General features: G+C 38.2%; 2 protein-coding genes across 2 annotated transcripts in view; one reads left to right on the top strand and one right to left on the bottom strand.

Moving 5' to 3' along the window:
* Window positions 1-28,262, top strand: part of m1ap (meiosis 1 associated protein) — a 32,108-nt gene extending 3,846 nt beyond the window's left edge. The window contains exons 3-8 of the mRNA XM_052129221.1: window positions 3,552-3,741; window positions 22,213-22,401; window positions 22,644-22,803; window positions 25,269-25,410; window positions 25,567-25,764; window positions 28,089-28,262. Of these exons, the coding sequence (XP_051985181.1) occupies window positions 3,552-3,741; window positions 22,213-22,401; window positions 22,644-22,803; window positions 25,269-25,410; window positions 25,567-25,764; window positions 28,089-28,262 (1,053 nt within the window). The remainder of the gene's footprint in view (window positions 1-3,551; window positions 3,742-22,212; window positions 22,402-22,643; window positions 22,804-25,268; window positions 25,411-25,566; window positions 25,765-28,088) is intronic.
* A 2,264-nt stretch (window positions 28,263-30,526) lies between these two features.
* On the bottom strand, window positions 30,527-66,723 carry LOC127647697 (docking protein 1-like). Its single transcript, XM_052132121.1, has 5 exons — window positions 66,363-66,723; window positions 51,500-51,793; window positions 49,759-49,849; window positions 39,824-39,996; window positions 30,527-34,358 (listed from the first exon to the last, which is right to left on the bottom strand). The coding sequence occupies exons 1-5, from the start codon at window positions 66,417-66,419 to the stop codon at window positions 33,150-33,152; spliced, it is 1,824 nt and encodes a 607-aa protein (XP_051988081.1). The 5' UTR covers window positions 66,420-66,723; the 3' UTR covers window positions 30,527-33,149.
* Between the last annotated feature and the right edge of the window lie 5,366 nt (window positions 66,724-72,089).

Raw genomic sequence — 72,089 nt, 5'->3', positions numbered from 1 at the left:
TTAAGCATCTGCCCCCTGGCTTAGTTTTCGAGTGATTCAACTTAATGCATTATTTAAACCTCCTTTGTTTAAAGTGTTTTCTGCAATAGGCCTTTTCAAAACATGGGCTTTCAAATTGAAATTTTCAACCAATGAATCCAAAGCTCATTTAAACTCCACCATCAGCCTTGAATGAAGATGTTGGCGTACTTACACAGACCACATGGCCCTCATCAGCCACTCTCTTCTCAGCAGGCTTTAAACACAGCACTAATGTCCCCCCCACAGGAAAAAGAGCAGAGGACAAGTGCATTTTAATCAGATTATATAGAATTTTTTTTGTACCCTTAATGGGATTATATGGTGGATATGGGCTTGTTCTCGGTCTCATTTTGCAGCGACATAGATCCAAAAGAGCCATTGTAATCATACAAAAGATGTCTGTGATATGATGAGAGAGATACTGAAGCTTTAATGTATTTATGTGTTTGTAAAATTAGCACTATGACTCTCTTTGTTTTATATGTCATCCATAGCAGCTTTAAATATTAATTTATTGTTACTGAATTAGTTCTACTGTCTATTATTCATTACACAGTTAAACTTCAGAGACAGATGTTTTTGTGCTCTGTTTCACTGTAGCCTTGAGTTGGAGTGTAATAAAAAAAAAAAGAATTGTACAGGGGTGTAAAGTAACGAATTACAAATACTCACCTTACTGTAATTGAGTAGTTTTCCAAGGAATTGTACTTTTTTAAGTAATTTATAAATGTTATACTTGAGTACACTTTAATTGCTGTAACTGTACTTGAAATGTGCTATTTTCCCACCGACTGTGTTTGCTACTTCCCTGTCCTGATTTTATTTTTATCTGTCAACATAATTGGCTAGGGAGAGTCTCGTGACTCCCGTCAAATCAAATCACATGTAAAAAAAACTTGAATGTAGATCAGGCACCAACTGCTATGGATGTGGAGGATGCATCAAGCACAGTTGAACACCTGAACATCACGGCCACAGCCAAAAGTAGTGAGTGGTTTTATCGTTTCCTTGTTAATGTTGTTTGATTAATAGCCTTTATTTGACATTTCCTACTAGACCGTGCTCAATTCAGTAACATGTGCACTTCAAGTCTGACATTTTGATGCAAATATTCTTTTTGTCCCACTGTTTACATTCACTTTTAGACAAAAATGACTGCGTTTACATTAATGCCTCAACAAGATGGGCATTGGCGGAATTATGAAGTGTATATGACCGTTTAGGCGCACAAACATTAGCCGCCTGTCAATCAAACAGCACGCAGCTACACACGTCAGGAAATGAAAAGTCAGTCACCCAACCAGTGGTTGTATTGCTACCGCGATTGATGTAATGAGCACCCCTGGTCTAGATGTAGAACATAGGCTAAGTATAGAAAATGACTCAAAAGTTTTAAATCGATATTGAGGACATCTTTTTTTTTTTTCAGATAAACATCAAGATTGTTTTATCGCCAAGCCCTATTGATAACATTGCCTTACTCTCTCACATCAAACCAATTATCTCAGTGATAGAAAGCTAATTTACAGGCTACATTATAGACACACAAAATCTAGTTAGCAGAAATATTAAATTTACCTCTTAAAATTAGAGACAGGATTAATGCTGATATCTGGCTTGAGCAAGTGAAACTCACATGACACAGCCATGCAATTGTCCTTTTCACTGCGAAATATTGAGTAACTTGAGTAGCTTTAAAATATTAATGTAATGGAATAAAACAGTGATATTTTTAAGTCATATTTTTTTTATAATATTGTTAGTTTTTTTTTTAATAATACTGACACCTGATGTTGAGCGTGTGTTAATTTGTATAATAAATTACCAGGAAAGTAGAGATGATACAATATTTTATAATTATGCTTAGCCTTTATCAAGTTTTTTCTTATGCCTGATAGAAAAGTATAAACCTTTGTAGAGCAATATTTCAGGCAGAACTTTCCACCTGTCACAAACTTCTGAAAATTGTGCATCATGCATTAGAATGAAAACACATCTATTTCTGGGCTTAAAAGATAAAGGACTTAATGTGGAACATTGTATCTCAAAAGGAGGACAATGTGGCGGCCCCCCATGTATTACTTAAAGAAATAGTGAAAAATTCACTAGAAAATTTAAATACTCTCATCATTTATTCACCCTCATGCCATCCCTTTCTTTCTTCAATAGAGCACAAATTAAGATTTTTAGAAGAATATTTCAGCTCTGTTGGTCCATACAATACAAGTGAATGGATGCCAAAATTGTGATGCTCCAAAAAGAACATAAATGCTGCACAAAATTAATCCATATGACTCCAGTGTTTAAATCCATGACTTCAGAAGTCATATGATAGATGTGGGTGAGAAACAGATCAATATTTAAGTCCATTTTTGCTAGAAATTATTCTCCCTGACCAGTAGATGGCGATATGCATGAAGAATGTGAATCACCAAAAACAAAAGAAGAAGAACGTGAATGCTAAAGTGGAGATTGACTGAGCAGGGAGGAGAATTTATGGTAAAAATTGACTTAAATGTTTATCTTTTTCTCACCTAACCTATCATATCTCTTCAGAAGACATGGATTTAACCACTAGAGTCACATGGATTAGGCTGCTTTTATGCTGAATTGTGTGAATTTTGGATCTTCAAAATTCTGGCTTCTATTTACTTGTATGGACCAAAAGAGCTGAGATATTTTTCTAAAAATCTTAATTTTTGTTCTGATGAAGAAAGAAAGTCATACATATCCAGGGTGGCATAAGGGTGACTAAATGATGAGAGAATTAAAATTTTTGTGTGATTATTCCTTTAAAGCCCAGTGTGGCCCCTGCACCAATCATCTGCTCTAACGGCTCTATTGTGCGGGACATGAAACGCCAATTGACCCTTCTTTTTTTTGAGGTTTTTTTTTAGATTCCTTGCATTGTTTTAAAAATGTTTTATGCACAACAATAACTCTCAGTCAGCATTAAGGAGAATGTAGACCCTACACATAAACTGATATTAAAAATAACTTTTTCATCTTTTCGTTTCTGTAATCATGTTGCCCTTTTATTTTTATTTTTTTAAATCAGATTCATGTAGTGTTTACAGTATCATAGATAAGTGATGTATTTTAAAAGTTGTCAATCACAAACACCCATAAAATACCTATTTTGTTTTTATTCTTTCTGGCAAACAGCCATAAAAGGGAATGCAAATTACGGTATGTGTGCTACATTCATTCTCTATTTACATAGTTTTTATTATGAAGGGGCATAGTTTTCGCAACTCAGTACTCAATACTCACTACTCATGAGTACTTTTAAATGAGCTACTCTTTTACTCTTACTTGAGTAGTTTTTAGGACAGGTACTTTTACTCTACTCATACATTTTTTTTTTAGAAGTAACAGTACTTTTACTTGATTAAGTACTAAACTACTAAATACTTTACTAAATTATATTGTATATTATTGCACACAGACTGAGTTTCCTGATTTTGGTGATCTTTTCACAACTGCATTCTTTAGTCATTACCAACATCGTAAAATTTTTATTTTCTAAGGTGACTGTAGTGACTTGTCAGCCAGGCCAGACAGTCCTGAGACAGCTGGAGCAGGGCCTGAAAAACTCTGATCTAATGAGCCTGCGCAAGCTTCTGGTGATTCACATTACCCTCCAGCATAGTCTCTCAGACAGATCTCCAGCCTGTAGCCCAGAGGCACCATCTTCAGAAGATCACAAAGACCATGAAGGTACAGTAGGTTGATGTATTTATTCAGAATTAGAAAGGGCAGGTTACTCTTAGTCACTGAGCTTGTGGTATTACAGCACATAGCACCTGCGTCTTATTCACTAACCACTCACAATCTAGTTTAAGCAGGCACAATCAGTGCTGTAACAGCCACATGCTGTGTCTTGAGTATTTAAATTAAGACATATTTTTTTCACACAAAAACACCTTCTTCCTATGTAAATTATAGGTTGTGCTTCATTCACTAAACTGTGCTATTTGCCTGAAGCAAAAACATATCACAGTAAATTTGATTAAATGTACATATGCATCTCTTTCTCCCAAGCATTACAGCTCACTCCCCTACGAGTCCAATTTTAATTCTGATTTGTCTCACTCATCTCCTAAAAAGAGACGCTTGTGTACAATTTGTATTGATAATATCAGCAGCACTAATTCATCAAATGATCAGATGGTGGAGAAGAGCTTTATAACCTGGCATATAATCAAGATTCGTGGTGTAGTCAAGCACACTTTTGCACATTCAAGAGAGGATTAAGGTGTCTTGATCATAGCCTGCATTCTCTGCTATTTTGCACTCAGGACTGGCCCCCAAGCTCGGAATTTGTTGTACAAATTGCATTCAGAAAAAAAGTCTTGCCACGTATGTGCCATTGCCTGATCAGCATTATTTCTTCAGTGAATGGGGTGCTAAACCAGCGCAGACAACGGGTGCAATTACACAGCTCATTTACTGGGTTCAATTAATTCTTATTTATTACTCATTGCTTGGTAAGCATCACAGATTACACTTTATACCTATTTACAGTACATCTGCAACATCTTCCAACCAAAGAATTAATGGAGAGTTCAGCAGGAAAACTGACATAATTTCCTTGTTTCAAAATTACATTATTTTTGTTTTAAAAAATGAAAATAAAAGACGAGTCACATACCCATACAAATCTCAATTCAAAAGGAGTTTTAGGTGATAGCTTTTTATGTGCATGTTTCTGCCAGAATTTTGAGCCCTCTCTTGTTTTCTGCATAATTATTTTAATTAAGGTGTTGTAGTCGGCGGTCTCAGGATTTCATACCACATACAGTGAAATGAAATTCCAAGGGTGAAAGAACAAACCAGGCTCCAATTAAGAAACAGCCAAACACTCAAATCTGTTTGTGATCTGATAGGTAGTAATTTAAAAGTCAAGAGAGGGCAGAGGAATATGAGTGAAATGCAGGGGAAAATTTATAATCAACATGAGATGATATCTTAGGCCAAATGTCATCAAATAATTTCTTAGTGGGATGATCCCACACTTTTTACATTCTTATTGTGACCATGAGTACACTCATAGTTACATGATCAGCATTCATGTTGAGGCCAAGTTTTCAATAACTATTTGAATATCCAGTGAATACTTGTAATATTATACTGTAACAGGGTTAGAGTGGGCAAGGAGGAGGTGGGAACTGGACGAACCATCAAAATAACATTTAATGAAAACTTAAAAGGACACAAACATAAACGCTCACGGCAGCTGCGTGTGGCTCTCTCTCTAGCTCGAAATGCAGCATCCGACTCGGCTTTATCCCTCTCCTCGACTGATTAGCCCGATCGTTGCACTCATGGCCCGGCCCTGCCCTCCTCCTTGTCACACTCTACCCTCCTTTGCCACTGGCCGGCGAACCCATCACAAATTGGTGTCCATTCACTTTGGATGAATTGGATGAAGCTAAAAACCTGGAATAATTTCCTTAAAAATCTTAAATCCTGTTCTGATGAAGTAAGAAGGTCATATACATGTACATCTTGGATGGCCTGAGGCTGAGTAAATGATCAGCAAATTGTAATTTTTGGGTGAACTATTCCTTTTATTGGAAATTTGGTTGGTGCTCAGAAAGCCTGTGTAATGTAAATGTTCCAGAGTTTTTTCTCTTTTTCAAGTTGAATATTTACAGTACCTTTGTGCCTTGAGTGTGTGAAATGAATGGGGTGTTCTTTTTTCCCTTCAAAGAATACTTAGAGCACTAAGACTACAGTGCACACCCTCTTGCTGTTTCTCTGGAAAATTGTGTAGGCTGGACATTGCATAATGTCTAAAGAAGAAAAAGCAAACATTCAAATGCTTCAGGATATAGGAGAAATCACAACAGTTCCAATCAATCACCAAAGCATTCTTTCTTTCAAAAGAAACAACAATTAGGCTTAGGGCATTTCAAGAGCATAGCACTGTATGCACTATCCCATCCTTGAAATTGCAGTTATATAAAAATAACTGCTTTACAGTCACAGACAGATCACTAATCTGACTGGACTGCTGTAGTCTAGCAGATAGGTCTAGTAAAGAGAAGTTTGAGGTCATGTTGTCAATTTTGTTTGAATGGATGAAGTCCATACCAGCTTTATTATTGATTGTTCTCAGGGGAGCAGCTGAAGGGATAATGGCCTCATATCAGTTGACCTATACACGTACATGCAGAAACATACATATTTCTCTGGCTCAATTTTTACCCTGACTGCCTCACACTGCTTCACAAACTCAGGTGTGAGCAGATAGACTGACACAGAGGTCCAGCATCCCTCCCTCTCTGACATCCTATTTTTAACTTTTAGCAGACGAACTCAAGTGTGACGAGGACCTCACAATCAGCATTTTGACACTGTGCCTGAGGAAGGAAATAAGACCATGTGTGCGTGTGCGTGTGTGTGTGTGTGTGTGTGAGAGAGGGAAAGAGAGAGAGGGAGAGAGAGAGAGAAACAGTCAGTGTGTTTGGCTGAGCTACCATATGATAATATATAACTATATTATCGGCCGATATTAGCCTTTCACCAATATATTTTTACCGATATGCACAGAAATGAAAACAATTTTCAGAACATATAATGTAGAAAAGAATGCTTTAGAATTGGTGTCATTATGTAGTTTGTCCAGCAGAGCACGCTCTCTGAGATGACGGTGGCTCTGCAGACAGGGCGGATTTAAGCGATGTGGAGTTCAGCGGTGTCTTTGCGTTAAGTTGCTAACTAGTTTGTGAACTACATACTGGAAAGTTAATAAACAATGACCCCATCATTTTCCTTTTTCAATATAACTAATATAATCTTAACCCTGTCCCTGACAACCATGTCGCTCATGTCTGTTTGCTGTTAGCCAGCTATATTTTGTCAGTGCAGTAAGTGATGTAGCAGATTGAAAGGTAAATATCAGAGCATCTTTTTGCAGCTCAGCAGACAACGGTACGGTAGTGGATTGTGCATGTTGAGTGTTGATTTCACGCTACGCTGTTACCTAGTTGGCGAGACTCAATGCTGGTCCATCTTTTACTCTCTGTGACAACGAGCGTATAGCTAACTAGCTAACCATGTAGCTTCTTTCATTACTTGTCAACTGAGTGGAAGCTAATGTGTAAACATGTATTCACCAAACTGTTTTGTTCAGGATTCACAGTTTGGTACCCCCTTCAACCGAACAATTCCAGACAATGCATTTACAAAATTGAATATTTAAAAGTCTTTGAAAGTTCCCCTGAACTTGTGTAGCAGAATATAGTGTAACACCGCTGCCGCTGTTTTTCTCTTGTCTCAGCAGGTGTAAATGCTTCTTGTTTTACAACTTACCAATAATTGACTGGCAGTATCAACATATTCAGCATTTGACTGATACTAAACAGTACTGATATTTATTTAGCTTTTTAATTATTTATTTTAATTATCAGCATTTGACTGATACTAAACATACAGTACTGATGTTTATTTAGCTATTTATTTTAGTTTTATTCTTTATTTTAATGGTCAGCATTTGACTGATACTAAAGAGTACTGATGTTTATTTAGCTATGTATTGTATTTGAATTTATTCTTTATTTTAATGGTCAGCAACTGACTGATACTAAAGAGTACTGATGTTTATTTAGTTATTCATTATATGTTTTTCTATTCTTTATTTTCCCAGTGTTCATTTATAGAATTTGTTGATAATGTATAATAATAATGTCAAATTCTTTGATAAAAATATTTGTTTAAGAAAGCAGCCTTCCGAGTACCTTTGCATAGTCATATCAGTGCAAAATTGGTGAACAGTCCACATAGAAAAGGTCTGTTTTCATTCCAGCACAAAAATTAACTATACTATTACTATTAACTATAACACTTTTTCTCATATCCCTCAACATTATTTTTGCCCCTTTTAGGTTGCAACACTGTTTTATTTTTATTTTTTTAGAAATTGCAGATTTAGTGATGTGAGTCATGGGAGCAGGATGGTCCAACCTCACCACCCGCCCCCATCACCCTCTATAACTTACCCCTCCTTTTGGTCCGAAGTGTTGCCATGGTAATTGCATGGCGTGATTAGGGTAACATGCTGATGTGAAAAGCAGGACCTATGTTAATGTCACTCATGCTGTTGTTTGGTAAGATAAAGTGTGAATGAGTGTGAGTGTGTGGAATTTTGGGATATATTGCCAGTCGTTAGAAAGCTTGCTGCAAATTAGGGCTATGTATTAGCCCCTTGAGGCCGAACTGGTTACGACAACAGTCAGAATCATGAGCGTTTTTTTCTTTGTTATTTTTGCTGAAAGGCTTAGCTCTCTGTGTGTGCAACACGAATCTGTTGCTTTTACTCTGAAAGTCTCAAGTTTTCTCATTCTCAGTTTCATTCTGTACATTTTCAATGAAGCTAAATTATTTACCACTGTGTGTCTCAGAATATTTTCTCAGCTCATTGCACTAATGGTGATGAATTTCTTTCTCTTTATCTATTTCCTCAAATAATTTTTCAGTAACATCTGGCCCCTTCTGTTTGTAGCCCATTAGTGAGTTTTAGTGTCATACATCACTTTGGTCTGAGTCTAAACATGAGCAGCAGGTTATATCAGGTGAAAACAGTCTCTCCCATATACATCATCTAACACATGCACACAGATATCTGACACAACTTTATATCTGTGCAGCGTAATAAAGACAGCCTTGTAATCTTTTGGAGGCCATGTAGACACTTAACCCAAGTTCCGAAAACAAGCCTAATTTAATCAAACCACTGGGATTGGACATTGTTTTCATTGCCCAGACCTATGGTCTCAGATATACTTGAGAATGTAGAAAATGCAGCATTATGTCATATTCTCATCTGGCCTCATTAGCTGTTAGTTTTAGGTAGTAGAAACAAGTCCTCCCTAATCTCTGATTAGCTTGTTGGGTCAGCAGTGTTTTGCTTCCACCCTGTAACAAACATGTAACCATTCTTAACTACTGCTTTACATAGTTTCTTAATCTAAGTCTTTCCTTATAAGCTTTAGCATCAGTGAGCTAGCACCGAACCAAACTGCAATCTGTTTGTTTGAGTGGCCTAAATGGGCCAGACAAAACAACACTGGCTAAACCAGGGTGTGTACAAACCTTTTCTACTGGGGGCCAGATGCAAAAAGAAATGGTAAGTGCATCGTAAAAAATAAATAAATAAAAGTTACTAGATGCAATGCGACTAGATTGCCACTATTGCATCATATTTATATTCCATGCTTAATATTATGCACATTTGAATCACATGTTTTTATCAAGAAAGAACACTTCTCAACAAGAACACTTAATAGCAATAGAATAGTGATGCCGGTTCAGAAATTAGGAGGCCTGGGGCAAAAATTCCCCAAATGTGACAAAATGCCCTAGGTTCTGTTTTTTTTTGTTGTTGTTTTTTTAATACCATTTGATACAGTCCTTAAAATTCTACTTCAAGAGTAGCATTACTTATATGACATAAAATAGGTTTTAAAAAAGAAGTAAATTTAACACAGTACATTTTATATATTTAGAAAAAATGCCCTCATAAACATAAAAATGCCCCTGAAAATTAGATTCAGTGGGCAATTATTGGCCCCTTTATCGAAAAGTTCATTTCTGACAATGCAGTAATTTAACATTATATGAAATATTATGCTATGTTCAATTCCTATTTGATATTGTGTTTTAACTTTAAAGTCCATTAAGTGTCAATGCAAAGCACGTAGATCTGCTTCTGAGCAGTTTTGGGTGTGACACTTGGGTGTGATCTTAATGATCAGAATATTTTTTGCTTTGACATTATTCAAGGTATTACTCCTTATATATTAGTAATTCAATCAGTTTCTGTTCTGTTGTTACTTCTATTACAAATACCTTTTTGTTTTAAATTTGATAAAAAATGATTGCGCTCCCTTTAACTTGGTTAACGCGCAAGTGCAAGCTGAGCGTGTGCAGTACACGGAGAGATACTCGATTTTCTCACGCTCTCTCCCATGTCCTAACTCTCACCTTGTGATGGGAAGTCCGTGAATCATTTTTCATGTTTCAGTGAAACATCCGAACGAACCAAATCACTACAATGAATTAAACTTCCCAGTGCTACAGAGGACGTTATAGAAAAGTGTGCTCGGCTCACGTGTCTCTGTGTGCGCTCATTAAACTTGGTGTGGCCACTCGCACTGCACAAGGACAGCTCTTCTCAGTTGCATGATGCGTGGTTGTATCGGGATATTTTATCGAGAATGAGTACATGAGCAAAGGATCTAACCTGATATCAGTCGTTTCACAAATGCAGAATATTTTTTGTGTGGTGCTTCTTCCGTTCATTAAAAACTCCTGAACTCTTCCAATGTATGAAGCTGGCGGCAACTAACGAGAACACACTTTTGGAGACCATGCGTTGTGAAATGTGACTGCACGAGCCAGCGACACTCAGTGTTCAGAATATTAATTTCATACAATTTCTCAATAATGGGCCAAAATTTCTAGAACCTCTCGCGGGCCACATTCAGAGCAGTCGGCGTGCCACAGATGGCCCGCGGTCCGTAGTTTGGACATCCCTGGCTAAACCAATGTCATGAGATAGGCGAGATTGGCAGTTTGTCTGACTATGAATAAGTTTACTATTGTAAATGTTATCTGATTATTTGAGTAATTCCCTTTGGTGACAAATGGCACAGAATTTACCCTTTACCTTTGATTAATAAATTAATTAGTCTGGAAATTACATTATATAGTCTACCCCAACTGTGGTCCTACAGTAGTAATATTGTTATAGATGATACAAATCAGATTAAAGGGAGTCAAAATCTATTAAAGCTCTGAAGTTTACAAACACTTTTGGTGGTGAGAAAGAACCAGGAAGCGGAGATCAAGGAGAGGTTAAAGAGGGAGATGGATAAGGGCAACTGGAGGAAGTATGATAAAGAAATAAGTAAGGCTGAAAAAACAATAAGGTACAAAGAAAAAGACAAGAAGTAGAATGGGTAGGAAAAAAGGAACATTCAGGACATAGAATATTGAGAGGCAAAGAATGAAAGTCTGTAAGTGTGAGTAGAAGGTTGCTGACTTACTTAAGCTTGCAATAAAAGAAACAGAATGTGCTAAGCTAATGTGCTCTCATCCCAAACTGGAGAAAATGTATCTCTTTGAAATGAGATGATGGATGTGTGTAGGAGCTTGTGGGTGTGTGTATATGGTCTGACCAGCTAGTTGTGCCTCAGGCTTGTTCCATCTGGCCCGGCCCTCTAGCTGCTACCGTAGGCGCACACCAGGCTCAACATCCCTGGTGAGTCGGTACAGTCAGCAGCTGCCAACGCCGAACCCCGGGCGGCGGTTAACTAACCCGGAAAACTCAGCTTGTCTGAGCCTGGGCGTGTGGAACCCTTGGTGGAGGAAATTCCACCAAAACGGGTCTTTGGACCTTCCACTGCAACCAGGACCATCTCCAGTCGTCTTGACTATGTCTTGCCACTGGGTACAGATGCGGCTGGTCGAGAGAGTGAGGTTGAATGCTGCGCAAATCACCCTCACTTAAATACAAGTTCTCTGCGCAAGTCATGGCACTTTTTTACCATCGTCATTATCCAAGTCCTGTGGCGATGGGTGAGCGACGAAGCAGCAGGCACGGATATGCTGGAAGCTGTAGCCGCAAACCTGCACGCAGGCGGCTCAGGATATTGGTCGTTCCCTCACTGGACCGAAGCAGCAGTGAAGTCCGGCAGCACACTGAGTGACTGAGCAGCCCTATTCAGGATCGCACTGCTCACCTCCGTAGTGAGGAAAGGGTTAGAAAAGGTACCCTAAACATTGTCTGCTTCAAAACATCCTGGCCAGCCTACCGCAGCTGGCGGGATCCCATACTTGCGGTCAAAAAACAAAAAGAAAAACAAATAAAATGAAAAAGACCAAAGTGATACCACTCACTGTTGGCGCCTGGAATGTGCGCACTTTGATGGACACATCTGGATCAAAAAGACCTGAGAGACGCACTGCCCTCGTGGGCAGAGAGCTAGCAAGATACATCGTGGATGTTGCTGCCCTTAGTGAGACCCGACTGGCCGATACTGGACAAGTGACTGAAGTGGGTGCAGGTTACACATTCTTCTGGAGCGGACGAGGCCAGGAGGAGAGACGTGATGCTGGTGTTTGTTTTGCAGTAAAATACCACCTGGTCAACCAACTGGCAAGCCAACCCAAGGGGATAAACGACCGTTTAATGACCTTACAGCTCCACCTATTGGGTAAAAAGGCGGCCACCATCATCAGTGCCTATGCCCCTACCATGACCAACTCTGACGAGATAAAAACCAAGTTTTATAATGACCTGGAAGTCATTATTGCTGCCACAGCCAGCTCGGACAAACTCCTGATACTGGGTGATTTCAACGCCAGAGTTGGAAGTGACCATCAATCATGGAATGGAGTCATAGGTGCACATGGCATTGGAAAATGTAACAGCAACGGTCTTCTACTGCTGAAAACATGCTCTGAATTTGACCTGCTCATCACCAACACGATATTCCAACTACCAAAGCGCAAGAAAACTTCATGGATGCATCCTCGTTCACACCACTGGCACTTGATTGACTATGTCATCGTGAGGAGGAGTGACCGGCACGATGTCAGGGTGACCAAGGCAATGTGTGGTGCTGAATGTTGGACTGACCATCGTCTCATCATCTCCAAACTTAACATCCGGATTAAGCCTCCCAGACGCCCACAAGGAAAAAGACATGTCAAGCGTCTTAACATCACTCGCCTACAACTGGAACACACCAGACTGGCCTTTGTTGAGGCTCTAGACCATCACCTGGAGTCTCTAAGCTTCGAGCATACAGACGCTGAGGCAGACTGGACTGCTCTCAAGACCGTGCTGCATTCTACAGCCCTTGAATCACTTGGTGTTCCATTACATACACATCAAGATTGGTTTGATGAGAACGATGCAGAAATCAGAGCACTCCTTGACAAAAAACACCACCTGCATAAAGCATATCTGAATGACAGCAGCTCAAGTTTAAAGAAAACTGCCTTCCTCAACATTCGCAGGATTGTCCAGCAGAGACTCAGAGTCATGCAAGACGCCTGGCTGTGCGCAAAAGCTGAGGAGATTCAATCCTACGCTGACAGTAACAACACCAAGTGCCTCTATTATGCACTCAAGCAGGTCTATGGTCCGCAACACTCAGGAACTTCACCTCTCCTGAATTCAGATGGAACAACACTCCTCACGGAGAAGGACAAAATACTTGCAAGGTGGGTCGAACACTACAGCGCGGTCCTCAACCGGCCATCATGCATAAATGAGGAGGCAATTGCGAGACTGCCTCAAGTTGAAATAAACCAGTCTCTGGCTGTTCTACCATCTATTGGGGAAACCAGCAAAGCCATAACACTCCGCTCATCAGGCAAAGCTCCAGGGTCCGATGCCATTCCAGCAGAAATCTACAAGGCTGGAGGGCCTCGCTTAGTCGAGAAACTGACCGACCTCTTCCAGTCTCTGTGGAAATTAGAAGCCGTTCCCAAGGAGTTCAAGGATACTATTATAATAAATCTATATAAAAGGAAAGGCAATCGGCAGGACTGTGACAACCATAGAGGCATCTCCATACTATCAGTCGCTGGCAAAACCTTGGCAAGAATCCTTCTGAACCGCCTAATTGTCCACCTAGACCAGGGTCTGCTACCTGAGAGTCAGTGTGGTTTCAGAAAAGATCGCGGAACCACTGACATGGTATTTACTGCCCGGCAGTTACAGGAGAAATGCCAAGAACAAAATGTTGATCTATATATGGCTTTCGTTGATCTAACAAAAGCATTCGACACAGTCAGCTGGGAGGGCCTATGGAAAATCATGGCCAAGTATGGGTGTCCAGACAAGTTCATTGGCATCGTGCGCAATCTCCATGATGGCATGATGGCCAGCGTCAGAGACAAGCAAGAACTCTCTGATCCGTTCCCAATCACAAACGGGGTGAAGCAAGGCTGCGTTTTAGCACCAACGCTCTTCAGCATGGTGTTTTCTGCCATGCTGCAAGACTCATTCCAGAATCACAACACTGGGGTTAACTTCATCTACCGTTTTGACGGTGGGCTATTCAATCTGCGGAGGATGCAAGCCAAAACTAGAGTGGAGGAAGTCACTGTTCAAGAACTTTTGTTTGCTGATGACTGTGCTCTGGCTGCTGGCTCAAATAAAGATCTACAGGACAGTATGGACCACCTCTCCTCAGCTTGCAACAACTTTGGCCTAACAATCAGCACAAAGAAAACTGAAGTCCTATACCAACCTGCTCCTGGGAAACCCTACACTGAGCCAACCATCTTTGTGAATGGGCAAAAGCTTTCAGCCGTTGACAAGTTTATTTACCTCGGTAGTACACTGTCTCGCGCTGTGCACATAGACGATGAAGTTAACATCAGGATTGTCAAGGCCAGTGCAGCCTTTGGACATCGACGTGACTCGGTATGGGAAAGGACAGGCATCAAGCAGGAGACAAAACTGAAGGTCTACCGGGCTGTTGTCTTACCAACCCTTCTGTATGGGTGCGAAGCCTGGACAGTTTACCAGCACCATGCCAAGAAATTGAATCATCTCCACTTGAGCTGTCTGAGGAAACTGCTGAGGATCAAGTGGCAAGACAGAATCCTTGACACGGAAGTCCTCAGCAAGGCAAATATTCCCAGCATCTACACCTTGCTTGCGAAGGAACAGCTTAGATGGACTGGCCACGTGACTAGAATGTCTTACGTGAGACTTCCAAAACAAGTCTTTTTTGGCGAGCTGAAGAATGGCAAGTGAGCACAAAGTGGCCCCAAAAAGCGCTACAAGGACACCTTTAAAGCTTCCTTGAAGAGCTTTGGATTCGACCTGAAAAGCTGGGAATCCCTAGCACAGGACCGACCTGCCTGGAGAAGAAAAGTACAGGATGGTGCAGTCCTCTGTGAGAGTAGGAGAAGCTCCTGTGCTATCTTGAAGAGGCAGCAGCGCAAATCTACCAAGGAAGGGTGTGTGGCTGCACCTCAGAGCTCTACATCCTCCCTGACCTGTCCAGTGTGCCACAGAGAATTCCGGGCTCGGATTGGCCTCTTCAGCCATCTGCGCACTCATCAAATCCCAACAAAATGACAAACGTGCCATGGTCATCATCAACTTTGATGGACGAACAAGAAGAAGATATGTGTGGGAGTGTCTGGCTGGCACGGTGGTCTGTTCACACACTCAGTTTAATCATTAAGTGTGCATTTCCCTTGAGAATGTGTCTTTGGCAATGATTCTGTTTGGAGAGGATTTAAAAGTAAAATGTTCTCGCTCTCCCTCTCTGCGCTTTTGATCTCAGTCTCTCTTAGACTCTCTCTCTTCTTTAAAAGCAGAAGAGCTATTTTGAATGTGTAGTATTTAATTTAGCTCCTTCCCTGTTTAAAGCAATGATGAAAGAAAGAGGGGGTTTATTCTAGCTCTGCTTGTTGACTTTTTCAGTTTGATTTGTTTGTTCTTGTAATGTAAATGTCAATTCTACCTGAAATTGTTACTTAACAGACACCTTTGTTAAATTTGGTAAAAGCCTGTCCTGAGCAAGCGGTATATGCAGGTAACATTTATATAACTGATCCAGGCTAGATTCAAACCTAACCAAAGATTGCTCCATCATTATTTGTATGAGCTCTGTTTTTATAATATTATTGTGAAATTATGTTTACATTTTCAGATTTATCCATCATCAAACGTCACATTAAAAGTGAACTGTGTTTGGTCATTGCATGTGTCATATAGCAGGACTGAGGACAACCAAAAATCTAATCTAACACATTTTTAGCCACCTAAAACATAAGAGATTATGGAAACCACTTGTTAATCATATATAAAAATGATACTAATGAGCTTTATACAGAAAGATGTAAAAGATAAGAATGTGACTGCTATTTCCATGGTAAATGATGAGGATAACATTTGCTTGAAATTGACCAAGTAATTTAACACGCTTATCCTAAAACAACCTATTTTAGACCAACATTTTCTGCTCATAGCAATGTCAGATGTTTTGGCTGTCTTGATAGGAGTGGCTTCAAATGAAGTTAATGTTTTTCCATGCGTGCTGACCCGGAAGAATATCTCTCCTGTAGGGCTGCACAATTAATCGAAAAACGAATTGCGATTACGATTAAGGCTGCCACGATTATGTAATTGTGAAAACATGTCCGTTGAGCAATGAAATGGCAATGGCCAATCAGAGCCACTTAGATTAGTCCTCCATCCTATCAGTAATGACATCTGATCCTAATGCACAAGTTTTAAGCCATCTGAATACCCAGATGCTTTATGTTCCACCTCTTTTCACATAGCACACGAAAAATAAAACTGAAGACGCTTGAAAAGTAAAACAAGAGCGAAAAGCACTTTGTAATTATTTTGGATTCATTACGTTGCATCGCTCGCTTTGAACGTAGAGTTAAATACACTGCAAATGAGCAACAGGACAAAACTAAAATGATCCAGTTATAATCGAGGCACAGACGCTGTGTAAATAATTGATTTATTATGCTGATTAGACAACTTTGTTTTTAATGAGAGCATTCGAATTTGCGTTGAAATGCAGGTCTCAAACAGTGTTAACCTGCAGTGAGTGACAGCAGTCATTGTAATGGGAGAGTTTGTTGCGTTGCTCGATTTCTGCGTACAATTTATTAAAAATGTAATAACAGTTTTGTTTTGTCATGTTAATAAATGGGCCAATGTGAATTTGATTTGTACAAAATAGAAATAATTCAGCTTAACTCTTCTAAGTGTGTTTTGGAGGAGTAGCCAACATAAAAAATATGACATGAATAGCATATTTCAGGAATCACCATCATTTTTATCGCGTCTGCTCTAATAAGACCCATTTGCCGTATTGGTAGATTTAACATTTTAACGAATTGCATAAACTCCGATAGCAAACGAAAGTGCAACCACCGATCTAACCAGATGAATGGTCCCCTGTCTCTCCATGAAAGGGCTTACTGAGTAACTTGGTCAATTTAAATCGGCTGTTAATAAATTTGAATTTTGAATATGCCATATTATATGCTGTACGTGGCATATTCGTACGTGGACAAAAAATTTAAGCAGTAATTTAGCAATAATTTAATTTATTCTATACCGTATATACCCATTTAAAATAATTTTTATATGCCTTACCTTAACAAACATTATTACAATATAAAATACAATACAATATAATGCTTAAAAAGAAACTATAGTGCAGCTCGTATCCACCATTGAAATCAGCTACTCTGAAGCACCACACGGCTGCTTTGTGACGTCACAGTAATTTCATATTTTAATTAGTTAATAATGTTCTTTTTAAAATGACAGTACTCTGCACTAAGTGCTGGGTGAAATACCAATTGCAGCATTGCCAGATCTCACAAGAGAAACAAGTCAACTGATCTGGAAAAACAAGCCCAAAATAAGAGACTTGCCTAACCAAAATAAGCAAAAATAAGCAATATAAATAATATATTTTCTCCTGTGTGGTGGATTTCTCCACACAGGGGAAGCATACAGATAATTAACTGTTATGTAAAATTTTAATTACAGATCTGTTTCTCAGTCAAAACCCAGAAGTATCAAATCTGTATTAATGCATCATATCTAACAATAATTCAGTGAAGACTTGGAAACAACTGAGAAATATACTTTTTACCTCTAATAATGTTTTCCTTGTATCTGGATTAGGCGTGTATGTATATGTAGTATTATACATAGTTGTTAATTAAAGAACAATATGTAAAGTTCAGAATCAAAGCACAAGTAGAATTGTTTTGGGCAACATGATGTGGTGTAGTTCCAAAAAATTACTGTGTTAAAACGTTTGATTTCATGAAAAAATTATTGGAACAAAATTAACCGGTGTGGTGAAGGGGTGTGGCCAGGAGAGGAAGAGCCGTAGGGATTGACACCTGTGGGATGCTGCAGTTAGTCTCTGCCTCTCCGATCCACTAATCTTGGGTATGAATCCGCCAGCATTTACAACTTTATTGAGGGGAATATGTGTGGATGGGTCCTGCAACAAAGGGTATCGGTGTGTGGTGTGTGATTCGCTGGGGAGGTGGTGCCAGGGCCATCAACGTCAGCTCCACATCAGGAGGATGAAATGGAGGGGGAAGTCTCGGCTTCCCCAGCCCTTAGAGGATTCCCAGCAGGGGATTTCCCTCTGGAGCAGACGCGAGACAAGACCCTTCGACCAAGTGAGAGTAATTTATGGTCAACGCCTCCAGCGAGGCATTGCTATCATATATCCATTTTTGATTATTAAAGATTGGTTGTATCGAGTGACACAGGACACTCAAACAGAGGAGGATACAACCCAGTTGTTAGTTCCCAAGAGCCATCTGGAAATGTTATTCCAGAGAGTCCGATAGCAGGTCATTAAGGACAGGAAATAACACTGAACCGTCTAATAGCCCATTTCTATTGGCCGGGCATTCGCGGGGATGTTTACAGGTTTTGTGCGGCATGGCGTGAATGTCAGCTGGTGAATCCAATGGCCACCCCAAGACCGCCATTGCACCCCCTTCCATTGATCGAGGTCCCCTTTGAAAGAATTGGTATGGACCTCGTTGGGCTATTAAAGCGGACAGGAAGCGGTCGTTGCTTTTTGTTGGTTCTGGTGGACTAGGCATCGCGATATCCGGAAGCAGTGCCTCTGCACAATATTTAGGCATGAACAGTTGCGGAGGCACTCTTCAGAATTATATCCCGAGTGGTGATTCTGAAAGAAATCCTCACTGATCAGGGCACTTTGTTTATCTCACATACACTACGCTAACTCTACAAATTATTGGGAAATCGATTAAATCGGCATGGTCGAAAGATTTAATCAGACCATAAAAAATATGGTTCGTAAGTTTGTGCATGCAGACGCTCGAAATTGGGACAAGTGGCTGGAGCCCCTATTATTTGCAGTACGAGAGGTCCTGCAAGCTTCCATGAGGTTCTCCCCATTTTAATTATTGTATGGGTGTCAACCGCATGGCGTGTTCGACATCCTATGGGAAAATTGGGAGGAGAGACCTCAAACAGCAAAAACTAAATCCAATACATTCTTGACCTGGGAGCAAAACTCCAGACACTGGGGAGGAGATTAACACAAGAGAATTTGCCCTAGACTCATGAACATCAAAGCCTGCTGTAAAATAGGGGTACTCAACTACGAGAAATTAATATCGGGAGATAAAGTCCTTTTATGGCTCCCCACATTGAGCTTGAAATAACTCGCCAAGTGGCAAGGACACTTTGAGGTCACACGCGAGTTGGGATAATCGATTATGAGGTGAAAAACAGATAGAGGTAGTCCCCGTGACTTTGGCAACTGTGGTTCCAGAGAGGGAGGAGTTCGGACTGGAGGTGAACTTAAAAGACACCGATCGAGAGGTGGAGACCACCTCTCCCACCTCTCACCATCCCAAGTCACGAAGGTTGCCAGGTTGCAAGGAAAATTCTCTGATGTGTTGTTGCCTCTTCCCAGTCGTACAAATCTCATAGAGCACCATATCCGAATGACCCCAGGAGTTGTCCCTACGACCCATTCTTGAGAGCAATTTCCAAATGCCTGAAGGTACCACATTCATCTGTACAAATGATAGTACACAAGTATATACACCATGGGACCATGCAGCCATCATACCGCTCAGGAAGGATACACATTCTGTCTCCTAGATATGAACATAGTTCGGTGCGAAAAGTGCAAATCAATCCTAGAACGACAGCAAAGGACCTTGTGAAGATGTTGGGCAAAACAGGTAGACAAATATCTATATCCACAGTAAAACAAGTCCTATATCAACATAACCTGAAAGGCTGGTCAGCAAGGAAGAAGCCAATGCTCAGAAACTGCCATAAAACAGAATATAGTTTGCAAGTGCACATGGGGACAAAGATCTTACTTTTTGGAGAAATTTCCTCTGGTCTGATGAAACAAAAATGTAATGACCTTTTGGCCATAATGACCATTGTAATGTTTGGAAGAAAAAGGGGGTGCATTGCTGCAGGAGGGACTGGTGCACTTCACAAAATAGATGGCGTAATGAGAAAGGAAAATGATGTGGATATATTGAAGGAACATCTCAAGACGTAAGCCAGAAAGTTAAACCTTTTTAAAAAATGGGTCTTCCAAATGGACAATGACCCCAAGCATACCTCCAAAGTTGTGGCAAAATGGCTTAAGGACAACAAATTCGAGGTATTGGAGTGGCCATCTCAAAGCCCTGACCTCCGTCTGATAGACAGTTTGTGGGCAGAGATGAAAAAGTGTGTGAAAGCAAGGTGACCTGACTTAGTTACACCAGTTCTGTCTGGAGGACTGGGCCCGAATTCCAGCAACTTATTGTGAGAAGCTTGTGAATGTGTATCAATGTTATTAGTCTTTTAAGCTAAGCCTTTCACACTCTCCACACTCTTTTTTTCACCTTCTCCATCTGGACTACATCAACTGAATGTGGACATTTAGCGTACTAAGATGTATTTAGTCAGAACTCTACATGCAGAAATAAATTTGGGCCAGCTCTGGTGTGCTGTCTACAATTGTTTCGGGCTGATTCCGTCTTAACTCTGCCAGCATCTGTGCATCACTGGCTGCCGCTTCTGGGCCGATTGATTTTGGGCCGGATCCGGGGAGTGAGTACTCAGGCATTCAGCCGAGTGCAGTAGACAGAAGTGGGCCGAGGGGTAAGTCTCCAGCAGGTGAGGATCTAACCAGAACTGGCCCGAATATATGCTGGTAAACTAAACAGATCTGCTAATAATTTCTGCAGATTTGACCCAATGATACAGTATAATTGATTGATTACAATGCATGTTGGCAGCTTGATTTGTGCATTGGAATAAGCAATTACTTTGAATAAATTGCCTCTAATGAATTTAAATACAGCTATTTGGGCATTTGTGATTAACCTGGCACATAAATGTGTTTGCACACAGTGGTGCTTAGGTTTGCTATGTTAATCTGAACCGTAGATGAGATACATTAGATTGTGCTCTTATAACAACCCCCAAAAAACTGTTTTATTGTGTTGGGTTGGTAGTGATTGTCATGGTTGGGACTGATTTGAGTGGTCTCTTATTTTAGCTATCAGCCTTTCTCTCGGTTATTGAGTTTGTTTGGGAATGAAAGATTAAAAACATACAGCAAATCTCCATAACCAGTTTAAAGCCCTACAGAGTATTAGAGAAAAAGTTAATAATTTAGACGGACGGGATGCCACGGAGAATAGTGTGAGCCTCCACATGCTAGGTCTCCGCGGTAACGCTCAACAAGCCACAGGATAAGATGCGTGGATTGATGGTCTCAGACGCGGAGGCAACTGAAATTCATCCTTCGCCACCCAGATTGAGGCAAGTCACTACGCAGCCATGAGGACTTGGAGCTCATTGGGAATTGGGCATTTCCAAATTGGGGAGAAAATAAAACAATACATACATAATAATAATTTAGAGGAAATGAGAGTCCAAAGAGAGTGGCCATATTGCTCACAAAGATTTCAGTTTCCACTTCAACAGTACATTTAAGGATCATTTGATTTTTTTATTCAGGGATGATATGTATATATTTTGATATTTAAATTCAGAAATATAGACATTTGTAATGTGAGACTTTAAAGGAACTCCTAATACTGTGTTATACAGTGTATCTGTCTTAGTAATTATTACATTTTATTTATTTATTTATTTTTTTTTGTATGGTGAAAATTGATTTAAATGTAAACTACTCTGAGCCCAAACCAGCCAAGATAACAAAAACTCATTATCTAAATATTCACAAGATTAAATATCACAAAGCACATTTTGAGACTACTCAAGATGTTCTATCTTTGATGGGATATATATAATCAGTTTCACAGTATTTTCTTCTGGTTGTATTGGATTATTGCACCCTCTGCTTTTCTTCCAGGATATAAAGTACTTTGATAAATTGCTGTTTGGCAGATGCTTTTTATCCTAAGCAAATTGAAGCAGGCACATTTAACATTGCCATATAGTATAGTAATGATGGAGCAGGTGGGAGCTCATTAACACATTAACAAATTATTTGATTTGAACTTGCAGCCTTTTTGTTAAGAATTAGTCTTCTGGTCTCATGATCAGAGGGAAGCAGGAGTGTGATTTAGCTTTTTTGCAGTTCTTATTCTCATATTCAGAAGCATAATGTATTTCTCTTCATTCTATAGAGAGCCTGATGTTGGGGACAGAGATGGACCTACAGCAAGTGGAGGGCACAGTTGTGGCTGTGGAGAGTGCTCTGAAAATGTGGCTACATAACCAGGGTGGAGACAGGGAACATGTCCACTTGTTGTTACCCCCTTCTCTCACAGCACAGAGTTCTACACCAAACCCTGCCAATAACAGGCCAAGCCCTGGTATACACACACACATACAATAATAATTGCATTTTTTTTACACCAAAATACGTGTGTATGCATGGTTAGTGAATGAGACCCACAATGAGCTTGTAGACTTATCCTAAAAAATAATTTTAAACAAACTTGGATCAGGGTTCTTCCACCAAAATACTCATTTTGAAATCCATCTCTTGCGTTTGCATTTTACCTGTCTGCTCATAATCCATGTGTGTGATGTTGCTTCATGTCGCCCTCTACAGTCTGTTTGAAGTGTGACATGCAGGAGAGACTTCTTAGCCCAGCCCTGCTTCCCAGCACTCCTGACCTTGGAGTGAAGACTGAGAGTATACAAGATTTCCAGCCCCTGAACAAGAGCCTGACCAATCAGAGCCCCTCACCACAGTGTCTACGAGTTGTGAAGTACAGCCACGCCTATAGTTAATTTTGTTTTTGTGTACAGTAGCTAAGCTGGAAGCAAATAACAGTAAATTATTTTGAATAGTGATTTTTTTTAGAGCTTCAATAAGGCACCAGAGTGCTATATTTTATATTGTAATATAGAAAATTACACAACTGGTAAAGTGCACCATGGTGTTTTAGTTTTTTCAGACATTCAGTTACAGTATCAGAAACACAGTACATAAGATACAATTTTAATAGGAACACAATAACTTAGCTTGTATGTGGTTTCTAAATGTACAAGTATGCAGAGTGTGATGAAGAAAGATAAAATTAATCAACTATGCTAATGTCAAAATACCATCAGGTTTTTATCAATCAAACAGAGAGCTCTGTGTTTGAGTCCTCTGTCTCCCACACACAGCCATACATTGTATACGATTTACATGCACATGAGGTCATTTGTCCAGGCACTGTGATACAATCATACCAGTTTTCCCCACCTTGTCATTATGGGTTGATTTGGAATAGACTTTTGTAATTCTCCCTCACACTCATGCTGTTTTTCGTTTTGTTTTGTTTTTCACTTGCCCACGCTTGGTCTTTTGTCTTTTTTTATTCTAGTGTTGTTCTCTTAATTTAATTAGGAACAGAGTAGAGAGTTGTGTTCAACTATTATGCATTTTTATTTGTAAAGAGCTTTACATATTTGTAGTTGAAACGATTTAAAGGAATAGTTTGCTCAAAACTTCTGCCATTATTCACCCAGCCTATTATAGGTTATTTTTCCTGTGGAACACAAAGGTAGAAATTTAGGTAGACTCGTTATTCCACCCTTGCATACAACAAAAGGGGTTGTCAAACTCCAGAGGACAATGCCATGAAAGCAATAAAATATAACTCCATACAACTTGTGCACTATATTCCAAGACTTCAGAAGCCAAATTTAATATTCACCTCTATACTTTGAATCGGTGTCCAGATTCAAAAGTGGCATATCAAAATAATTTACAACACAACACCATTGGTTTTCACATGTGTAGTAATCGAACATGCTGTGACATTTGTTTTTAAATCTGGTTGTGAACACAGGCTAGACATAATCTTTGTGGAAGGCCAAGAAAATGAGCGAACAATGACTTAAATTTCAGTCTGTGCCAGTTGTGATTTCTCCTAGTAGGCAAGGGAGGTAATGTCTCCTCAAAAAGTTAGGTGAGCAAAGTAAATGACTGTACATAAATCAAACAAATAAAATATTATGAAATGTGAGCTCAAACAATGAGTATAGCAGTCATCTTTCTAAAGTCACTCTGTCAAACAGCGACACTCAGTAGATAAAGATTGCCAAATACAGTGAAAAGTCACGTGAGTGGAGACGTTGGCTCCTGTTAGTGCTGATTCGTTCAATACGCTGTCAATCAATCAATGCTATAGCCCTTCTCACATGCCCTCATCCTCACAGCTGGTCTCTGCAGATCGCTATCAATGGGATGAATTGATGGAAGTGCAGAAACTATTTGCACAGAAAAGTGACAGACAACTGCACTTTTGGTCACATCCACATCAAAATGACTTGAAATCTGAAAATGGTACGTGAGTGGCACGCTTTTTAGATACAGATCAGTGCATCACGAACCCTGTGTTTACCAAGGACTAGATGATGGATTATCCAAAAATAAGATGACTAAAAATAATAGGGGAACAGATGAAATATTCATGAAATATGTATGTTGCTGTGTTGTTGTAGGTATTGTTTTTGAGGCAATTAAAAAATAATAATTATAAAACAATGCATACACTTGATGAGTCTTTGATTTAATAAATAGTTAATATCAACTTACAAAAATATGTATTTCATGCCTGTTTACAGTGTAAGTGAAAAGGTATTTCATATGCCTTCCCGTACAGAAATCTGATATGTCAATTAACATATATAATATTAATTTTCTGGGGCATACATGTACATAGCCTATACAAATTTGACAATAATAAACTGATTTAAGGAAAATATATGTTACATTATTAGCCATTTTTAACAGCCATTTATAGTATCTTGTTATGTTGTTGCATTTATAAGCAAAATACTGTATGCCACTTTTTATATTATAGATTTTTTTATGCATGCCTACTTTTTCATATATGTTGTGATAAATTAGATTTCAGATTTGTATGGGAACCTGAAAACCATTTAAATGTCTACTGGAACTGAAATAGACTTTATATTGGTCTTGTAAAAACAACAACAACAAAACAAACACTGATGTCACTCTGCCTTCTCAATTCAAAACTCCTCCACATGCCGCTGGTCTGTACCAATTGAATGGCTTCAGAAGATTTGGAATATAGCACGCAACACAATGTTTTTGGACTACTTTTACTGGGTTCCACATAAAAAATAACATCATTTGAAACGTTTGGAAACTCATGAGGGTGGGTTAAGGATGACTATATTTGGATGAACTATTTTTGTTGTGTATAACTGACAGAGTTCTCTATGCCGACGGAGTGTGTCAGTCTGTGCTGTATGGACTACCCTTTGTCATCAGACCAACCTCTTGCTGGCAGCTAGACTGGGATGAGATGGAAACAAACCACCAGACCTTTCATGCTCTCTGCCACACACTCAGAGTCAGTGCTTGTTTGTCCCCAGTGTGTTTAGAGTAGTGTGATAATTTGTTGTTTGAGGGATGTGAACATGTCATGTAATAGTTTCTTAATCACATGTTCTTTAAAATAATATTTTAATTTAATTTCAGAACATAAATATATATCTGTGTTTGTCAGACCCGTGACTGGTTCCTGTTGGCACGCTCGGAGCCAAAGTCGGGCTTGGGCTCTAGTGTGTTCTCTTACTATATACTTCAGTCCTCTGGATCACTCACTCTGCTTTTGAAACCTGTGCTGACACGAGAACTTATGCTGCCCTGCACTCTGCCTGTTGTAATTGAGGAGCCCCCACTCCAAGCACTATGCAATATAGAGGTATCATCACATATTCACATTCAGTACATCCGGTATGGCCCTGGCATAATAAATACCAATGGGGTTTACTAAAAATAAAACACCATGAAAAGCACTGAAATGGCTCACAGCTTGAGTATGGTATTTAATACAGCAAAAACTGGTTATATCTCTACTGTAATATTTTTTAAAATGATGTTATTGGTTGTTTTACTTATACAACCCCAATTCCAGAAAAGTTGAGACAGTATAAAAAATGCTAATAAAAGCAAACAGGAGTTATCTTTCAATTATATTCACCCTTTGCTATTTTGAAAGAACTACAACTACACATTATATGATATTTTATCTTGTTAATTGAATTTTTAGTTTTTTGAGAATGTACAGTAATTTCAAATCAGATGATTGCAACTCGCTTCAAAAAATTGAGACGGGGCAATTTAAGGCTAATAGCAAGTTGACAAGTTGAAATAAAGTTATGTGAAAGGAGATGTTAAACAGATGATGAGGCAGTCGTGTCAGTATATAAGGAGCCTCCAAAAACAGCCTAGTCTTTCAAGAGCAAGGTTCATTTGAGATTTGTCAATTTGCCAACAGATAATAATCCAGCACTTTGAGAACAGTGTTTCCCAAAGACAAACTGGAAGGATTTGTGGCATTTCACCCTCTACAGTGCACAATATAGTTAAAAAATTCAAGGAATCTGGTCAAATCTCAGTGCGTTAAGGGCAAGATGAAAACCACTTTCACAACTTAACAAACTTGTGTTTCACAGTGGTAAATACTGGACTGTCCCACATTTTTAGAAGTGCATTGCAATCATCTGATTTGAAATTACTGTACATTTTCAAAAAAACAATACAATTGTAGTGCTTTCAATATACCAAAGGGTGAATATCATTTACAAATCCCACCTTTTTGGTTTTATTAACATTTTTATACTGTCCCAACTTCTTCGGAATTGGGGTTGTACTTGGCAAACTGATATCATATGATCACTGTGTCCAGAGCTCCCTGGAGCAGCTAGAGAAGGACCCAGTGTTTAACCCCCTCTGCCTGGACTCCAATCTTTACATGAACTTAAGAATGAGAGGCTTGCTTACCCGCTCAACACAACCATTTGGAGCACAAGGCCAGGGACGTGGCCATCGCAGAGATGCTAGTCGGCCACCAGAGGGCTCTACACAGCGTCAGGTGAGAGATGGTGTAGAATGGAACAAGATGTCTGAGATATATAGAACGGAAGAGAACTACAGCGGAAAGACTTGTTTAAAAATACAATTCTGTGTTGCCGGGTGTATGTTTGTTCTGTTCCATATAGTCTCCAATAATTAAAGCTGTTAGAACAGCTTTGGACAATTTATTGCAGATTAATGTTTTAGGTTCTCAATCAGTGGTCTTATAATTTGTATTGTCTGTTGTTATTATTTATTAACAGGATTATTGATGTATTACATTATTGATGGAATAGAGGAAGTCTTGATATCATGTATGTTGTGTTTGGTTATGTTAACCTAAGTACATAAGTTAAATCAGGTTATAAAGACATATCTGCCCTTATCCTGTGCTTGGGTTCAACAACATGGTGCTGTTTTTTGTTGAGATTTAAATCTTAGCCATTTTAAAACAATCAAAATGCAAATTGAATTATAAAAGGAAGAGCAAAGGGCTTGAATTGAGAAATTGTGTGTGTGAAGGTGGAACAGGGAAGTTATTGCCCCAGAGAGCAAAAATGAAACCAAGCACTGACCTAATATTTAAACACCCACACAAGGGGAAGACAAAAAGGAAGAATGAGAGAGATAAAGAGGGGAAACAAATAGGTCCCTTAGGTTAATAATAGTCCAGAGTCAAAACTCAGAATAAACTATTGGTTTCTGATTTTCCAACCACATACATGTTAAATGTCACCCCATTATTAATAGGTCAAAGCTTTATGAAGAATTCAACAGAAAAAAAGCAATCATTCTTCATGTCAGTGCATTGAAAAACAAGTTATTGGTAGCATGTTAGTTCCATCAGTCAATATGGAAATATGTCTGCATGAGAAAAAGAAAAGCAAGGAGCATAAACAATGATTCTGATAGATAGACAGACAGACAGACATTACATAATTAGCAATCATCAGAGATCTACAGGAAATTTTTCCTAAAAATGTGTTATTCCAAAGCTGCATACATTTGTAGAGAAGAGTTAGAAGGCACTTTGTCTAACAGTGTTGGTTTGGACAAGTTGTTCTAGTGCATAAAACATGATAAATCCTGTGATAGTGACAGAGGACATGTCAACATCATGCATTCTGTCTTTTCTCTACCCTCCTTTTCTTTTTCTCTTTTGATCAGCAGGGTCGGCAGTCTCATAGTCGTGTACGGGCTACAGTGGCTCCTCTCCCTTCCATTCCTCTAAACAAGATGTACCGTCCCTCACTAACCCTCAGCCACTCCCGAGCCAGTGCCCCTGCCCTCTGTTTCCAGGACAACTATAATGAGGAAGACCATCTGATGGTTCAGAGACAGTAAGGAGAGTTGTAATGCTTTCATTATGAAAGGAAATCACACATTCACACTCAACACTCACATTAACTGACACCAACTGCTGTGTACAACCAGAAATTCGGAGCATTCATTTCTAAACTCCCACAGACAGGATGTCATGTAGCGCATATATTGCAGTTGCACATGGCCAGATATGTACTATTATATGTACCGTTAACTTGAATACATATGCTATACAAATTTTCACATGGCTAAGTATTCAGAGGACACTGAACTGGGGTACTGTACTTTGCAATAGGACCATTCCACATCCCTGCTTTGTTCATCAAAAACCTAGAATGTGTTGCAAACTCAATACACACCTTCAGCCAAAAATACAGCAAAAAATAAATTAAATGCTGGCATACTAATATTGCTTGGCATCCAATTACACTTTTGATAAAATGTTTTACATTTTTAAGTAAGCCTAACATGGCAAGTATTCCCTGTTCCTGATTAGTGACGAGTGCTGATTAGGTTGAATGAGTTTGCTATATCCTTCAATTCCTAGAAAACAGTTGTGCAACATTGCACTACAGATGAAATGGCCTCGTTGCTACTTTGTGACTGACACTACAAAATCAGCCCTCATACTTCAGACACAGAGTGCATGAAACAAATGCTAGTTTGGTACTCAAATACTTGCCATTAAAACACTCCACACAGTAATTAAAATTATTTCACTCTTGGTGGTGTAATTAAAGTAGCCACTGGGCCATACAATTAAACAAAGGCTGCACCACAACTAGGAGAGTTAAAAAATAAATAAATTGTAAAATGCTGAGGCTGCTAAAAAGAAATAAATCAAATACAAAACCCACAAAATTGGAAAGAGACAAGGAAATAAAGGTTTTAAAAGAGAGAGCGAGCGCAAGGGCTGCCTTCTTAGTGCAGATGCTAGAGCTAAATGTCTCTATGGAGAGTTGGGGAGTAAGAGGCCAAGTGTAGTGGAAAAGTAGAGCTATTGTCCTCCTTTATGGAAGCTTCCACTACAGCCCCAAGAGAGAGACACTATACTCAGATGAGTAGGAATTCAAGGCCTTCATTGAGCTACAAAGAACCAAGAGAGAAAAAGAGGTCGCTCTGTTTAGCCCTCATAACCCTGCAGAACAAGGGTCTTTAGAGGCGTTAGTTTGGGTGAGCTGTGACAAATGGTTCTGAAACTAGACTTGAGGTCAGAGCTATAATGTTACTCAATAGGCCTCTTTTACTGCAGTCCATCAGTATTGCCTCATTAAGCTATACACCATTCCACCCACCTGGCACTCTCTACGCCTTGTCTTTGTGACATCATGTTGTGGTTATGCATTATGAAAACATAACGAAAAGCAGATTTAGCAAGAGGATTTCACACAATTTCCCATTTTTTTCACATTTGAAATGTCCTTATCTATTAGTTATGAAAGAGTGTTGGTGTTTAATTGTTTTCTAAATGTATCTCCACTTCTGCCCAACTAATACCATATGGATGTGTTGTCTTAGGGGCCAGGGATATATAATACCTGTACAGTATTGTTTAAAACAAAGAGCTAATCTCAGACCCTCTGATTTATATTATTAATGAACTGTTAAATGAAAAATAGTTCCTAAAATATCTTTGGGTGGGTGAGGGTTGTTTATATATATATATATATATATATATATATATATATATAATTTTACTGTTAATTTGAATCCATTGTTTTTTTTAGTTTTGTGTGTAAATATTACTTGTATGTTTTCAAAATCATTAATTGATGTTGTTTAATGTTTATTGTTGTCCTTTTCAATGGGACCTTAAAAAAAGAAAGTTTTACAAACCATTTTCTTAAAGAATCAAATCAAATCAAACAGGCCTAATCTATTTCCTGTGTCAGAATATGTAAGAATAATTTTTCACAATATGATTGGAAAAAGATTTAGAAAATTAACAGTGATTAGACCAACTAATGGGTGTAATTTCATAAAGAACTGCTAACCTTTGACTTGATCCCTGTTTTAGGGAAGAAGAATGTTTCTTTTCCAAAAACAATGTAACAATTACTGGATATTACATGGTTTAAAACAGTATAAAGTTTACAGTTTAATTACAATTCATTAATGCTGTGTTATTAACAGAAGATTTATTATTATTTATTATTATTAATTGCAGTAAAACAAAATGTTCAGCTTAATATACACATTTACCAATACTGATACTCTTGAACCTCTTTGTCAGTTGTGCCTTTTATGTATGTAGAAATCCACATTTTGGGTGATTATAATTCAGAAAGTTTATTTAGGTGTACAGATGTATTTCAAATAGTGACATTGCTTAGAATTCTGGTAGTAAGACTAAGCATTTTAAGCAAACAATTAACTTCCCCATCGTTTGCTTCACACTCCAGAGAGCAATAGCTCAGTTCTGTTTTCAATTTGGTTATCCAAGCATTTAGTGGCCAGTGGAACTATAACATTAACGGAACATTCTAGAAAACAGGAACTAGTATAAAATGAGAAATGCATCCAAACTGAACCAATTTGCACCTTCAACTGCAAGATACAAAAACTGAAACTTTGATAATGTGACCTTTTCACGACACAAGCTTTGGTGGTAAAATGTAGCTTTAAATAGAAAGGATCTACATTTAGCATGATCAAGCATGTTTACACCACATTCTGCTTGTCTCAAATATTTTCTCAGCATGTTTGTAATGTATTATATCCAACAAGAAATTTCCGAAAAGACAAATAATGTTAAATCTTCATTAAAGGAATGTTCCAAGTTCAGTACAAGTTAAGCTCAATTGACAGTATTGGTAGCATAATGTTGATTAACAAAAAATAATTTTGACTCCATCGATTTTCAAAATCTGGGTTACAATGAGGCTTTATGACGGAAGTGAATCGGGGCCAATTTTTTGTTAAAATACTGTTTCAAAAGTAGAGCCACAAGATGTAAACGATATGTGTGTTAACATGATTTTAGTGTGATACAATTGCTTACTAACCTTTTTGGAGTTATAGCCAATTTTACAATTTCGTTGTCATGATGACTGTAAAAATTACAATTTAAACAAATTTACAGCTCAAATATTACACGAGTTTTAACAGAAGAATAAATGCAATTGATATTTATAAAGTTATAAGCTTCATATTTTTGCTTTTAAAATCTACAAACATTGGCCCCACTTCCGTTGTAAGTACCTCACTGTAATCCAGATTTTTGCTTTATTTTTTTTTTTTAAGTAAAGGAGGGACGAGTCAAAATAATTAATCAACATTATGCCACAAATGCTGTTGATTGAACTTGTATTGAACCTGGTACATTCTGTTAAGATTGTATTGAATGACAATGGGGGGATAGTTCATTCAAAATTTTTAATTGTTATAATTTGCTCAACCTCATGTTGTAAACCCCGTATGATTTAGTCTTTCGTGTAACACAAAAGAAGGCAGAATGTTAGCCTCAGTCACAATTCACATTTATTGCATATTTTTTCCATACAATCCAAGTGAATAGCAAACGTGGCTCACATTCAGCCTGACATCTTTAACAGGAGGATAAGGATAATTTTTGGGTGAACCATTTCTTTAAGAAGAGCAAAGAGGCAGTCAATGCACTTTTTTAATATCTAAGAGTAATATGCTGTTTAAGCAGATAATGTTGCTCTGCATAATCCTGCATACATAGTATGGTGGTAAACTGTATGGCAGAACCTGGGCCAAATTAAAGTATTCTTTTGAAAAGCACTGTGCTCTGTCAACAGTTTCACAGCATTTCTGCTTAACTGCACTGCATATTTTATAAAAAATAAAAATAAATTGATGAATAGATTATATTTTGGCAGTCCACTCAAAAGAAAAAAAATTAAGCAGTGGAAGGGGAGACTGGAGAGAGGACAAAAGGAATTGAGCGAGGACAGGGACAGGGAACAGTCTGTACCTTCAAACCCTGCCAGGCAGACACATTTTAACTCAGCCAACATTTAACTGCCATTTGAAGGCCCCAATGTTAAACAGATGGTTAATATTCACTTTGCATCAGGATTATCCCTCAGTTGTCAAATGCAGTTCAGGACAAAAGAGCATGGGGTGAATATGGGACAGTGACTAAAGGATAGGGTATTCAGGGTAATTTCATGCCCTCTTAATGACTAAAGACACCACAAACCAAGTCCAGATTTTCCTTGGAATTACATATATTGGTATGTATATTTTCATGAGGAAAAGTAAGAGCATGTAGAGTCTTTGGACTCTTTTACTATAATATTTTATTATCATGTTAAACAACAGCACAGCTGCCGACACACACAGACAGACAGACAGGCACAGCAGTGGATTAGTATCCTTTCTGCTACAATCTTCATGCAAAAATATCCAAGGTTTGTTTGTGCAGTGACTGACCTTTTTTCTACTGCACATACACCATTAAGTTGGATTTATTAGATAACGTTTAGACTTCAACACTAAACACTCAATACTACTGCATGGGGAAGTTATACTTCATAATATTTTACAGTTTTTGACATGCAATCACAGACTCAGATTTACAAAACAGGACTAATTTGTGAATTTGATAAGTGCAAAATGTGGCATATTCCAGTACAGGCCCTTTCAAAGGACATTATCCACATAAAAAGATGTTGGGGTCTGTTTTCTGTTGTTCCTTAGTCCACCATTGTGGCAAAGACAGCCCTAGCCCCACCATTCTGTTTGTACAGCCCTAGCTCTCAATAGTAATTTTGGTATCAGCTGCAATCAATGACTAAATTACTAATGAAATGTTCAGGTAGATAAAAGGTCACAAGGTCTTCCTTGTGAACCATGGGCATATTTCCTCCAACTATGGTTTTACATCTAAAGGGCTGAGGAAAAAAAGACCAGACAGCTTTAATGTCTTCAAGGGTTAGGTCAAATGTCACCCAAGTTGTCATAGATGATGTCTGGAGTTTGCATGGTAGGATGCCAAGCATTTGCAGGAAGCCTATGTCTAGGATCTTTACTGTAAAGATCCACATTATTACCTGCCCTTTCAGCAGCACCAAATCCTCTACCAACTCCTCCAGCCCTACTGTCAATGACAACCGCTGTCAACCCCTGGCTGTTGCTACTGTTATTGTTGTTCAGGTTAGTACTGCCCTTACATTGAGGCAGCGGTGGAGGATCTTTTTTGGGCAGTACTACTTTGCCTGGCTTTGGTGCTGTGACAGGCTTGGGGCCTTTAAGTCTGGGCACAGGCAATGGTTGGTGAGCTTTTCCAAAATGAGTGACTGAATAATCATCCACATTTGGATTGTAGGCCACCTCATGACCTTGAGGCTCCTCCAATCCCCTGGTTCTCCAGGGATGTGTGTCCAACCGCGCTTCATCGTAAAGTGTGATAATAGGCTGTGTAGTTGGAGGTCCTGCCCGTCCCTCTGGCTCATCATAGATGTGCTCTGTTGGACCACCATCTGCAGGGTGCCTGCTTTGCCCATCAAGTCCCAATGCCCCTGTCCTCTGCAACAATTCCAGACTAACCTGATCATAGATGTCTGCGTAGAATGGTTCAAACTTGGTGCCCTGGTGGTGGATCCCCTCATCGCCAGATGGCCTGAGGCGTGGGCTGGGAGTAGGGATGACAGTTTTGATACTATCCACCGGGTCAGAGTACAGACACTCTCCTAAACAGGGTGGCGGACGGACGGAGTCGGCAGGCTCAGAGTACAGGCTCCCCAGGTCCTCTAACAGTTGTCCACTTTTGGATCCACGAGGCATGGGAGATCGTGGTGGTGTCCCACCAACTGGAGCCGGAGGCTCTGGTAGGCTTCGGCCTTTTAAAATTTTCCCATCGTTTTCCTTTCGACCAAAGACTCCATCTGCCGATCCAGGTTTGCTGCCACCAGAATCTCCATCTGGTTCACGACTGTTTCCCTCTGAAATTGCAGCACGAATTTGCAGGAGAGATGGGCAGTCACCATCTAATGATGGACAGCTTTGGTGTCGCTCTTCACCTTGGGCTTTATGCTCACGGATGGAATCTTCAATAATGTGGAATATCTCATTTCCCTGCTTTGTCTCGAAGGTAAAGTTCCCTGGCCCGGATTCACAGCGTCGCCCAGCCTCAAAAGAGAACATAACCTGCAGAGCACATCAGAATTTTAAGAATTAATTTAACAATTTATAATTTATTTACTTTTATCCTTATACATAAACATAACGGGGCTCCCACATGACTTACGTCAGCGTTGCGGATTCCAAATACATTGAACCCAATGGAGTGAAGCTTCAGTGAACTGTTGTTAAGCCGCGCTCAATGTTCAATTTAAACTTTGAACCTATTGCCGCTGACCTTTTGAAGCATCAGCGACTTTTCGTTGAGACTATTTAATTAAATCACAGCGCTCACAGTTTGATAATCACACTTGGTCATATCGTGATTAACATTTATTTAAATTAATCGTTCAGCCATACTTCACGTAAACGAGTCCTATATAATTTCTGCAATAACGAAGTATCTAACTTACAACAATTTTTCTCTTCCAAAAACATGTTTTCAGTGTAACACTGTGTGCTTACATATGACGCTAGGGTTAGGCTACCAGGGTCTACTTAAGCTTCAGTATCAAGTTAATAATAAAGCTATAATTATTATTAAGTTATTCATTCATACATACAGTGGGTACGGAAAGTATTCAGACCCCCTTAAATTTTTCACTGTTATATTGCAGCCATTTGCTAAAATCATTTAAGTTAATTTGTTTTCCTCATTATTGTACACACAGCACCCCATATTGACAGAAAAACACAGAATTGTTGACATTTTTGCACATTTATTAAAAAAGAAAAACTGAAATATCACATGGTCTTAAGTATTCAGACCCTTTGTTCAGTATTTAGTAGAAACACCCTTTTGATCTAATACAGCCATGAGTCTTTTTGGGAAAGATGCAACATCTGGATGAAAGATGTTTTTCACATCTGGATTTGGGTATCCTCTGCCATTCCTCCTTGCAGATCCTCTCCAGTTCTGTCAGGTTGGATGGTAAATGTTGGTGGACAGCCATTTTCAGGTCTCTTCAGAGATGCTCAATTGGGTTTAAGTCAGGGCTCTGGCTGGGCCATTCAAGAACAGTCACAGAGTTGTTGTGAAGCCACTCCTTCGTTATTTTAGCGGTGTGCTTAGGGTCATTGTCTTGTTGGAAGGTGAACCTTCGGCCCAGTCTGAGGTCCAGAGCACTCTGGAGTAGGTTTTCATCCAGGATATCCCTGTACTTGGCCGCATTCATCTTTCCCTCGATTGCAACCAGTCGTCCTGTCCCTGCAGCTGAAAAACACCCCCACAGCATGATGCTGCCACCACCATGCTTCACTGTTGAGACTGTATTGGACAGGTGATGAGCAGTGCCTGGTTTTCTCCACACATACCGCTTAGAATTAAGGCCAAAAAGTTCTATCTTGGTCTCATCAGACCAGAGAATCTTATTTATCACCATCTTGGAGACCTTCAGGTGTTTTTTAGCAAACTCCATGCAGGCTTTCATGTGTCTTGCACTGAGGAGAGGCTTCCGTCGGGCCACTCTGCCATAAAGCCCCGACTGGTGGATGGCTGCAGTGATGGTTGACTTACTACAACTTTCTCCCATCTCCCGACTGCATCTCTGGAGCTCAGCCACAGTGATCTTTGGGGGGGTTCTTTACCTCTCTCACCAAGGCTCTTCTCCCCCGATAGCTCAGTTTGGCCGGACGGCCAGCTCTAGGAAGGGTTCTGGTCATCCCAAACGTCTTCCATTTAAGGATTATGGAGGCCACTGTGCTCTTATGAACCTTAAGGGCAGCAGAAATGTTTTTATAACCTTGGCCAGATCTGTGCCTTGCCACAATTCTGTCTCTGAGCTCTTCAGGCAGTTCCTTTGACCTCATGATTCTCATTTGCTCTGACATGCACTGTGAGCTGTAAGGTCTTATATAGACAGGTGTTAGGCTTTCCTAATCAAGTCCAATCAGTATAATCAAACACAGCTGGACTCAATTGAAGGTGTAGAACCATCTCAAGGATGATCAGAAGAAATGGACAGCACCTGAGTTAAATATATGAGTGTCACAGCAATGGGTCTGAATACTTAGGACCATGTGATATTTCAGTTTTTCTTTTTTAATAAATGTGCAAAAATGTCAACAATTCTGTGTTTTTCTGTCAATATGGGGTGCTGTGTGTACAATAATGAGGAAAAAAATGAACTTAAATGATTTTAGCAAATGGCTGCAATATAACAAAGAGTGAAAAATTTAAGGGGGTCTGAATACTTTCCGTACCCACTGTACATACACAGATATATACATATATACACACATGCGCATGACTTAAGACATCACATCATCTGTGATGACCTAGTGGTGCTTCAGCAAGGCTGGAATTGCGCAGATTTGTCTTTGTGAAGGACGCATGAATCAAGCCACATACAAGGTTATCATGGAAGAAAACTTGCTTCCTTCTGCTCTGACATTGTTCCCCAACTCTGAGGATTGGTTTTTCCAGCTGGACAGTGTTCCATGCCATAGACCCAGGTCAATCAAGGTGTGGATGGAGGACCACTGGATCAAGACCCTGTCATGGCCAGCCCAATCGTCAGATTCCAGAAAACCTCTGGAATGTGATCAAGAGGAAGATGGATGGCCACAAGCCATCAAACAAAGCTGAGCTGCTTGAATTTTTGCACCAGGAGTGGCATTACTGGTAGAAAGCATGCCAAGACGCAAAAAAGCTGTGATTGAAAATCAGGGTTATTCCACCAAATATTGATTTCTGAACTCGTCCCAAGTTAAAACATTAGTATTGTGTTGTTTAAAAATGAATATGAACTTGTTTTCTTTGCATTATTCGAGGTCAGAAAACACAGATTTTTTTGTTATTTTGACCTGTTATCATTTTCTACAAATAAATGCTCTAAATGACAATATTTGTATTTGGAATTTGGGAGAAATGTTGTAAGTACTTAATAGAATTAAACAAACATTTTCATTTAATGATACCAATTTTTCTACACAGTATGGTTAATACCAAATACTGCCTCAATTCAAGACCCACCAGCTGTCTTGTTGGACGGCTCCTTTTCAGCACTCATGGGGATGAGCACACATACAAGAAGAGCACTTAAAATTAAAGAGTCTGAACGATCAAAACTGCCTGTCATGGTGAGATAATAGAAACTCATTGTTCTTCCATCCAGATGCAGTAAGTACCAAATATGAAAATATATAACCCAGTAAACAGTGAGTAATATATACAGAGATGTGCTTGGAGTTTTTGCAAAACTCTTTATTAAGACAACGATGCCATGAAGCGTGCAAACGTCTCGAAATCACATTTTTTTTCTGTATTTATCTTAGCTAACATTTTCATCGCAAGTTACATGCTACTTACAAAATGGCCTTAAGACTGTGCATTTCTTCATATTAAAATAGTCACAGGTGTATACCTGTACAGTGTTTCCCACAGGATTATGTGAGACTAATACATTTTAAAGTTAAATACTTCCATCTGGTGCACTTTGAGAGCAAAATGAAGAGGCTAGTGTTGTGCTCTTAAAGCTGCATTAGGGAACTTTGAAATAAATTGAATTGTGAGAAACGGCGCCCCCAATTCTTCCCCACATACATGATGCTCTTCACCCCCAGCCAGGGTTACTTGATAGCTGTTCACAAACAGAGCCAATATATAATCATTTTAATATTTTAGGGCTATTGTTTACAAATTATTATAACTGAGAAATATTTATATCTGCTAAAGCCCTCTCACAATATCAACCCACATATGAATATCAATATCAATGGTCATATAAAAGTCATGTTTACTTAATGCAAAAAAAAAAAAGGAAATGTCTATTCTTCTATTTTTTATATAAAGTATCACCTATTCAGTGAGGAAAAATTTGTCCTGCAAATATTGTGAATTTGCACACAATAGCTAATGCAGGAGCCAGATTTGTGTGCAGATAATCATTGGCAAAATAACAACAAACTGAGTTGATGCAGTTCGAGATTGTATAGAACCAAATATAATCCGGATATCTGCAGGTTCAGTTTCACATTATATTTTTTTCCCCAAGCCCTACAGAACCTGAACAAATGAGACACGATCGTTTGACAGTTCAAGAATAGTGAAAAGCAAACTTTTCAGCGCATTATCTTTGAACGTTCAGTTTGCATAATCGATTGCTTTTGTTGCCTGAGATGTGCATATGCTCACAACATTTCTGTCACAACTATGGTGATAATTTTTTACATCTGTAGATTTAACCGCACTCCACACAACTAAGCAATTTTATATAAATACATTTGATCGAAAAAAGACACTATTAAATGCTCACCTAAATGGTGCGATCCATCTTTAACAAAGCAGTGTAACTAAACTATCACCAGAACAGCGGGACAACTGATGATGGCTGAATGCTGTTGCATGTGCCAATGAGCGTTGTTAAAGTCAACGATGATTGCTGAGGCTTGCATCTATGAACGCTGAGTTTCGCATACAGTGTAAACTCTGGTATTTCAGATGGCGAGACAATTTGATAAAAAAAAAAAAATCAGTCAGAGTGCCAGACAAAGATGATGGGCGGGCCGGATTTGTCCCGCAGGCCGCCAGTTGACAAGCCCTGGCCTACTATCTTCTAAATGAACTCGAAATAGCCAATTAAATCAATAATAGGCTATGAAACTGTCAATTGTACACAATGTGCGTTGAACTACGGAAAGCCGCAGGGGACATCAATTGTGTTAAATTACATAGTCATAAAGCACACAACATCGAATCTTTGAGCATATTTCAAGCAGAGACAAAAGTTAGAGGGACCTTTTAGTTTTTAGTATTAATTAAAACTTGACTTTATAAATGACACCACAGATTAAACATTTCAATATTTCATCAAAGGATAGCCCCATACATATCAACAAGGTCTGGGCTAAGCCACAAATATCCACAGACACTAGAACTGCCCCTAGGTGTGATGACACTCAAATGCAAATCATGTGAAAGCCCTTTTTGACTTGTACCAACCTTCTTTTAAATGAACACATCAGTATCGAAAAACAAAAATGGATGCTTTTTTAACCTTTTTAAACCATAACCTTAATTCAGTAATCATTCACTGCATTAGTCCTGCCTTCCACCCACTCATAAGGGAGAGAGAGGAAGGCCAGCTTCCTGTATCAAGGCAGTTTCTATGGTAATGACAGGAAGCAGAGTTGGAAACAAAAGTAGCCCAAGTTCCTGCTCTAGATTTCATTTGTAATATGAGGCCATCTGTCTGCAACAATGTTGGGTTAAAGCAAACAGCCGTTAGATTATTTTAGACACAAACTGTGTGCAGTCTACATGTTCACGTGGGTGTCTGAAAGCTATAGACAGAGTCAAGGCTGAGACTGATCAATGTTAAAGGTCCCATGCTAACTCCAACTGAAGAGGTTCAATAACATTACATGACTTTGAACCTCTTCCACAAATGTAATGCACTTTATAACATTTAGAACACATTGATTTTTACATTGGTTTGAAGGTATCCAAGTATGCTATAAACCAGAAAAATTCAGAAGTGACTAAAACTCACCCGGTCTCTTCCATAGCGACGGAGGAGTTTGTAGGGCCATACCAGCAAATCCTTTTTAGTCTTGGGCTCCTTTAGGATAAGGCTGTCAATATTAGCCCTAAGCCAGTAATTTCCAGAGAGACCACAGCGCTCTGATGCTTCTGTCCTCTGGACACTCACCCAAAATTCATTAACTGCAAAATTTGGCAAAGGAAATGGTCAAGTTAAACTCAAACAATATGTCAGTATGATTTAACTTTTCTGATCATGATGAGTAATAATGAAAGTTCTCTGAATCTCAGGAAATTAGCCAACACTGTCCTTTTTAAATCACTTAGGAACAATCCACAATATAAAAAGTACAAACAGGATGTTTTTAATTTGTTGGGTTCTGTGCCATTTCCCTGCTAAGTTCAGTACAGCTAATACTTATAGCTTTGCTCATCAGAGACTACAACCAGTGAGTGATTACACCAATTTCTTATCAAAGTACCTGTCTAAATGCTCCCATGCAAGCAGATAATAAATACATTTATAAAATGAGTTGCTCCACTGTAATCTACATTCATTGTTTTATATGGTCAACATTCATAACTCTGGATTGGCTTTAAACCAAAATACCAACAGATGACATTGGACAGGGCATCAATAATCATTACCCATACATGCCACACTCTCTTGCACATTGCCAATTTTTACCATGCCAGAAAAGGTATAATTGAGATATTTGAATCAGACTCAAGCATTTTAAATGTCAGCTCCCACCCTCATTGAGGAAGTCAGTGTTGCCCTTACTAAAAACAGAAGTGATCACAAACTGTTTCCGCAGAAACATCCAAGAATGCTTAGCAGGAGCATGAGAAAGTATATGGACTTAATGGGATAGTTCACCCAAAAATAAGTCATAATTTACTCACCCTTACATGTGTTTCTTCCATGGAACTCTAAAGGAGATATTAGGCAGAACTTCAGCCCCAGTCATGATTCATTTACATATAGAAAAAAACATGGCATGAAAGCGAATGGTGACCGAAGCTAACATTTTGTCTAATCTCTTTTTGTGTTCCAAAGAAGAAAGTAATTTGGGTTTGGAACAATTGTTTGAGCAACTGATTACAGAATTTTAATTTTTGGGTGAACTATCTTTTTAACAGTGACTCCTTGAATGTTTACCTCTCATTGCACTAGCTGTAGTGAGTGTAAGCTATGGAGGAGGGGGTAGGGGAAATGCCTGAGATTCTGCTCTACTTTCTGTCCTCCTCCATTACACTTGTTAGCCTTTGCCTCTTTCACTCTTCTGTGACTAATCAAATTAAAATGAGTAGGATACAACCAATTTTGGAAACATCTCTCTGGAAACATTTTTCTCCTAATCCATCAAGTACAGACATTTCATTTCCGCAATGTGTGACTAACCGACCTGTGAATTTGCATCCAGTCCATTTGAATCTAACAGAATCAGGTGAACAGATGTTCCTGTCTCTTCACTAACCTTTTTAAAGTTTAACTGTTTCTCACATGGTGATGTGAGGTGATGATTGAAGTTTAGTCATGGTACAGTGGCAAAAGTTGTTGCCCTTCTTTATAGAAACCAAAAAGTTGCTACACAGTGCAGGTGACATCACAGGTCCTACGCTTTGAGAAAAGTATTGCCCATTATGGAAATTAGGATTTCAAGGCCAGTAAAAGCTGTGTGGTTTAGCACGTGGATCTGGTCTGTGTGTGCATTTGTGTTTTCATATTTGACTTGTAATACAAAATTACCATTACCACATTTAAAAAAAGCACCAAAAGAGATTGTAAACTATGATTAACTCTTTCCCCGCCAGCGTTTTTAAAAAAAGTTGCCAGCCACCGCCAGGGTTTTTGACGATTTTCGCTAAATTTTAATGGCCCGCAGAATATTTTCTTCCATGAATATATGAAGATGCTATATATCAAAATAAAGATCTGAGCCTCTGCTTTTAGGCAAAAAAAAAAACGATTTTATTTTATCTTCATTTGTTCTTTTTTTATTGCCACTTGAACAGAGGTAGGTTGTCAAAAACATCATTTCGGACAAAAAGCTGAGAAAAAGGCATTTTTATCAAACAAGTGCTTTAGTATTAGTATGGTGTTCCACTTCACGTTTGAGACGATCGCAGTCTGTTTCTTTGATCAAAGAGTTGCGTACTCTTTCAAAACATGCGCGCGGGTCTTCCTTACCGTATACCACCTAAAACACGGATACCCGGAAAATTCCGTGTTTGGCGGGGAAGCGTTTTTTCATAAAAACAGGAAAATTCTGTGTTTGGTGGGGAAAGAGTTAAGAAGGAAAATATTGTAATTTGCCTCATTTTCTGAAATTTCAGTAGTGTTGTGCCATAAAATTGATGTCCAAGGAATTAACTGTATATACAGTGCATCTGGAAAGTATTCAAAGCGCTTCACTTTTTCCACATTTTGTTATGTTACTGCCTTATTCCCAAATTGATTAAATTAATTATTTTCCTCAAAATTCTACAAACAATACCCCATAATGACAATGTGAAAGAAGTTTGTTTGAAATCTTTGCAAATTTATTAAAAATAAAAAACAAAAATAAATCATGTGTACATAAGCATTCACAGCCTTTGCTCAATACTTTGTTGAAGCACCTTTGGCAACAATTACAGCCTAAAGTCTTTTCGTGTATGATGCTACAAGTTTCTCCCATTCTTCTTTGCAGGACCTCTCAAGCTCCATCAGGTTGGATGGGGAGCGTCTGTGCACAGCCATTTTCAGATCTCTCCAGAGATGTTCAATCGGGTTCAAGTCTGGGCTCTGGCTGGGCCACTCAAGGACATCCACAGAGTTGTCCCGTAGCCACTCCTTTGTTATCTTGGCTGTGTGCTTAGGGTTGTTGTCCTGATGGAAGATGAACCTTCGCCCCAGTCTGAGGTCCAGAGGGCTCTGGAGCAGGTTTTCATCAAGGATGTCTCTGTACATTGCCTCGATCCTGACTAGTCTCCCAGTTCCTGCTGCTGAAAAACATCCCCACAGAATGATGCTGCCACCACCATGCTTCACTATAGGGATGGTATTGGCCAGGTGATGAGCGGTGCCTGGTTTCCACCAGATATTACGCTTGCCATTCAGGCCAAAGAGTTCAAGAGAATTTTGTTTCTTATGGTCTGAGAGTCTTCGGGTGCCTTTTGGCAAACTCCAGGCAGGCTGTCATGTGCCTTTTACTGAGGAGTGACTTCCGTCTGGCCACTCCACCATACAGGCTTGATTGGTGGAGTGCTGCAGAGATGGTTGTTCTTCTGGAAGGTTCTCCTCTGACAGAGCTCCAGCATTTCTCTGTGGAGAGTGAGATCATCGGGTTCTTGGTCACCTCACTGACTAAGGCCCTTCTCCCCCGATCGCTCAGTTTGGCCGGGCAGCCAGCTCTAGGAAGTCCTGGTGGTTGCAAACTTCTTCCATTTATGGATGGAGGTCACTGCTCATTGGGACCAATGCTCAATGCTGCAGAAATCTTTTTTGCACCCTACCCCAGATCTGTGCCTCGATACAATCGTGTCTTGGTGGTCTACAGACAATTCCTTGGACTTCATGGCTTGGTTTGTTCTCTGACATGCACTCCTCCTTCTTCTTCTTCTTCTTTCTTTTAATGGCGGTTGGCAAACAACTTTTAAGTGTGCATTACCACCACCTTCTGATATGGAGTGTGGATCACAATAGACTTTCCTCACTACCCTTAAAATAAATATATAAATACCTACATACATCCATAATAAAACTAATAAATAACTTCATAAATATCTAATAACATTATTAATATACATTTTCATTATTAATAAACAATTTTCTAAGGACACTAAACTCATATCCTTCTACTAAGCCCCGTATTACTCAAAAACACAAATATCGCTCTATACCCTACATGCCCTGAATTCATTTGTAATAGTTCCTTCATTTCAAATCTAATTTTTTCTTTTCTAAACCAGTCTTTCAGCCTCAACCTTTCCTCCTTATACTTATGACAATTAATAATTACATGTTCTACTGTTTCGTTAATATTACAGACCTCACACATCCCAGTTTCATGCTTCCCTATTAATTTAAGCGTACTATTCAATCCAGTATGCCCAAATCTCATTCTTGAAATAATGTCCTCTTCCCTTTTATTCCTACTATTTTCTCTCATACCTCCTACCCTCTTCTGGATACTGTAGTACATTCTTGCTTTTGTTTCTATATCCCACTCCACTTGCCACTTCTTTCTCATTTTTTCTTTGATTATGCTTTTAACTTCCGCCTTACTATAACTTATTACTAGGGATGTCCCGATACCACTTTTTCCACTTCCGATCCGATTCCGATAACGGAAATCTCAGTATTGGACGATACCGATCCCGATCCGATACCAGTGTTGTTTTATTGCATAATCGGTTTATAATATCTTTACATTATTGTGTGGAAATAATTGGGTGTACTCTTTAATATGTAAAGAAACACAAACCTTTAACTACACATTATTTCAATATAAATGTATAGCTTATTAAGAAACACTTTATTATTAACTAGCATACTGGATACTGGCACTCCCTGAGTTCTGATTACACGCACCTGCATATCATTAGTGGCTAATCAATGACTGCATAAATACCCCGCTTTCTCACGCTCTCTCTCTCACTCTGTGCCTGTTCTCATCGATAGTAGAAAGTTCTGGAGTCTCAGAAATACTGTCAAACATGTGTCTTCATTATTGCCTGCAAGTATCATAAAATTGTTGCAAGTTATCTCTTTCATCGTGTCTATACACTGTCTGGATATTACTTACCTGCTGTTTGCCACTCTGCTTAACTGGATTTACTCACAATGTTTTACATCACTGTTTCAATCCTCTGCTCAATAAACCCTGCAGAGTTCATATCTCTGCTGTGAGTCTCTCCATGACAGCTTTAACTTTTAAACCCTCACTTTTATTCACAGTTTGTAACGATCGTTACTGTGTATTCATGTTTATCACATTATAATGCAGTGTGCCCCTTTAAGAGAGATGGTTACGTCACTCATGACGTGTACTATGCGTGATGACATGGTTGGAGATGAGATGAGGACATTGTAGATCAGGGGTCACCAACATGGTGCCCGCGGGCACCAGGTCGCCCCCAAAGACCACATGAGTCGCCCGCAGGCCTGTTCTAAAAATAGCACAACTCAGCTGCGTATAAAATTTTATTTTATTCTGTTGCTATTCATTTTTTTTTTAATCACACTTGCATTTATATAGATTTAAAAAAATGAAAATATCTTAAAAATATGTTTCTTATACAAGTTTAGGTGAACTCTGACGTACTCCAGTTCGGTCAGTATTGTGCGTGTGACTACGAATCACAAAAACTACTAACTACCCACCGGGAAGCGCACTACGGGCAGAAAAAGCCCTTGAGCTAAAGACAGCTTTGGGTAAGCAACAAGCTTTTTTCACAAGGCCGGCGAAAAAGTCACAAAAAGCAACCGAAGCCTCTTTTAGAGCTACGCATTTCCTGATCAAGAAGAAGGCATTTTCAGACGGAGAAGTTGTCAAAGAAGCAATGATGATAATTGCTAACACTGTACATAAAGACGAGAAATATGGAAGCGATGTAATCGCCACTCTCTCCGACGTCCAACTGGGGGCATCTACGATAGCTAGACGAGTGTCAGCTTTGTCCAGTAACTTGGTCGATCAGCTGGACCGGGATCTGGCGAGGTGCAGGTGGTTTAGCATCCAGTACGACGAGTCCGTGGACAGCACAGCGCAGCTGATGGTTTTTATCCGGATGGTGTTTGAAGATTTCTCCACAAGAAGAAGAACTCCTGACACTACTGCCCATAAAGACAACTACGAGGGGAGTTGACATTTATAACACAGTGAAGGAGTTTTTCGTGCAGAAAAAGGTACCATTGGAAAAGCTGGTAGCGGTGACCACATATAGGGCTCCTGCTATGACTGGCCGACATGCAGGTTTCATCGCTCACTGTAAAGGTGACCCAGACTTCCCAAAATTTCTGCATTACCACTGCATCATTCACCAGCAGGCATTGTGTGCCAAAGTGATCGGCTCTGGGCACGTGATGACTCCCGTTGTGAAAATCATAAACAATATCCGCTCCAAAGCAAAACAGCACAGGATTTTCAGAGTGCTATTGGAGGAGATGGCAGCTGAATATGCGACCTGCTACTACACACAGAAATCAGATGGCTCAGCAGGGGACGAGTTTTACTTTGTTTTTTGTCACTTTTGGGTGAAATCAAAGAGTTCATGCAGTCCAAAGTCAAAGACGTCTCACTGCTAGAGGACACAGAGTGGACACTTGACCTTGCATTTTTGACGGACATTACTGGGAAACTAAACCAATTAAACTGCGAGCTGCAAGGTAAAGGCAAGACTGTTGTTAATATGATAAGTGCTTTAAATGCATTTAAAGCCAAAATGAACATTTTCTCTGTGGATCTACAGAGAAAAAGGTGCTGCACTTTCCCTCTGTGCAGTCAGTGCTGAAAGACAATGCTTCTGCATCTGATACATTTGACAAAGTTGCAGACAAGTACTATGAAGTCATAAACAGACTTGGGCAAGAGTTTGAGAATAGGTTTTGTGACCTAGATCAGCTTGAGCCATGTGTATCATTCATTTCCAATCCTTTCATGAATGTGGACACAACAAGCTTTGCTGAGCAACTAAGTACAACGTTCAACTTGGATGCTGGACAGGTGGAGATTGAAATCATAACATTGCAAAATGACCTCCACCTCAAAGCCTACCAGGCTGCACCAAACTTTTGGTGCCTTGTTGACACAGAGAAGTACAGTGGTGTGTGTACAGCAGCTATGAAGGTTGCCAGCCTGTTTGGTTCTACCTATCTATGTGAATCAGCATTTTCTGACATGAACTTCATCAAGAACAAACACAGAACACGCCTCACTGATGCACATCTGAAAGAGTTACTCACAGTTGCAGTGTCAAGTTACACACCAGATTACAATACAATGGTAAACAGCATGCAATGCCAGTCTTCCCACTAACAATGAAAATTATACCAGATGTCAGTGGCAACATGTCAGTGCCATGGCAAAGTTTAATTAAAATATTGAAGAATTGTTCAATTTAAAATGTGTGTTCATGACATGTAACAGTTATTATTTTATTAAAAATACAGCAGATTTGGTCATTAGTTCAAAATGTGACAAGATTTATTTAAAAATATTTAAGATTTTTCACTACATTACAGACAATGTACATAATTGATAACTTTTTGAAACATGGTGCAACATAGTTCATGATTTCTTTAAAAGGTTTGTCAGTGGCTAGTGAAAATGGGACATTTTTCCTAAGAAATGTAATGTAGGCTAAGTGATCATCTGAACATTTTACAATTACTGTGATAAATAGAAATAAAGTGCTGAATATTGATATCTGTTTCCCACCTTGTCATTGTTGGTAATTATTGTGAGAAATCATTAACGTGATCAGAGTCTTTACATTATTAATAATGTATAAGGCAAACTAAGCAAATTTGTTATTTCAGAAGAGTGTATCAAACTGGTAGCCCTTCGTATGACTCAGTACCCATGAAGTAGCTCTCAGTATCAAAAAGGTTGGTGACCCCTGTTGTAGATGCTAGACGTGCTCTACCCTTTTTTCTGTATATTTTATTTTATAAGTTTTGTGACGCTAAGGAAGAGTAGCTCTCATGTATGAGAAGATTGCATTGCCTGTGCACTTGTCATTAAATGTGCGTGATACAGCCTTTCAGCCTTCAAGCTCTTTCTTCCCTCGATTTCTCTCGAGTTATCCGGTCCAAACGTTACAAGTTTAATTCGCTTCTTATTTATATTATGGTTAAATGCACCTCCAGTGCCGTTCTAAGTCCATATTATAAGTGAACCGAACTGCTGAGCATCTACATCTGAGATGTTCGTTGTAGCGCTCAAATATTGTGCACGTGTGAAGGCTATAAATAGCCGCGCGTGTGTGTGTAAACCGAAGCACCATTCACTAACGGGCTGAAGCTGTGCGTGCATTTATATGTTTACTTATTAAACACAGCCTATTGCAATTCACAGAGCTATCGCGTGTCTTCCAAGTGGCTTTGAATAAAATACACGAGTCATATGAACTGTTTTAACAGTTCTTTTATGTCATTTTTTAAGCTTGACAGTAACGAACATGACTAACACAGAGTATCGGATTTGGTTCGGGCTCCTCAGACCGATACCCGATCCGTCTAAAAACGTCAATATCGAAGCCGACACCGATCTAGGTATCGGATCGGGACATCCCTACTTATTACCATATCTATCTCTGTTTTTTTTGTTGCATTATTGGCATATTTGTCGGCCATTTCATTTCCTTCTACTCCTATATGGGCTGGAATCCAGATGAATTTTACTACTACTCCTACTCTATTAATTCTATAAACAGCTTGGGCTATTTCCAACAAAATATCCTGTTTTACTTCTGATTTCATGTTCTTAATACTGGTTAACGCACTACTTGAATCTGACCCTATTAACACTTCCCTTGACCTACTATTTTCAACCCACTCAAGGGCTAAGAGAATGGCCAGCATTTCTCCTGTATACACTGACATTTTATCATTTACTCTCTTATTTAACATAACATTCACTTCTGGTATAATGAACATAGCTCCTACTCTATTATCTTCTGTTTTTGATGCATCTGTATATATCTTAACAAACATAGAATACTTCTCCTCTATGTATCTACTAACCTGACTCCTATCAATACTATTCTCTTTTTTCCACTCTAAAAGGTGCAAATCTACCTCTAACTCCCCTAATATCCAAGGTGGAACATTAGATAATGGCACAGTTGGACTTACCGTCATATCTCCTATCCCTATCTCATCGACTGCATACCTTATTATCCATCCAAAGCTCTTAATCTGTCGTCTTTCCCTTTCTTGACATGGTTGTAACACCTTCTGAGTCAGGTGTCTTTCCTTATGCCCTTTTAAATTTGCCCAGTACGTTAATGCTATCTGATTTCTTCTAATCTCCAATGGCATCTCATTCATTTCTACTTGTAATGCCGCTACTGGGGTTGTTTTAAAAGCACCACAACAGAGTCTCAACGCCTGACTTTGAATAACATCCAACTTTTTTAGTAAAGTTCTTGAAGCAGACTGGTAAACTGTACATCCATAATCAATAACTGCCCTAATTAATCCAATATAAACTATTTTCAATGAGGTCCTATTTGCTCCCCACTCTCTACCTCGCCAACATCTTATTACATTCAATATTCTTTTACATTTTTCAACAACTTTCTCAATATGTATTTTCTAGTTAAGTTTTTTGTCAAACCATATCCCGAGATATTTAAAACATTCCACTCTCTCTACATTTTTGTCATAAAGTTTAAGTTGAATCTGTTCTTGATTTTTCCTTTGAGAAAAACAGATTACTCTCTGACATGCACTGTTAACTGTGGGACCTTATATAGACTGGTGTGTGCCTTTCCAAATCATGTCCAATCAACTGAATTTACCACAGGTGGACTCCAATCAATTTCTAGAAGCATCTCAAGGATGATATGTGGAAACAGGATGCACCTGAGCTCAATTTTGAGTGTCATGGCAAAGGCTGTGAATGCTTATGTACATGTGATTTCATTCGTTTTTTTTTTTATTTTAATACATTTGCAAAGATTTCAAACTTCTTTCACATTGTCATTATGGGGTATTGTTTGTAGAATTATGAGGAAAATAATTAATTATTATTTTGGAATAAGGCTGTAACATACAATGTGGAAAAGTGAAGCACTGTGAATACTTTCCGGATGCACTGTAGCTAAAAAAAAACACACACACACGCGAAAAAAAAAAAGCTGGCCACCTTCTATCTTTACAAATTTGAAACTAGTTGTTAAAAATGCTTCAAGGGTGAGTACATTCAAACTATGTTGTATGTCATTTCTTACCTTCTTCTCTGGAGTAATAAATTAGATTTTCTGCCATTTGAAGCTTTTGCTGTCCATTGGAGTCAGAACTACCAAGAGAAGGACTCCCTCCCTAAGAGGCAGACAAAGAAAGTGAGATGTGGAGATAGATCTATTTGCACCTGGTATTACGATGCACTTCGAGGCCTTCAATCACATGTAGTCAGTGTTAAATAAAGGTGTAAAAGGGGTCTAAAATGTTTTGTGATCAGATCACAAAAACCACATACAGAGGTAGTCAAAAAACATATGTTACAATATTGCATTTGAGGTGTAAACGCTAATCCATTCTAAAGGCATCCTGGACAGAATCAAAACGCTACCCCTCCCTTGTTAATTAACCACTATGCTAATAACAAGAATTTAAACTTTGCCAGTTACAAGCGGCTATAAAAGGAATTAACTAACTGATCTGAAATTTTTTAAAAGCGGATACAAGCACGAGAACATTATGGATCTTCTTCAGTATGCCTGGATCTTCTTCAGTATGCCTGACATCAACATGCAGGGACACAGATTACAAACACACACACTTAATCTAAAGCTCAGGTTAATATAGGATTTCCTCTAAAATAACAGATAATTCTGCTAAAAAAAATTAAGATTACATTTAATGTTTTAACTACATATGAGAGAAACAGCATGCCAATATTTACTCACTTTGTCTTTTATGACGTTTTTGTGGTTAATTAGTGATTTAAGTATTTCATCAAGAAATCCAAACACAAGTGGTCACAGGAGACACATTTAAGCGACCCAGTGTAAACAGCGATGTACCTTGCCTGACCACATTTGATCGGATTACCTGGGATGCATTTTAAAACCAGGTTTAAATGGGGTCAAAGTATAGGGGACAGCTTTGTTATTCCCTTTGGAACTTCCCAACATGTCTGAAATGTACCTTAAGTTAACACTTCACTTCATTTAATTTAAATGCCCCAAAACATGATTCTAGATTTACCACTGTGTAAAAGAACATTTATTGTTAAAAAAGAAACATGCAATACTTCATTTACAGTCTTATTTATAGATTAAATTTTAAAATCATCCTTTTTTTGTTAATTGTGATATTATTTTCATGACAATTATGCACCCAGCAGATTTTTGTTAAAAAGGAACATTTTGGCAAGGTCAAATGGAGTAACCCTAAGAAAACTTCGATATTTGTAAAACAAAAAAACTTTAACAAATATTAGAAAACTGTTTTGAATTAAATGTTCTTGTGTTCAAAGTTGTGAACGTGTGTTCAAAGTGCAAGGGAAGTATTTTGATACCTTTTACTTTCAAAACTTGACATTCAAGTCATCAAATTTAAAAATGTATGAAGCCAACATGGACACAAAGATTACATTTCTACAAACTTCACATGTGTTTTAAAAGTTTAATAATTTCTATCACCTCAGACAACCTGATTTGTCAATGACCCCTATACTTCATTATATTAATGAAAATAATGTCACAAGTAACAGTGTTAGGCTAATTCTAAATGCAATCTTTATGCAAATATTTTTTTTTCCCTTTTGATTTTGGTATAAAATCCAACCAATACATGTTCTTGACAGGTTTCATCATATACAATCAAAGGGAGAATTTCTTTTTTACATCACAACCCTGTATCTAAGAAACAGCTCTTATTTTTTCCAAACTCAGTGGCAAAGTCACTGAGCGTTTTCCACAGTGAGGTGATATTAACCATTAAAAAGTTTCCATGATGTCATCTTACCTGAAAAGCGATCTCACACATCTTCTCCACCCACTCATTGGTAATGTGTTTCTCTGCTGCAAAGACATAAGTCTTGTCATTGGTCTCAACACAGAAGGCGGCCATGTTTTCTTTGAGGCAGGTTTCAGTGACAGCAGGGAGTATGCTGATGCATTCTGAGAGACGAATTATCTTCTTGTCCATTTTCTTAGTGCTGGGTTTATCGCTGGCGCAGCCTGAACAATCATAAAACTCTAGCCGTGCAATGCCATTTTGACTGGCTGGGTAGAGTACGAACCAGTTCTTCTTCCATTTCTAAAAAAAAAGAGAGGGGGAGAAGAGGACTTATGGATGCATAGAATGAAATAAGTAATAATCACAATTTTACACTCTGATAAAGATTTGGCAGTGTCTTGTGCACAGGCTTGGACGGTTCCAAGTATTATCGACTTATGGGTCTAGAACAGCTGCACATGCACACCCACAACACTTGAGAACAAGGCCGCCGGTAAGAGGTGGTCAATTGGAACTTGTATCCCGGGCTTTAGGGGTGGGGGGCCACGGAAAGCTGTTCAATATTATCTAAGTGCATTCAGTGTGAGACGCGAATATAAACATAGAGACAGTACACAACAGCAAAAGCTGCAGGGCAGCACACGTTGATGGAATAACTGTCCGCACTCCCCTCAATAGTTACCACGCACAAGCGCTTCCCCCCCAGCATTTTAGATTATTGGTGCAGGATCTAAAAAGAGTTAAAATTATTATTAATTTAAGAGTCCGGTTGTGTCTATTTTCACTGTCAACATGTTCTCAGAATAGCATGAAACATTTACCATAGCAAATATAACCTTTTCTCTAGACTCAGAGATGAATTGTAACAAACATGCTATGACATAGCTACAGTTAGCCTACTAGATAAAAAACACAAATATCAGAAATGTCATAATTAAGAAAACACAACCTGTCAGGAAATGATATTATGAAATATCAGTCAAGGAAAAACTTAAAAAACTTAATAAAACAATAATTGGAGTGGTGAAATATCAATCTTTATGCAAAACAAAGCTATATATTGACATCAACTTGTACTGTATTTATCATTCACTCCATAACAAAATAATGTGTAATTTACTTAAGCTGAATCTAAGACATGGAATTAAACTAAAGTTATGACAGTTTTAATTTGAAATCATATTATATTATCATATCATTGAAAGGTACAAGGTCGCTGTACTGTTGGTTGTTAGATGGCATTCCAACTTGACTGCAGTATCCAGCTCTATCAGGAAGCAGACCATGCTCCACTGTCTACATTGTCACTATTAGACACAATATCATGTCACTGCTAATTTAACATTAAAATCCGGTCAAATTTGTCACATTTTCAACAGTCACTTTTGGAGGTCGACTGATATATCGGATTTACAGATTAATCGGGACAATAATTGCCCGTCTATCGGAAAAAATCAACTCCGATAGTTGTTGATAGTTATTTTTGGTTTAGATTCTCCGTGACCATCGTTGAAGGGTTCTACATACTGAACTCCTAGTTTCTACAGTATAACGGCAACCTAGAGGTTAAATGAAAAACAATCGCTGACTCCATGTGGATGCTTCAAACATGGGCTTAAAATATTGACAAAAGCCTAAGTATGTATACACGTTATTATTATTGTCGTGGTACAATAATCAATCATTCAAGACAATGAATGATGGTGGTTTGTTATTAAATTTGTTTATAACTAATCATTGCACTGGAGAATTGCAATGCCGACAAGGTGGAGAGGACGGGCAAATGAATGGTTAGAACAATGTTAAGTAAAGGATGGAAACTGCTTACCATTCCACTTAATACACTGTTTTGAATTTAAAAAAAAGTAACTTATGAATTTGTGTAGATCCGTTGAGGGTTTTTTTCCGGGGTTGAAGGGCGTTCAATTTGTTCCAGTCAGAAAATAAACATGAGCGCTCCGAAGAGGTTGTTTCTAAGTGGAAAAAGATAAGACTTTTGTTGATTTTATTTCTATCCCCTTTTCTTTCTCCCTTTCTTGTCCATAATTTATAGATTTAATATGTCAATAAAATAATATAATAAATATTGTCAGTAGTGATAAAGCATACAGTTGCTATTTGGCTTTCTAAGGCAGTGTTTAAACGTTACTGCTGAACTACAAACACATTTGACCTGTAATATTTTCATTAATTTCAGATGGCAAAGGCTTTGAAGAAGGTACCAGTGATGGATATATTTCTTAAAAGTATCGCTATGGAAAGTAATACTTAAAGTTTAGCACTATCTTACATTGAGTTTAAAAGTTCATATATTCATTCATATTATACATTTTTAAAACTATTGGCCGATTAATCAGATATCGGTCCTTTTTCCCACCTTAATTATCTGTATCAGCAAAACCTACTATCGGTCGACCTCTTGTCACTTTTGCCGCAAATAACCACAAATCACCAAATTACTAAATGACTTCTGGTCAGTTTGTTGCTGAAAATAATTGTCAGTTTTAATACCCCTTAAATCACTGTGTTAGCTTAAATGGTTATTTCACAAGAAAAAAAATTATACAAAAGGCATATTTAGACATCATAAAAGTAATCCACACGACTCCAGTTGATCAATTAATGTCTTCTGAACCAAACTAATACGTTTGTATAAAAAATACCTTTAAATGATCCTTTAAAAAAAAAAACGCTTCCTACCAGCAGTCGAACCAACACGTTACCCTCGTATGACGCAAGTGCATTTGTGTGTTGACGCGAGAAGTCAGAAGCACGCACTTTGTTTACAACAGAGGAATGATCATCAATCGTTTGATTACAGCTTATTTTTCAGTTTAATCCAATTCAAAGTACTTGCATACCCATGACTTGTTTCACACTATCCGTGCTACCCATGGTTTTCTTGGCTACAACTTACGCATTGTTTAATGAAAAATTCTGTTACAGTTAACTGGGATAAATGTTAGTAAGGGTGTTGATGTGTAGATGTTTTAAGTTTTATAACTGATGATAGTGCTGGGTTGCAGTTGATTTCTCTTTCCCTCATTAGTGCGGTAGAGAATGTCGCCATTGTCAACACGTTTCACATTATGGTTGAACTGCTCCATGGTACTTTTAAATAGCAAATTCTCATGTAAAATTTTAATGGGTCACATGCGCAATGATATTGATGGAAGCCCAAATTAATCACCCATGTGAGGTGCTCTGCATTTGTCACGAGAGCTTGCATTTTAAGTGTGCTCGGTTAATTTTCTCACATTCATACCAAATATATCCTATATTTATTTAAACTGAATTGAAAATATATTAAAAAGAAAAATTCACAATTTCACAATTATATTTATTTTAATAAATAATTATTTAAACAGTAGGCAACATGCACATATTATTTGGAGTGCTCCTTGTATGTTATCCAGGTACTACTATTAACAATTAATTGATCATTTTCTGAAAATTGCCATTACTAAAAACAATGTTGAGTTTTGCAATTCCGTTTGGTATCGCAGAAATGACAAATTTTAGAAAATTACAAACATTCAATTTGTGAAGGGTGATCACAACATGAAACTTTTGTGGCCTACAGTATATAAAAAGTGTCATGCTTATGCCACTATCTTTATTTAGCATGTAAGGCTATAGAGTTCAACAAGAGGAACTTGAATCAAGCCCCTTCCTCCAGATAGACAACAATTGGCAAATTCTGCAGCAATCAAAATACATCTGTGCATGTACGTGTTTAAGAGAGAAAGAGTGTGGTTCAGTTGTTGGGTCATTCAAGCATTCATCTGCCGTAATCAACCCCTCGTACACTACAAAACTTTCATACAATAATATATTAGAAATACCTTTTCTACCATTTATACACAGATTACTCCATAGATTCACTCTAGAGTCACAGCAACTGACCAGCACACAAAGTCAAAAGCTGCCCATTGTACAGACAGAAGCAGTTTCTTTTGAACATAACTGACATATCTAATAAGGACATTCTTTAAAAAAACATACATTAGCACCAGTGAATACATACACATACACAAACACACAAATTTTGCTTTAACTGAACACCACAATGTAAATATTAAGTATTTTGCTTAATCAAATCAATAAATAAATGCCAATATCATCTTAATCAATAATTCAATTGGACTGTACAAAGTTAATTTAGAACACTTTGAATTCACATACTGTATAAGGCAAAACTTATTCTACAGAGTTTGGAAATTAGGAAAATGAACAGAAAGAGTGACTGTCAAATTTCCCTAAATCTCTACCAAATCTTATCAGAAGCAATGTGTTTGTCCGCTTGTGTGCGTGTACATAAGTGCTTAAACTTATGGTATGTTTAACAAATGTATTGCATATATGAAAATACGCTAGCAGTAAATGATACCCAGGGCGTTTAGCCTAAAAATCTAACAATTATTAAAAATATAACATTTCCTAAAAGGTCAGCTCCTATTGCTTGCAGTTATTAAATACTATGATATGGATGTAAATGCATTCAAACTGCACAGACCAGTGACTCAATCATAGTGTAGTCACTGACAGTGTTGCAGGAAGATGTGGATGAATAAGTAACTTAAATTCAATAATCCATATTTTCATAAATAAAACTTTAACATTATTCCCAACACGGGCATCAAAATGTCAATGAGCCGTTCACTCAGCAAATGTTGCTGTTAACAAAATGTTAAATCTGCATTCCCATTCTAAAGTAGGCCAACATATATGATGCAAACATTTGAGCATTTGATCACCTCCCATTGTGGTTCAATTGCTGCAATGTAAGGGTAGCCTAAAGTATTATAGTATAATTTACAACTTGAAACATACAAAAGTAAAAAAGAAATGTGTGCAAATGGCTAATGCTAGATGACAAGCTCAGAGATAACACATTTACTTCCACAAAGTTAGCTTTTGCCATCCCACTTTACAAGTACTTTCACAGACCACAGTAAAGAAGAGCAAGACAGTCATGTCAACCCATCAAACACACAGTCAGACAAAACATATACAGTGCATGGGGGGGAAACAACTTTCCATTTTGAGCGTCTCTGCAATAAAGCAGACATTCAGAGAACTGACATGCAACAGTCAACATAAAATATGTGCATATAGTATGTTTTTAGTTTAATTATACCTGTATGTTGCTAGTGTACAGTGGTGGGCTGTGCATTTAAAGTCTAGGTCTTCAATGTGATTCATGATATTAAGAATGAAACACAGTTTCACAATGAATAAGACACCCTATGCCTTTGGGCATCATGTCGCAGCTAACTAATAATACCAACTGACATTTTAAAAACACGTCCACACACAACGTCCACGCACAAAAGCCAGAACTTGAAACGACACTTAATGCTCAAGCAAGCCTAATTTTAATTGCAGCGTGACTGATTGTGAAATGAACGTCTCCCGAACAGACATTCAAAATCATAATTCTTCATATGAATCTACCAAGGAGGTCTATAATACCATGGAATAATATTTGTAATTTAAATGTTGCTTGCAATAAATTTAGTTTAATCAGGGTACACGGTTATGCTGCGTTCCATTTATGTTGGATGAGGGATATTCCAACTTGATATCTCCGACCATAGATGCATTCCATTCCCCGATATTCAGAACTGCAACACTCCTGTTAGCTTAGCAGGGGTTCGACTCTTATTAGAGATGTCTCCTAGTAACCCAGCCAAACAATGCTGCAGCGCTAGCATTTGTGCTTTAGGCGTACGATTATCAAAACAGATTATAATGTTTTATATAGCAGTTTCTGCAGGCGTTTGTTAAACAATCTTTATTATCATGTAATGTGGAAACAAACTCATTTATCGATATTACTTTATAAAGTGAATGTTTATCACTTACTTTGTATATCTCCCTGAGTGTCGACATGTTTGTTTGTGTAACATCATGCACCTGCATCTCGGCTAAATCAGTGTTGAGAATTTCTGCATGAGCCTACAAGTTGTTATTCTGACTTCAAGATGCATTCAATTGCACTTTTCCTAATAGGAAGTTGTAAAATCGGACTTTCCGAATTGAAAGGAACGCAGCACTTCTTTTCAAAACTTGATCGGACACTGAATTCTCAAGCAGCATGATTTAAACATGCTGCTTGAGAGAAAACTACTATTTAGAAAACTACTGATGTTGCTATAACAGTTCAAACAGCACTTTCACCAATTTACTTGAAGTGAAAATCAGCCATACTTTCCTGTTTAATAAAGCAATCACACAGTCATGAAGAACATCTCAGGTTTTTAAATCCATAAGGATCTCTTTCTCAATGGTGATAATGGCAGTAATGACAATTATCAAATTGTCAGCAAGATCTTGTGCTTTTCACTTTCAAATTATGTACATCACTTAAAATGTGATTGCGTCACTCAAGGTCAGCTAAAAGGCCTCGACGGGGACATATCCTAAAGGACACACCCACCAAGAACAAGTAAATCAATCTGATTGGCTGATGAATCTGACAATCTGACATTAGTTGCTCATTCATTTTTACTGTTGAGGGATTATGTGTAAATTCTGAAGGCCTGAGGGGGTGGAGCTCAGTCTCACATGCTGCTTCAGCTTTGGGCATTCGATTTGTGAAACAGTTATCACACTTTGCTTGTAAGCATCAAGGAATACATTCTGACTGGATAAACTTTTTGTTTTTCTGTATTTGTTTGTAGATTAATTAAGAGTGGAAAGCAAATTGAGATTGAGAATGAAATTGATTGAGAACGAAAGGATGAAAAATATTTCTTTATTTGGCATGTTAAGCCAGCAGAGAAGGCTTTGCTGGCCCTGAGAATTTGCCACTGCTAGTGTATTATATTGTACACTCACCTAAAGGATTATTAGGAACACCATACTAATACTGTGTTTGACCCCCTTTCGCCTTCAGAACTGCCTTAATTCTATGTGGCATTGATTCAACAAGGTGCTGAAAACATTCTTTAGAAATGTTGGCCCATATTGATAGGATAGCATCTTGCAGTTGATGGAGATTTGTGGGATGCACATCCAGGGCACAAAGCTCCCGTTCCACCACATCCCAAAGATGCTCTATTTGGTTGAGATCTTGTGACTGTGGGGGCCATTTTAGTACAGTGAACTCATTGTCATGTTCAAGAAACCAATTTGAAATGATTCGAGCTTTGTGACATGGTGCATTATCCTGCTGGAAGTAGCCATCAGAGGATGGGTACATGGTGGCCATAAAGGGATGGACATGGTCAGAAACAATGCTCAGGTAGGCCGTGGCATTTAAACGATGCCCAATTGGCACTAAGGGGCCTAAAGTGTGCCAAGAAAACATCCCCCACACCATTACACCACCACCACCAGCCTGCACAGTGGTAACAAGGCATGACGGATCCATGTTCTCATTCTGTTTACGCCAAATTTTGACTCTACCATCTGAATCTCTCAACAGAAATCGAGACTCATCAGACCAGGCAACATTTTTCCAGTCTTCAACTGTCCAATTTTGGTGAGCTCTTGCAAATTGTAGCCTCTTTTTCCTATTTGTAGTGGAGATGAGTGGTACCCGGTGGGGTCTTCTGCTGTTGTAGCCCATCCGCCTCAAGGTTGTGCGTGTTGTGGCTTCACAAATGCTTTGCTGCATACCTCGGTTGTAACGAGTGGTTATTTCAGGCAAAGTTGCTCTTCTATCAGCTTGAATCAGTCGGCCCATTCTCCTCTGACCTCTAGCATCAACAAGGCATTTTCGCCCACAGGACTGCCGCATACTGGATGTTTTTCCCTTTTCACACCATTCTTTGTAAACCCTAGAAATGGTTGTGCGTGAAAATCCCAGTAACTGAGCAGATTGTGAAATACTCAGACCGTTCCGTCTGGCACCAACAACCATGCCATGCAACAATCAAAATTGCTTAAATCACCTTTCTTTCCCATTCTGACATTCAATTTGGAGTTCAGGAGATTGTCTTGACCAGGACCACACCCCTAAAAGCATTGAAGCAACTGCCATGTGATTGGTTGATTAGATAATTGCATTAATGAGAAATTGAACAGGTGTTCCTAATAATCCTTTAGGTGAGTGTATATGCCTTAAATGAGCAGTCTCCAAGTTACATTTCACAAGCAAAGCATTTAAAAAAGGTCGGTCTTGGGTTATTTATTGAACACTGAATACTGGTCAATAACTATAAAGTTTTTTCAGCTGTAGTTTATGTAGGAGCAAAGACCAATTTTTTAATGAGGCCAACTGTTTAGCAGAGACAGAGATTGTCTTGATATATCACATCATGTCTCATAAAAACACGCATATCCAGCAGAAGATATGTTTTAAACAATGGAGAGTTTCCATTTATCTCTAGAACTCTGAAAATGTGCATTAGCAGTCATATGCTTTAGTATGAAATTGCAACATGTCAGAAATTCCACTAATGAACAAACTCATCTGTTGACTTTGAAAGAAAGCTTCTGAAAACAGCGCTAGACTAACATGCATAGGCAAAGTAACTCCAGTCAAATTACAATATGTGCAGTACAGTTACAAATTAGTTTTGGTATTGTTTAACATTTAGTGGACTTTCTACACATGGAGGGAAAAGAAGCCTTTATTTTCCAAATGTGTCATGCGTGTCATTTTTCCTGTCCTTCCTTTTGTTTCAGATCCCTCAACTGTTTTCACAGTGTGTCACAAACCTAGTTGTATAAGTGACATGTTGCACTGTTCTTGCCTCCAGCAGTATCATCCAAACTGATTTGACTACCACACAAAAAAGCCAATGAGATCCGGGCTCTTCGCTGGCCATGGCAAAACACTGACATTCCTGTCTTGCAGGAAATAACGCACAGAACGAGCAGTGTGGCTGGTGGCATTGTCATGCTGGAGGGTCATGTCAGGATGAGCCTGCAGGAAGGGTACCACATGAGAGAGGAGGATGTCTTCCCTGTAAAACAGCGTTGAGATTGCCTGCAATGACAACAGCTCAGTCCAATGAGACTGTGTCACACCGCCCCAGATCATGGCGGACCCTCCACCTCTAAATCGATCCCGCTCCAAAGTACAGGCCACAGTGTAACGCTCATTCCTTTGACGATAAAGGCGAGTTCGTCCATCACCCCTGGTGAGATAAAACCACGACTCATCAGTGAAGAGCACTTTTTGCCAGTCCTGTTTGGTCCAGAGAAGGTGGGTTTGTGTCCATAGGCGACATTGTTGCCAGTGATGTCTGGTAAGGACCTGCCTTACAACAGGCCTAAAAGCCCTCTGTCCAGCCTCTCTCAGCCTATTGCAGACAGTCTGATCACTGATGGAGGGATTGTGCATTCCTGGTGTAACTCAGGCAATTGTTGCCATCCTGTGCCTGTCCTGCAGGTTTGATATTCGGATATACCGATCCTGTGCAGGTGTTGTTACATGTTGTCTGCCACTGAGAGGACGATCAGCTGTTCTTCCTGCCTCCATGCAGCATGTCTAAGGCACGTTCACGCAGATGAGCAGGGACCCTGGGCATCTTTCATTTGGTGTTTTTCAAAGTAGAAAGGTCTCTTTAGTGTCCTAAGTTTTAGAACTGTGACCTGAATTGCCTAAAGTCTGTAAGCTGTTAGTGTCTTAATGACTGTTCCACAGGTGCATGTTCATTACTTATTTATGGTTCATTGAACAAGCATGGAAAACATTGTTTAAATGCTTTACAATAAATATCTGCAAAGTTATTTGTATTTTCACAAAATTATCTTTAAAATACAGTGACCTGAAAAAGGTTTTTAATTCATTACAGCGTAAAGCTGACTTCTCTGCAGATCCATCAGGTATGCTCGGTTTTTATAGGCATATTCTTTGGTCCGTTGGGTTGAATTACATTCTCACCACAAGAAACCCGCTCCAGAGTTTGTTTGGCAACGAACTCTGTTTTGGTGCGAATCCAAGAGCAATTGCAGTGTTCATATATGCCTAAATGAACCGAACCAAGGGAGAAAACGACGTGTTACATCTATTTTTCATAGAATTAAACTACAAGGTCAATGGGGCTTTCATTCTGCCCAACATCTCCTTTTTTGTTCCATGGAAGAAACAACATGAGGATGAGTAAATTATTAGAGAATTTTAATTTTGGGGGTAAACTAACCTTTAAAGTCTATGCTTGTGCAGAACAAAACATTTCTGCACAAACAACTGTCCTCATTTTGATCCGTTTCCATTATGTTGAATGTGCAGCACTATTAATCTATTAAACCATCATGTCTTATGTATGCAGTTTTATCCTGTATGATTCAGGCATCACAATAACAACAATGACTATCAACTTCAAAACTCCTTGCTTCACTGAGGTATTAACATTGCATTTCGGCAAGAGGGTTGGAGTAAATCTTACATGACTGAATGGCAGCACTGAACTCCATATCAAATATGAATCTCTGTTGTTGCTTGGGTCTAAAGATATAGCTATGCACCCATAATTAGCTTACTTCCATATCACAAAGAAGTTTCACAAAGACAGACTGAGGAAGTGAAAAATGAACTAATGACAAGCCTAGCCACATGATTCAAAAATAAGCATGATATTTATTTTTTTTAACCAGCACAAGTCTGACTGAAGACCAGTAGTGGTCTTCAGTAATATATATAAAAAAATCTTTTTTTCTTCTTCTTCACATTTCAGAATAATAGTAAGTCATCAAAACTATGGAATAACAAATGGAACTACGGGAATTATATTTTGACTAAACAAAATCCAAAATAAATCAAAAGTGTGTTATATTTTAGCATCTTCAAAGTAGCCATCCTTTGCCTAGAATTTGCAGACATGTACTCTTGACATTTTCTCAACCAACTTCTTGAGGTATCACACTGGGATGCTTTTTAAACCGTATTGAAGGAGTTCCCATCTATGTTGGGCACTTATTGGCTGCTTTTTCTTTATTACTTTGTCCAAGTCATCAATTTCAAAAACTTTTTTTTTTTGATTACATTTTAGTTTTAGAATTAAATAAATTAATATGGTGGTGCAATTATATTTTTGTCTACAAACTCATTTCAAACATTTAAGCATACACCCTCAGATAAAAAGATTTTTAAGATCATGAGAAACATTTCAGTCAAGTGTTTCAAAAATTTAGACCAGTAGTGTATATATATATATAGTTTGGAATAATGTACATATTTTGCTGTTTCGGAAGGAAATTGGTACTTTAATTAACCAAAGTGGTGATCAACTGATCACAAAGGACATTACTGATGTCAAAAACAGCACCATCATAATTATAATTTTTTTTGTTGCCAAAGTATGCAATAGACTGGCATGTCCCGGGTCGACAGATGCGCCGGTGTGTCCTGCTGAATTTTTTTCGTCATTACAGCGGAAACAACTTAAAATACTCCGCCATTTTGGGGCATACAAATAAGTGTAAGACATCTTTAGAGACTATAAAGGGTCTACTTTTATTTGTGTACACCCACAATAACAACAAAACCTTGTGCTTTTGTAAAATAAAGAAAATAAAAGGGTGAGCTTTAAGCAGTCTCTGGGTTTGCGAGCATATATCTGAAACACGTCACAGAAATTAACTGAATCTCCGCGAATACTTATCACAAAAACATGAAACATATGTCTAAAGAAAGCTTACAATGTCTACTTTTAAATAAAACAATTCAAATGTAAAACAAATATTCTCCTGCAATGTAATCTGTATGAAACAAAGCGATGTACAGTTTCTCCTGGCTCAGCTAATTATCCCTAATGTGATCACACCCACGGGCAGAGGGTGCTATTCATACGCTAATGTGCGGAGGCGATCAATGGAAATGGTAAACGCCCCAGACTTTGTCTTAAAAACAACAATTTTGTTAATTTTTCTGCGCGTTTGAGAGCGGGACTCCGATGAACGTTTGTATTTTGAAGAGAGACTTGGTCCAGCCGAGGATACAATTTCGGACGAGTAAGTCATTTAGTTTTCATTAGCTGACAAGCTATTTTATATAAACATGTACATATTTTACTAGTGGGACTGTTTCCAGACTTCCCAGCCAGGATTCAGAGTATTGAAATTTGAAATATGTCCTAATAAGCAAGTTTTAGTTACATGCAAATGCTGTTTTGGCTAAAGCAGGCATTTAAATGATATGCTGTATGATATAAATATGATATGTAATATGATATAAAACTAATATGAATGTTTAGATTATATTTTAACAAGTGTTTATGCTGCCTCATTATCATCAACAAAACTTGTGCTTGCAAATATGTTTTCAGGTTAAATGAGTCAAATGCACTTTAAATATGCCCATATTAGAAAATCAGCATCTTATAATGATTTCTGAAGGATCATGTGACACTGAAGACTGCAGTAATGATGCTGAAAATTTAGCTTTGATCACAAATTGCATTTTACAATATATTAAAATAGAAAACTGTTCTTTTAAATTGTAAAATGAGTTCACACAATGTTTTTTACTTTGGATCAAATAAATACAGTCTTGGTGAGCAGAAGAGACTTATTTTAAACGGTAGTGTAGGTCTAAAATTAAGTAAAGTCTTTATGTAAAGAAAATCTATAGTCAGATTACTTCTTTTAACTTAAAACTTTTGATCATTAAGTCTGTCACATTCCTCATTGATAGGCCCAGGGGAGAGTCTTTTGTCTCCTCGGGTGTGAATTACCTCAATATTCATTATCATTCATGCCTCCTTGTATATGACCTTTCTAACACTAAAAGCGTCTTACAAAAGTTCAATTACTATATTGTTTTGTATGACTGAGTGATCAGGATGGTTTTCACATCATTTTGTAGCAAAAACTCTAGGCTACAAGATCCAGTTCTCAAAAGGCTTGTGGACAAATGTTAAGTATGTGTTATATGGCCTTATTTCAATGACTTACAAATTTTGTTTTTTCAAAAACCATGCATAAACGTTATTTTCTCAAAAATACAAACATGTACACACATGTTCCTCACATATTATTGTAGCCCAGTTTGTGTTGAATACAGTGTTATCAGACTTTAGCCATTAATGTATTTTTAAGCAACTGAAAAAAAGCACAAATGTCAAGGCATGTCAAAACTTCTCCAGGGCCCAAAACACCCTCAGACCCCAGAGGGTTATGGTCAATATTAGGTAAAAAAAAAAAAGCTTTCTCTAGAAACTCAGTCAATCATTGTTTTGAGGAATGAAGGCTATACAATGCTTATAATTGCAAAAAAAATTAAGATTTCATACAAAGGTGTACACTAAAGTCTTCAAAGACAAAGAACAACTGGCTCCAACAATGACAGAAAGAGATGTGGAATGCCAGATGTACAACTAAACAAGAGGATAAGTACATCAGAGTCTCTAGTTTGAGACATACCCACTCACATGTCCTCAGCTGACAGATTCATTGAATTCTACCCACTCAAAACCGGTTTCATGTACAACAGTAAAGACAAGACTCAGGGGTGCAGAACTTATGGGAAGAATTGCAAAGAAAAATACACTTTTGAAACAGAAAACGAAAAGGTTAGTGTTGGCAAAGAAACACAGACATTGGACAACAGATAATTGGAAAAGAGTGTTATGGATCTTAACCTGATTGAGCTTTTGTGGGATCAGCTACGTAGACAGGTGTGTGAGAAGTGCCCGACAAGCCAAATCTATGGCAAGTGCAACAGGAAGCGTGGGGTGAAATGTCACCTGAGTATCTGGACAAACTGACAGCTAGAATGCCAATGATATGCAAAGCTGTCATTGCTGCAGGTGAAGGATTTTTTGATGATAAATCTTTGAAGTAGTTTGGCTGCCAGTGTATACATTTAAATTTAACTTATGCAAATAATCTTTGTGAAAATACTGCATGTTATTGCAAGTTTTTGATGCTCTTCGCAGATACCCTACAACTGTGTCCTGTAATTATAACAAATGGCTTCTTTTTTCTTAATTTTTTTTTTTTTTTTTGCCCTTTACTGTTGTCGATGGTGCCTTTACTCATGATATCAAATACATTCCATTTATATTTCTAAGAAGGAAAACTATTTTATTATACACAAAAAAAGAACATATAGTACACAAATAAAACAAAATAACCATCAGTTCTTATGTAGGCTATAGATGGTAATACAAGATAACATGTTAACGTGAACATTACTACAGGGTCCTTAATAAATTCACATTTTCAGACACTACACCACTACAGAAGACATATGACTAATTTGAACGTCAAAAGAATTATAAAAATTAAGTACCACTTATACTTAAATATGTTTCACTTATAGAGAAATCAAACATAACGCATTTCCCACTTTGGATGTGGGCATTTAAGTGCATTTACTGATGCCAAATTGTGCACAGTTAAGAGTGGAAATTAATTGCAGAGAAACAGCTGACTTTATCCATAGATGGATCTATGTTAGTGGTTAGATATCTCCCATAAAAGTGAAGAAAAGCTGGTTGATATTAAATCGATTTCAACAGTTCTGTGCTGGAAGGCACCGAATACCCCTGATTAAAGTTAAAATATAAAGTTGTGTATCTACTCGTTCATGTGACTATCTCGTGTCTCAGGAGAGTAATAAAGATAAGAGTCACTCCTTGTTACGCTGAGTAGAAATGTTTAAACGGAGACTTAATACACTGCTTATGGAAAAAAATAACCTGTAAAATTATATAAATCATAAAAAAATAAACTTTAATAAATGTACATGTCTGACTTCATTTAGTCAGACTTCATCGCGCTTTTTGGTGAATATTGTGGGTCACCTTTGTACTATAACTATGTATATCGTGGGATTATTTGGATGTGGGCATTTAAGCGCATTCACTGATGCCAAATTGTTCTCATGCGCTGGATAACTGACATTTTAATCACACACAAGACACATTCCACTACCATATGAGACAAACTCAACGTAAGCGTCTCTTACCTTCCCAAACTTCTGGTGTTGGACATAGAGTTGTCCCTCCTTAACGTGAGTGTCCATTTTTTTTTAAATACTATCACGCTTCGAAGCAAATAAACAATAAAGTGGTGATTTTCAGTCTTGTCGACTTTTTTCTTATTTCCTACCGCGCGAACTTCCGCTTGGCAAACGTTTGCTACACAAGCGCCTCGACGGTAATTCATTAAAAAATCAATCTAGTTTGGACGTTTGGATGAAACAAATCGAAATGTCATGGTCTGTTTTCATATTGATGATCCTGAGCTTCGACACGCGACGCTTGTGCTGATTTATCTGCCTTCTCGCGCGTTAAAGGAAGCCAACCCGCAACACCAGCGTCTGTTTCTCCTTCCTCCCACCTACTCCCTCAACCCTAACCACTGGCAAAGCATGACGTTTGAAAAAAAAGAAACACTTTTCTCTTGTAATTATTACCATTTTGCATGTTCTTTTTTTGAACATGCAAAATGAAATTGTGCATATTCATGTTGTCTGTGGAAACTCTTGGCACAGGTGCAGCAAAGTTTTCACTCAAGGTATTGCTGCTAATTTATTTTGTATGAACAGGGCTGTACATCAATAGTTTATTCTTAACTATTATAAGCATTCATTTACCAAAATATATTTGAATCTCTATGCATATGTGCAAATCTAAGGAGTCCTATTAAAGGGATAATTTACCCAAAAAGGACAATTCTCTCACGATTTACTCACCCTCATGCCATCCCAGATGTGTATGACATTCTTTCTTCTAAACACAAATGGAGATTTTTAGAAGAATATCTCAGCTCTGTAGATCCATTCAATGCACGTAAATGGTGGTTTGATCTTTTAAGCTCCACAAAGCACCTAAAGGCAGAATAGAAGTAATCCAGACAACCCCAGTGTTTTAAACCATGTCTTTAGAAGAGATATGATAAATATAGGTGAGAAACAGAACAATATTTAAGTCATTTTATTTTACTATAAATCTCCACTTTCATATCAAACTCTTCTTTTGTTTTGATTATTTGCATTCAGATGCATATAAGCATATTGCAAACTACTGAGCTGGGAGGAGAATTTATAGTAGAAAGTATATAGTGGACTTAAATATTGATCTGTTTCTCACCCACACCTATAATATCTCTTCCGAAGACATGGATTAAACAACTGGAGTCTTATGGGGTAGCTCTGCAAGTATTGACACTAACTACCACCCCTGGAGTCACGATTTCAAATCCAAGGTGTGCTGAGTGACTCCAGCCTATAAGCAACCAAATTGGCTTGGTTGCTATGGAGGGTAGAGTCACATGGGGTAACCTCCTCGTGGTCCCGATTAAGTGGTTCTCGCTCTCAATGGGGTGCGTGGTAAGTTGCGGAGGGTAGCATGCATGAGTCTCCGTGGTATCACACACAATGCGCCATGTGATAAAAGTGCTGAGTGGTGGTGGCGGCGGCGTAGTGGGCACACAACTGTTAATCAGAAGATCGTTGGTTCTAACCCCAAAGCCACCACCATTGTGTCCTTGAGCAAGGCACTTAACTCCAGGTTGCTCTGGGGGGATTGTCCCTGTAATAAGGGCTCTGTAAGTCGCTTTGGGTAAAAGCGTCTGCCAAATGCATAAATGTAAATGTAAATAAAATGCGCAGATTGACTGTCTCTGTGACTTGTCCTCCACCACCCGGATTGAGGTGAGTAACCGTGCCACCATGAGGACCTACTAAATAGTGGGAATTGGGCATTCCAAATTGGGAGAAAAGGGGATATAATAAAAGAAAAAAAATGATAATGTTTGTTCAGAAAGAAAATCACACACATCTGGGATGGCATGAGGTTGAGTAAATAAAGAGAGCATTTTAATTTTGGGGTGAACTATCCCTTTAACTTAAATGATGAGTCATTTTTATTTTTAGAGTGGAATGCACTGTTTGGTCTAAGTGCTTAATCCATGTCCTTCATAGGGCTGCCTCTCATATTTAGTTTGCACTTGTTTGCATATTATAGATCTACTTGTACCTGTTACTCATTGCTAAATTTTTTGTATTTTAATATGAAAAGTTGGACTGGAGGTACATGTACCATGGGTACAGTACCCACCTAAGGATTCTATGAGTCAGTTCATTGGGTAAAATAGTGAGGAACATTTAAATTTCACCTTTAGTCCCCAACCTAAGACCTGGGTCACAAGTGTGAGAGTGCAGATTTAGATGCCTTAGAATTAGATGTAGTAGGATCATGCATATTAAAAATGTTTTACCATGACCCTAGCTTTGTGTCTACATTCTAGGTTGATTTTGGGAATGGAAAATTGATCTCAAAGCAGTTCCTCGGCTATTACTGCTTAGAGACCCTAAGCCACATATTAAAGTGGTCTGTGCTGTGTTGAACTTATTGCATGCTTATTAAAAGCTGTGTGGGTGGAAACAAAATTCAACAGTTTAAATACCCCCCAAAATTGTACTTCTGTCTGCATTCATGGTGTTCTCACAGATGTGCAAGTAACCCACGCAATGGGTACTGACACACCCCTGGCCCATACAGACACTGGATTTTGGACCTGACACTAATAACAGCTTGGATGGCCCTTTTCCTCTTTCGTCCGGATAACACAATGGCTTTGTTTTTCAAAAAGATTTGGAAATGTGACTCTTCAGACCAAAAAACACAGTTCCACTGTTCTACTTTCCATCTCAGATGAGATGCCGAGCCCAGAGAAGTCGGCAGCTCTTCTGGACAGTGTTGATGTAGGGCTTCTGCTTTGCATGTCTTAACTAGCATCTGTGGATACAGTGGCGAGTGGTGTTAACTAACAAAGGTTTACTAAAGTAATCCCAAGCCCATGTTCATGATATCCATTACAGATGAATGATGTTTTTTAAGACAGTGACGTCTGAGGGATCCGAGATCAAATGCATTCAAAAGTGTTTTTTGTCTTGTCCTTTACGCACCGAGATTTGACAAGATTCCTTGAATCTTTTAACTATATTGTGCAATGTACAGGGTGAAATGCCCAATTTGTCTTTGAGAAACATTTTTCTTTGAAGTGCTGGATTATTTGCTGAAAAGTCTCTAATGATCCTTGCTCTTGAAGGACTAGGCTGTTTTTGGAGGCTCCTTATACAGTATACAGTTCTATGACACGTTTGCCTCACTTGTTTAACTTGTCAAATTGTTATTAGTGTTAAATTGCCCGTCTCAACTTTTTTGGAGTGTGTTACAATAGTTTTATTTGAAATTACTGTACATTTTCAAAAAACAATGAAATTCACAGTGTATAGTGTATTTCAATTACAATATAGCAAAGTGTAAATAAAATTTACAAATCCCTCTTTTTTGTTTTTATTAGCATTTTTCATACTGTCCCAACATTTCAGAATTGGGGTTGTATGAACAGAGAAGAATATGGTCTAGTTATAGAAGTATAACAGTGGTGACAATGTTTTTTTTTTTTTTCTTTGTTTCACCCTCTTCCTCCTATACACACTCTGCTTCACTCAAGTGGTAGCTACAGTGTGATACATGTCATAAAAAAAAATCAGCAATGCCTATCCCTCTGTGTATTTTATCAACCCTTGGTTCAATATTCATGATGAAACAACATTTTATCTCAACCAGCCAGTCAGACAGCATGTGAGCTTGTGAAAAGTGAATCACAAATGCAGTGGGAGGCAAGGAAGTAACACAATACTGCTCAACATTTCACTAGCTTGGCATTCACATTTAAATTTGAATAATAATATATGTATATCAAGTTTGTTACTATCTGTACCATAGTTGTACGTTTATCAGTTAAGTATTGTATTATATTATATTTTGTAGTTGTGCATTCTTTGTAGTAGTGAAATTAATATTGGCCTGGTGTTTTTATTAATAGTAATAATAATAATACATTAAGTATGAATACATTTAAGTACATGTAAACAAATGTATATTTAATTTAAATATTTAATTACAAAGAAGTATACGGATAGAAATTGAACTTGAGCCTCGAGTAAATTGATTAAGTAATGCTGCCATCTATTGGTGTGTTATATTTTATTGACATTTTATTTATTTATTTTTATCAAATTTCCATATTTTTTTTTTTTTTTTTTTTTGCCGTTTATAAACACATTTAACGAAGTAGACTACTGGCTAAAATAATTAAAGAAAATTTTGAAAAACGTAAACAAGCAAACATTGTTTCACGTTATATTATCTTCTGTTGTAGAGATATTATAAATGGGTGTGAATCAAAGTTTTATGTTGATTTAATTTATACAAAATATAGATCTCTGAAGCTATAAAAAAATAAAAAATAACTTGACTTTAGACAGGGTTTAAAACAGTGTTTCCCAACCTTTTTTCTGCCACGGCACACTTTTTACGTCTTAAAAAGTATATGGCACACCACTATACGTCTTAGTAGCTTTTTTACTTGTAAAGTTTGAAATTCGTCTACTCATAAAAAAAAAAATTGCGTTAGACTTTCTCATCGTCCGTCATTTTGACGGAGAGGGTCGTTAAGTTCCATAATCTATTACCCGTCATTTTATTTTTCATATTTTAATTATAATAAGACATTTAATAACTTTTATTTTCATTCACATTTTCATTTTTAATCATTAATTTACAGGACTAACATAGGCTATAGTAGATTATCCATTTATTTATTTATGAAGACAACAGATGAACAACAGAGACACGAAGCCGATGAATGTTTTTTACTGCAGTGACACGGAGACCACTAAAACACGACACATGAACAACGCAATATTAAGAAAACAAATACGATTAAAATATGGAAAAAAAACAACAACAAAAAAACACGTAAAATATGAACTGAACAGAACTCAATCGACAACTCAAACCTTCTCCTGGTACGCATTGACTTAAACGTGCTCGCCTGTGCGTAATCAAATGCGTCAAGGGAGACTGATGCTGACGCAACTGTCATTAGATTTTGCGTCTTTGCCTCAGCCAGACGACTTCTCGTGGCAGTTTTAATTTGGTTCTGGAGGCTGAACCCAGCGTCAAGCGCCGCATCGCCCTCCACGTGACACGAGTTGCAGAAAACCTCACAGAGGGTTTTACGATTTTGCTATGTAAAAAAGTGTGAGGTGTGCACAATAAACATTGAAAATATGTATTTGGAAGAGAGAAAAAAAGCTTGCAATTGTTTTGATATCAGAAAGTAAAATGACTTGTTTATGTTTAGGTCGAAGCGTTTTACTCGGTGAATTTAAATTAGTTTAATGGGTCTCTGATATTCGTAAACGATAAGGTAATATTTAATTAAAAGGAATTATTAGACATTCAAATGTCCCTTCACAAATATGGAGATTTTTTAAATATTTCTTGTTGCTTAGTGCTCTCAAAGACTATTGATGAAGCAAAAACGTGTGTGTGAAAAACACTTTGGTGTAATGTCACTTCATAGACTTCAATGTATTCTGCAGTGCTGATGCGTGTCATGTGAAAGACCCTTAACATGTATTAATTGTCACTTTTGCACATTAATCATTGCTCTTCGCAATCACAAAAGTGACCGATTATGGTTTCAAAAGGGTACATTTCTCTGTAAGGTGAGGAATTTGTATAAGAAAGACACTCCCCAGCTTAGTGACGCAATGTCTCGTTCCCTTCAACTCAGGGAACCGAGGTAACATTCATAACAAGAGACGTTAACTGGAGACCATTTTCCATTTACAACAGATGTGAACGGTCTGCCGTAGATATGTTGATTGCAA

The sequence above is a fragment of the Xyrauchen texanus genome, chromosome 1 (assembly GCF_025860055.1).
Source record: "Xyrauchen texanus isolate HMW12.3.18 chromosome 1, RBS_HiC_50CHRs, whole genome shotgun sequence".
Taxonomy (NCBI): Eukaryota; Metazoa; Chordata; class Actinopteri; order Cypriniformes; family Catostomidae; genus Xyrauchen; species Xyrauchen texanus.
This window is presented reverse-complemented; position numbering and strand designations above follow the sequence as displayed.

What these genes read in the sequence shown, in the direction of transcription:
- LOC127647697 (XM_052132121.1), bottom strand. Translation starts at nt 66,419, where the DNA reads ATGGACACTCACGTTAAGGAGGGACAACTCTATGTCCAACACCAGAAG. An exon ending in TGTGTGAGATCGCTTTTCAG is followed by an intron (nt 49,850 to 51,499) that starts GTAAGATGACAT and finishes TCTGCCTCTTAG; the next exon opens with GGAGGGAGTCCTTCTCTTGG. An exon ending in TTATTACTCCAGAGAAGAAG is followed by an intron (nt 39,997 to 49,758) that starts GTAAGAAATGAC and finishes CAAATTTTGCAG; the next exon opens with TTAATGAATTTTGGGTGAGT.